At 44.9% G+C, this 72,089-nt stretch overlaps 1 protein-coding gene across 1 annotated transcript; it reads left to right on the forward strand.

Annotated features, from left to right (window-relative positions):
* Positions 1–15,522: 15,522 nt before the first annotated feature.
* Positions 15,523–46,133, forward strand: ATP1A1 (ATPase Na+/K+ transporting subunit alpha 1). The gene is made up of 23 exons (XM_073309248.1): positions 15,523–15,730; positions 23,121–23,234; positions 24,387–24,446; positions 25,965–26,168; positions 26,564–26,677; positions 27,274–27,408; positions 27,742–27,859; positions 29,072–29,340; positions 30,479–30,677; positions 31,982–32,091; positions 33,231–33,365; positions 33,901–34,093; positions 34,646–34,821; positions 35,687–35,823; positions 38,580–38,730; positions 39,504–39,672; positions 40,627–40,781; positions 41,773–41,896; positions 42,714–42,859; positions 42,996–43,126; positions 43,579–43,680; positions 44,871–44,962; positions 45,816–46,133. The coding sequence occupies exons 1-23, from the start codon at positions 15,719–15,721 to the stop codon at positions 45,842–45,844; spliced, it is 3,075 nt and encodes a 1,024-aa protein (XP_073165349.1). The 5' UTR covers positions 15,523–15,718; the 3' UTR covers positions 45,845–46,133.
* Positions 46,134–72,089: the final 25,956 nt, after the last annotated feature.

Genomic DNA, 72,089 nt, shown 5'->3' on the forward strand with positions numbered 1-72,089 from the left:
AGTTAGGCCTGGCCTACACTAGAAAATTAGGTCGGTCTAACTGTGTCAGTCAAGGATGTGATGATCCACACCCCTAAGCAGCGTTGTTAAACGGGCCTAAATCCCCACTTAAGACAGCACTAGATCAACAGAAGAATTCTTCCATTCACCTGCAGCCTCTTGGCAAGGTAATTACCCGTCAGTGTAGGAAGTGTTTACACTCAAGTGCTAATGTGGCGCAGCTGTGCCACTGTAGCATTTTAAGTCTAGATGAGCCCTTAACTATCTTGATGCAAAACCTCAACTCCTTTATGCAGTGAAACCATAACTTCCACAGACTAGTCAGAGCAGGTGTGGGAGGGAAAATGGAGAATGAGAAGTTAAATGATTTGCTCAAGGTCATGCAGTAGGTCAGTGGCAGAACAGGGAATAGAACCCACTTTTTTGCCTTTCCTATCCACGAATCTCAAGACACTTTACAAACAGCAGTTTAGAGCTGCATCCCTCCGGTAAAGAAAGGAAAGAGTATTAATCCCTGAGGCACAGAATGGTGAAGTGACTTGTCCAGGTCACACAGTAAGTTACTGTTAGAGAGGAATAAGGGTCTTGAAAGTTAGATTGCCTGTCCTGGGATTTAGGAGACCCATATTCACTTCCTTGCTCTGCCAAAGACTTCTTTGTGATCTTAGGCAAATCATTTAGTGTCTCAGTTCCGCATCTATAAAAAGGGGATAATGCACTGCCCTACCTCAGAGGGATGTTGTGAGGATAAATACATTAAAATTGTGAGGTGCTCAGATACTAAGGCAATGGGGACCCTATAAGTACCATAGAAACTTACTGGCAGGTCTTGGGAGCCAAAAACAAGAGTTCTGCTTCCTAGGCTCCTTCTATATCCACTAAACTACACTGCCTACTTCTCATTCATACAACTTTTTCATACAAGAGAGAAAATCACTTAAGTGTTTTAGTTTCCAGCTTACAATGTGTTGCTTTATGGGCAATTAAAATAGAGCAAATAGTGTCAGATTTATATCTGTAGCACTTACACCAAAACAACAATGCCAGTTTTGTGGCACTTTGCAATAATCCACTTCCCTCAATGTGAAAATCTGCATGGGAACTGGATTATCCCAAAGTGAAATAGCACAACGGTGTCCTTATCGCTTTTGCTATGCAGTACTTTCAACACTCACTTGATAAAGCTTGGATGCGAGAATGGAAAAACCTTCCACAAGCCTATTTTGTAAAGCACCCAGAAAATTCAATGCAACCACAAGCAAGACACAAACAGCCTCAGTCCAAACTGAGCTCGGGCACCAGAGCTCAGACACCAACACTACAAACTGGTAATGTATCCTGGTACAGTAGATAGGGCTCAGGCCTGGTCATTGAGAGTTTTGAGTTCTGATCCTTAAAGAATCTTCTTTCTATATGGTCTACTAATGTCTGCACTGACTGCGCATAAGTGCCCACGCGATGATGCAGGGCTATAGGCTAGTCCCTGCCTCTTTGAGTGACGTGCCTAATCGATGAGTCCCTGATTCAGCTAAGTGCTTTGCTGAATCAGGGCCAGAATGCACATCTTGTGCAGGACTCGGCTGTCTAGCAAATAGCTTCAAATATTTTATTGATGTCTCTAAATCTAAATGATTAAAAAGATGGTCATCCAAGGCTCTAGGTGCCCAAACACATCATTAATACAATGAAACTCTTACAGCATTGATCATTTCAGCAGGAACTCAGCCAGTCAGCCACCTACATAGACTCCTTTCTACCCTTGCATTGTTCTGGAAAGCCTACTCTCAGCCTTTTCCAAACACCCTATCAAAGTGATGACACTGGCACTGAGCTAGGAAGGCTACCCAATTCGGCCTATTTCAGACCAAGAAGGGGAAGTCCATTCCAGAGTCCTAGGGAGCCCTCGGAGAACACTCTGCTTGCAGCCCCCTTCTCTTTTATAACAAAGGGATCCAGCTTGAACCCCCTTGCTGACTGGAGCTGTAGGAGTATGATGTGGAGAGAGAGAGAGAGAGGCAATCCCCTTGTAGGCCAGTTTAGCCCATTTAGGACTTATAGGTCATAATCAACATGTTAAGCTTCATCCAGAGCCCAACAGGCAGCCAGTGCAGGCTGTTAGTATGTGCTCCCAGCAAGATGCCTACTCAGTAAATGAGGTGCACCAGCTTCAGCCTCTGGAAGGATTTAAGGTGTATTGTATACAGCACAATAATCACTTCTCTATCTTACCGCTTTTCTTTTTAAAAAGCGTAGGCAATGCTACTTAAATAAAAGGACATTCCGAGAACATCAAGCTTGCAAAATGAAGAATTCAGAAATCTGTGAATGCCAAAGCTATGATTGCTCATGGAACTATAACTCTGCTTCCTTGAACAGATGCATTGCAATGTAAGACCAAATTATCTGCTAGTGTACATGGGTGGCTCCACTGGAGTCACTAAACTCGTACTCATTTACACCAGCAGCAAATTTGGTCCGCAGCCTTTATTTACAGGCTAACATGCTGTTGTTCCTGCCGAAACCCAGCCTTGTGCAGTACAGCAGCTGTCTGGTGCTTAGTGAATGAGACCGGTTTTCCAGATCTGTGCTTGTCTTTGGTCAAATTCTATTACCATTATGTAAATCTGTAGTAAAACCAAATGCACACAGGTGTAACTGAGAACACATTTTTACCCTCAGACTGAGTACAGTGAATGAGGCAGGGGTTCATTTACTGAACGAGGATAAAATATAAATATTGAACATTTCCTAGCCTCATTCACTGGGCACCATTCAGACTGAAAGAAGCAGGTGTTTTCATTTCCATGATCTCAAACAAATATTGGCATAAGACTATATCATAACGCATACCCACAAAGGGGAGAGTTAAGGTTGCATTTTGCCACTTTCTGACTTCACTTTGCAAGTTTAATGTTCTTGTAATGTAGTTTTTATATGGAATACTCTTATAAATGTAAGATTATTTTAGTAAAATGTAGATACCAAGCTGTTCTACAAGCTATACATTACTGGTAGCTAGAAAAAAAACGCAAAAATTTCAACTAGCTCTAATATAACGAACCACTCTCACAATCAAAATGCTGTCACCATAGTCATGTTAAGAACATGTAGAAGACATATTTTTGGCTGAGGATGATGGGGGTCAACCCCTACACATACAAAGGGTGCCTTGGCAGTTAATGTACATAGAGGACCATGGGCTTAGGGTCTGGTTCAAAAGAAGCATGTACACAGTATAAACTACATAGAATTCAGCTTATCTGCTTTGGAATGTTGACGGGCTCAGACAACCCTGGAGCAATTTGAAGCTGTGGTTCCAGGGAGTCTAGGGATTTCAAAGCTGCTTATCTTTCAGATAACTAATTGGCAAAGAGAGAGGCATCAGAGTTTGTCTGCAGCTAGAGAATGGGATCCTATAGTACAGGTTTTCCAAATGTCTCAAACATAGCTATGGAAAGTATGTCTAGTGGTTAGATCAGGGACTGCGAGTCAGGACTTAGCTCTGATTTGCTGTGCATCCCTTAAGTCACTCAGGCCACTTTTTAAAAATTTGTATTGGAAGTGTCTCAGTTTTTGAGAGCTCAGTTTGAGACACCTTGAACTTGATATTTAGAAGTGCTGGGAAATTGCTACTCCCATGTCCTTCAGTTGGAGGTGCAGTTTGCTTAAGCCCCAAGACTGAGACACCCCAAATCCACTGACCACTTTTGAAGTGTTTGTCTGTCACCTTGTGTGCCTCAGATGCCCCAAATTGAAAGCAAGAATACTTACAAGCACAGCAGGAGGGAGGAGCAGCAAGGAGGGAGTGGCACAAGGCTTCATTGTTAATGTTTTGAAGGGGATTTGAAGGCCTTAGATGAAAGGCACTAGAAAAATGCAAAGTATTATCAACAATGCAAAATGTTTAGATTCCTCCGGGCGGGGGGGGGGGGGAGCATATGAAGAAAATTAGCAAAGAATGGCATCCGATGAAGTGAGCTGTAGCTCACAAGCTTATGCGCTAATAAATGTATTAGTCTCTAAGGTGCCACAAATCCTCCTTTTCTTTTTACAGTGTTTGTATGTTTGTCTTTGGTATCCTTGATGCTTACCTGTGTGAAATGGCCTGGGTTAGTTTTCTGTTAATGGAATCAGGACCTTATCTTCCAAAATGATCTCATTAAAACTAAAAGACAAGCCAGTAGGGGGTGCGAGAGCTGTAATTACAGCCTGGGAGGTCGATGGAAATGTAGTTACACACAATCACCTTGTGTTCTGTGTCCTCGGTAAGTGAATTACCCTTTTAAAAAACACAAATCCCTTTTGCTTGCCTTTTTAACCTCCTTCATAGATGTTTGACCAGTAGCTCTCTCTCATTTTATCTCTGCCGCTGCTGCCTGGTTTGTGGGCTATAAGTAATGCCATTCTTTGAAGACTTCACCTTCAGAGATAAGGGGAGGGGTGGATGAAGAGAAACAGCTTCTTAATGGGAGCTGCAGGTGCGTGGCTGTTGGATCTGAAGGTCATTCTACTGTCTACAGGCCAAAGATTACCCCTATATATGTATGTGCAACAACTCCCACTGAAGTCAAGAGGAGCTGTGTTTATGTACTTGAGGGCCCCTATTGCGACACCACACACACTGCTTGTAGGTGTATTGGCACCACAATAAAAAAGGATCAGGCAGATAATGGGACACTTGTATACTCTTTAACTCTTTCTCACACACACAACCCCCAGCTTCTGAGTTCAGGCTCTGTCAGATGAGTAAAAAGCTTGGCTTCCCTGTTATGCCAATATATAGTACATTGTAAAAGCAGGTATATGTATGTGTGGAAGGCTTAGGCAGCATGTCTAGCAGTAAGAACAGGAGACTGGGAGTCAGGGGTCCTGGATTCTTATCCTGACTTTGCTATAGACATGCTGCATGGCCTTGGGCAAGTCTGTCCTCTCTGCCCCTCGATTTAATAAAATTCACCTTTGTTAAGCACTATGATAAAAAGTGATATGTAGTGATATGCATTTATATAATATGCTGAATCTCAATGTGATTTACCTTGTAAACTCCATCCGAGGTTCACTTCATCTGCCATTGAAATGTATCCACTTACAGGGTGGAACTTGGCAGCTGAAATGTGGTTATGACATTGGAGTCCCTGAGAAGTTGCCAGATAGAACTTTCAGCCCAATAAACCTGGGCTAAATGTAATCCACTAATCTAGAGGTGAAAGTCTGTGCGCCATTACTGACCCTCTGAGCCACCCAATTTCCCTACCAAATGTGCTTTTTTTTTTTTTTTTTTAAACTTATCAGGGTTGGAAGAGACCTCAGGAGGTCATCTAGTCCAACCCCCTGCTCAAAGCAGGACCAATCCCCAATTTTTGCCCCAGATCCCAAATGGCCCCCTCAAGGATTGAACTCACAACCCTGGGTTTAGCAGGCCAATGCTCAAACCACTGAGCTATCCCTTCCCCCCCGCCCACGTGCCCGCACAGCTAGATGTTGAAAACACAGACTTACTGATTTTCTTATACTGCTATACCACTTTCCGCACAAAACATAGGCAGAGAGCATGTTTTCTATTTTTGCCCTTAGCAACTAAACACTCGTACACAGAAGTACTCCAGAGCAATCAATGGAGTTAACTCCTAATCTACACCAGCAGAAGTAGAATTAGCCTGTTTTCACCCAAGACTCTGTGGTGGTGAATTTGCAGTGGTGTACCATACTGTTTAGCTGCATATCACATTTGCAATCACAACATGTGAGGCATATGCCCCAGTGGATTAAGGGCATGGCTACACTGGAAACTTCAAAGCGCTGTTGTGGGAGCGCTCCTGCGGCAGCGCTTTGAAGTGCGAGTGTGGTCACATGCAAGTGCTGGGAGAGAGCTCTCCCAGTGCTCCTGGTAATCCACCTCCACGAGGGAATTAGCTCTGAGCGCTGGGAGCACAGCTCCCAGCACTCGGAGCCTGTCCACACTAGTGCTTTAAAGCCTTCAAACTTGCTGCGCTGAGGGGGGTGATTTTTCACACCCTGAGCCAGCAAGTTAGAGCGCTACGAAATGTAAGTGTTGACAAGCCCTAAATGTATAAAGTGGCAGAACTGCTGCATTGCACAGGGCTGAATGGCTCATGGAGTCTGGAAAAAGGGTCTGGTGTTTTTCACCTCCAAGTCGTAACTGAAAGTTGATATTTTTGACAGCTCTTTAGTGTAAGTGGGGGGAAAAAAGTGTGTCATTTCAGTCCAATTCCTAGGAGGCAAGTCTCCACAACAGGCAATAACTATCCCCTTTGCAGGCAGTTTAGCAGAGAGGTCAAGGCTGAGTCAAACTCATGAAGACTGTTTTCCCTAGAGGAGACGCTTCTGTCCAGGCCAGGGGTAAAGTATCTGGGCAGCACAACCTGGGGGAACACGCTGCACAGGCAGTATCTGTTTTCTGGATTGATAGAGGGACTGCAGTCTCAGGGACTGTTGATCCAGACCCTTTTATCGGTACTTAAAAAGAATGGACACCTTACATGCGGAGGGGGCCCTCAGAACTCAAAGCTAAAGTAAATGCTGGTAACACACCCTTGCCCTGAAAACAATTCAGTTTATCATTCTATAAATCAAATCTTAACCGTGTCCTGCATTGAGAGCCTTTGCGATGAGGGGCACTATAGCACAGTGCTTTGTGTGGATTGTGGCAGCACATACAGGAATCGCTTACTGCAACACCGCCTCCCCTGCTGTAGAACATGTTAGCTGGTTCAGGAGCTTGTGGCAACACCACACAACAGTTTAGGACAGTAAGGGAGGGGAAAAAGACTGTATCCAATTGAATTTTGGTAGGTAGAATGTAATGATGGTGACTGGCATTTGAGGGTTAACACACCAACTGAAAAGTGCCACAGAAGCATCTTTGAAAGTCGGCACCTCCAGCAGCACAGTGATTTCAGGCACGGGTTCACTCTTGAATCAAGGACCTTGTCTAGACCAGTGGCTCTCAACCTTTCCAAATTACTGTACCCCTTTCAAGAGTCTGATTTGTCTTGCGTACCCCCAAGTTACACTTCACTTAAAAAATTACTTGCTTACACAATCAGTCTAAAATTTTAAAAAGTGTCAGAGCACACTATTACTGAAAAATTGCTCACTTTCTCATTTTTACCATATAATTACAAAAATAAATAAATTGAAATTTAAATACTGTACTTACATTTCAGTGTACAGTGTATATAAAGTAGTATAAACAAGTCATTGGATGAAACTTTAGTTTGTACTGACTTCACTTGTGCTTTTTATGTAGCCTGTTGTAAAACTGGGCAAATATCTAGATGAGGTGACATATCTCCTGGAAATCCTCTGCGTACCTCAGGGGTACATGTACCCTGGTTGAGAAACACTGGTCTAGACTAGGATTTAAGATATATTAGCATGTGTTTACTAGATTTTTTTTTTCTTTTTTTTTAATGTTAGCTTAGGCAAGGCACGCAGACTTTAATGCATGCTAAACTGGTTGAGCTGACACCTAGAGGGGAAGATGGGCTTTAACGGGACCAGCGTAGAACATGTTCAGGTATGCACTGCCGTGTCTACACTAAACTTTTGATACATGTTCCTTAGCATGTATTAGCGAACATCACCCCCTTTTAAATCCTAGTCTGGGACAGAGTGCTGCTTAATGAATCATCAACACCTGGGTTTGCCTTGAAGCTCTCCTATCCTAGTTCAGCAGAACCTTTTTCATTCAGATTGAATTGGAACCATGGAATGTATTCTGATCAATAAAATGTTGAATCGTGCTTTTCCTTGTCAAGGCACCTCACAAATTGGGGAGGGAGCAGTCTTTCACGCAAGTGATGCAAAGCGAGTAACATAACTGAAATGGAGAGGGGCCGATGAGGAGTTTCACTATACCGGTTTGACATGACCCGACTTATATAGTTGTTTGGAGTTTTGTAGCTGTGTTGATCCAAGGATGTTAGAGAGACAACGTGGGTGAGGTAATAGCTTTAGTTGGCCCAACTTCTCATGGTTAGAAAGGACAAGTTTGCAAACTTTGCAGAGAGTTGTAGAAGAGCTCCGTCACTTCCACCAACTGAAGTTGATCCAATAAAACATCGCCTCGCCCACCTTGTCTCTCCCAGTTATATAGTGAGAGATCAAAATGACAGCTGCAGGTCAGTTTCTTAACAGGGGACTCAAATGGATTTAGGAAGGATAAGAGTGTGATGCAAGGACACTTGTGTTTAAGGTATAGGACTGGGAGTCAGGAGAGCTGGCCTCCATTCCCAGCTCCACCCCATTTTCTGCATGATGTTGGGCAAGTCACTGCCCTTCTCTGGGCTGGCTTCCCCATTTGTAAAATGAGACCATGATACTTGCCTAGCACATGGGGAGAAGAGGGGTGTTGTGTGGAGCTAAAATAATGTCTGTAAATTGCTTTGAGATCTCTGGCAGTATGATGACTAAGAAATACAAAAGGATTTTTTTTCCTCTCCTGCTGGTAATAGCTCACCTTACCTGATCACTCGTTACAGTGTGTATGGTAACACCCATTGTTTCATGTTCTCTGTGTATATAAATCTCCCCACTATATTTTCCACTGCATGCATCCGATAAAGTGAGCTGTAGCTCACAAAAGCTTATGCTCAAATAAATGTTAGTCTCTAAGGTGCCACAAGTATTCCTTTTCTTTTTACAAAGTGTTCTGAACATCATAAACAATGCTTGTTTAACAATAGAGTTGGTTCCCTTCCCCCAGATGAAGTGTCTAAAAAGAAATGTTTATCTAATCAATTTATGCCATTAAAACCTGGGTTAGCATGGTAACACCCTGTTAAAGAGAGACCCAATGATTCTATTACTGTGTAATGTTTCCCTAAACAAAAACTCACTGCTGTAGTGACTATTGTATTGTCTCTAAAAAAGAAAAGGAGTACTTGTGGCACCTTAGAGACTAACCAATTTATTTGAGCATGAGCTTTCGTGAGCTACAGCTCACTTCATCGGATGCATACCGTGGAAGTGAGCTGTAGCTCACGAAAGCTCATGCTCAAATTGGTTAGTCTCTAAGGTGCCACAAGTACTCCTTTTCTTTTTGCGAATACAGACTAACACGGCTGTTACTCTGAAACCTGTATTGTCTCTGATATTCATATAGCTATAGTCTGTAAACCTGTTAAAATTTCCTAAATAAGACATAGTTAAAAAAAAAAAAAAAAAAACTGGGTTAGCACAGGTAATAAATGTATCTCCCACGACACAGAAACCTTCTTTAAAATTGAAAAATAAATCGGACATACCTATCTGAACAGTAATAATAAAATTAAGAACTTGTATAGTGCTTTCCATCTTCAAAGCACTTTACAAACATAACTAATTTAATCTAGGCCCTATACATAAACAAAGGTGCGTAACCAAATAACCGGGAGCAATACAAAGATTTTATCTTTGTTTCTGTTAGGAGGTCCAAAGACATGTTTGCACTTAAGGGCACTGCAGCTGTGCCACTGTAGAGCCTATAGTGCAGGCCCTTCCTACATGAGTGGAAGAGGTTTTTTCCATCAAAGTAGATAATCCACCTTCCCAAGCGATGGTAGTGAAGTTGATGGAAGCATACTTCATTGACCCAGCTGCATCTACACCCAGGGCTTAGGTTGGTTTAACAATGGTACTCAGGATGTGAATTTTTCCTCACACCTTAGCAATGTAGCTAGGTCGAGCTAAATTTTAACTGTAGGCCTGCAACAAGAGACATTTCTTTGACTACCGTGATTTGGCAAAAATCAATTTTGAAAACAGCCTTGTCCAGGCAGATCCCCCTCATAGAGAACATTGACATTTTAAATCATTCTATTTAGAAACTCTTTTTTGCCTCAGACATGACAGGCATTCTCTTATACCTCATCTGCACTAGCATTGTTCAGGAAATCTCCGACCATGGCAGCTACGCTGGAAGTTTTAGTGTAGATTGGCTTCTTTAAAATTTTTTTAAAAAATCAATCGTTATAAAATGAACACACCCATCTAAACAGTAATAATCTTAAGAACTCATATAGTGCTTTCCATCTTCTCACCCTGCTCTGAGGTCAGGATCAGGCCCAGAATTTTTATTTCTTTAAATTTCACATGCTGCTAATTCCCCATGCTGCTAATTCCCCTATCTAAAGGCAGAGTGCTCTGCCTAAAACATCACCATTTGATGCTGTGGAAATGATTTTAATAAAAATAACAGTGATGCTTCCTACATACACTGCATCTTTCATTCAAGGCTTGCAAAATGGCTTACAATTATTTGAATAGGATTGATCCCCGTTTTACAGAGGGAATGTGAGCTGGAGGCAACTTAAGTGATTCACCACAAAGACTACACTGAGTCAGGGCAGAGCAGAGAATGGAACCCAGGAGGTCTAATGCCTTCTCCGATGCTCTACCAACTAGGTCAGTGGTTTTCAAACTTTTGTACTGGTGACTCCTTTCATGCAGCAAGCCTCTGAGTGCGACACACCCCCCCCTTATAAATTAAAAACACTTTTAAATATATTTAACACCATTATAAATGCCGGGGGCAAAGCAGGGTTTGGGGTGGAGGCTGACACCTCATGACCCCCATGTAATAACCTCACGATCCCCTGAGGGGTCTTGACCCCCAGTTTGAGAACCCCTGAACCAGATGCACTAATCAGGAGGATGCTGACCATATAGGCCTCTAAACCAGGGCTAACTTAAGAGGATTTGAAACAAGAAACTGCCCAGGATGATGAAGTGACAAAATCTTACATGCTCCCATCTTCCCCTTTTTAATGATCTCTAGTCTATTCTGGTTTGGGGAATTTAAAGTCTCCTCATTAAAGGACTGGATAGCCATCCTTAATAAAATGAAGGTTCATCCACTTTGACAGCTACGTCAAATCCAGGAGGCACTCTAGTTCTTCCACTCCATTGAAAACAAGGCTTCATTCTCTCTTCGGCTAGCACCATTTCCTGCAATTGAGCTATTTAAGGATCCACATTTCTGTAATACTACCAAGCTTACTACTTGAAGAAAAGCTACCTCTGTACAGGCAGGTCTCCCTTTAAATTTAAATTAAACCTTTCATTAGGACTCAGCTCTGAAATGCGATTAGAGAGACAGAATAGTGGGTCTTCCTGTGTATCCCTAACTCTCTCTGCCAGGGCTGAATGGGGTCTACTGGGCTAATGAATTTATTTGATTGGCTAAAATAGGATTTGTAAGCAAAGGAAGCAAACCTGCTGACTAAGGAGAATTTGTACATAGTCACTTTTCATAGGTTTTTAAGCCACAAGGAACCCCTGTGATCTGACTTCCTGCTTAGCACAGGTCATGGAATCTTCCACAGTAATGTTTGTGTCAAGTTCAGTGTTGCCAACTCCTGTGATTGATATTTTTTTTTTTTTGGTCATGAGTGTTTTCCTTAAAGCTCCAGCTCCTGGAGCCAAGTGGATATACGATGATTTGAGCCTTAATTCTTAAAGACAAAGTAAGTTTCCAGCCCCCTGGCTGCAGAGACAGCTTCAAAATGTGACCTTAGTGCACCCTAAAGCAGAGGTTCTCACAACAAATTTTTAGGTGGCCTCAGAGTACAACCACCAACTCTTGCTGGTGGCCACTCTCACAATTTTTCCTAAAATACTTAATTAACTTTAGGAAAAACAAACACATGTGCACATCTACATGTCCAAATCATTGTAATTTATTTATGTAGGACTTTTTTTGCAGACTCAATATTAAAAATGTACAGTTGCCTCTATTCTTTACTAGACCTAAACAGAATAGAAACACAAATAAGGTGCTTTGCACACTCTTGTCTTTTTTACTTGTTGCTTCTTTTGCGGTTTTTTTGGTTGCTTTTTTTAAAGACTTGCTAGAGAGTAAGTCTCTTGTGAAAAGTGCTAACAACTAACACACAAATATCACTTTTCACAGCAGAGATGGTATGGAGGCAGTGGAGCCAGTGACAATGGGGCACTAGGGGAGGCAGTGGGGGCCAGGGTGATATGCGGGGGTGAGCTTGGGGCCAAATCCCATCACCACACAGTCAGGGAACACAGCCTGGAGCCTGCCACCTAAGGGCTGAAGCCCGACCCCACTGCCCCCCGGGAAGGTGAGGAACTCACTGGCTGCCTGCTCCTCCAGCTTTAGCCTCCAGAGAGGGACATGGCCCAACCACTACTGACAGCTTTGGAGGAGGGGCTGATGCTTTGCCGCACTTGAGAAACACTGCCCTAAAGGCTCAAAAAGCAGAAGGCAAATAAAAACATCAGATCTATTATTTTTTTCATAAACTCATGATTTTAAAGCCAATCTCATGATTTTTGGTGAGCCTGACTCAGGATTTTTGAACAGTTGTGGCTGGCAATACTGCACTAGTCATAACTTTCTGGTCATAACTATGCTTGAAAGCACTGAAGTTGGCATGCTAAAGTCTAGTGCAATCTCTCAGCTGATTGCGATTCAGAAGCTATTTTTTGCCACCAAAAATATCTATATATATTTACTGGCCTTGAGAACAGGCTTTATCAAGGCTTTAATCCTGGAGTAACAGGGCCACTGGAATTTCAAGTACCCTGTCATCCACCCCGGCTCAGGGCGGGTCTAATCAACATGGTGCCAGCAGCTACTGGCCCATCTCTAATGGAGTCCAGTATTGCAAACACCAGTGGAGCTGACGTAATGCTAGTGCTGAGAAGACTTGGGTGTAGAATGGTACTAGTTACAATCTTTTTAAAGGTTTCAGAGTAGGAGCCATGTTAGTCTGTATTCACAAAAAGAAAAGGAGTGCTTGTGGCACCTTAGAGACTAACCAATTTATCTGAGCGTAAGCTTTCGTGAGCTACAGCTCACTTCATCGGCTCTTTTTAAAAACTGTCACTGCTTAACAGGGACTTTTCTTCACTGAGGATGGTGACATTTCCAGTTGTGTTCTCATAGGGAGCTCTTTGGTCTACATTTACTTGGATTCTCTTAATGGCAAGCAAAATAAAGGATAGGTTTCACTCCTAAATGTAAAAAGAAAAGGAGTACTTGTGGCACCTTAGAGACTAATGCATTTGTTTGAGCATAAGCTTTCGTGAGCTACAGCTCATTTCATCGGATGCATGCAGTGGAAAATACAGTGGGGAGATTTTATATACACAGAGAACATGAAACAATGGGTGTTACCATACACACTATAACGAGAGTGATCAGGTAAGGAGAGCTATTACCAGCAGGAGAGTGCGAAATCTTTTGTAGTGTAATCAAGGTGGTCCATTTCCAGCAGTTGACAAGAATGTGTGAGGAACAGTGGGGGGAGAGGAGGGATAAACCTGGGAAATTTTTTTACTTTGTGTAATGACACATCCACTCCCAGTCTTTATTCAAGCCTAATGTAATGTAATCCAGTTTTCAAATTAATTCCAATTCAGCAGTCTCTCATTGGAGTCTGTTTTTTAAGTTATTTTGCTGAAGAATTGCAACTTTTGGATCTATAATCGAGTGACCAGAGAGACCGAAGTGTTCTCTGACTGGTTTTTGAATGTTATAATTCTTGACATCTGATTTGTGTCCATTTAGTCTTTTATGTAGAGACTGTCCAGTTTGGCCAATGTACATGGCAGAGGGGTATTGCTGGCACATGATGGCATATATCACATTGGTAGATGTGCAGGTGAACAAGCCTCTGATAGTGTGGCTGATGTAATTAGGCCCTATGATGGTGTCCCTTAAATAGATATGCGGACACAGTTGGCAACGAGCTTTGTTGCAAGGATAGGTTCCTGGGTTAGTGGTTTTTGTTGTGTAGTTGCTGGTATTTGCTTTAGGTTGTGGAGCTGTCTGTAAGCGAGGACTGGTCTGTCTCCCAAGATCTATGAGAGTGATAGGTCGTCCTTCAGGAGAGGTTGTAGATCCTTGATGTGTAGGAGAGGTTTTAGTTGTGGTGTAAAGGTGATGGCTAGTGGTGTTCTGTTATTTTCTGGCTTTTTTTCTCTCTCCTGCTGATAACAGCTCACCTTACCTGATCACTCTCGTTATAGTGTATATGGTAACACCCATTGTTTCATGTTCTCTGTGTATATCTAATCTCCCCACTGTATTTTCCACCACATGCATCCGATGAAATGAGCTGTAGCTCACGAAAGTTTATGCTCAAATTTGTTAGTCTGTATCCACAAAAAGAAAAGGAGTACTAACACGGCTGCTACTCTGAACTCCTAAATGTGAGGAGCTGATACCTATATCTGCAAAGGTATGGTTTGACTCAATATTTATGCAATGTAGCTGATATGGTACAGGTGGGTCCCATTGTGCACTTGAAGACTGTTGCCACAGACAAGTTTGAATGAATGCAAATAATGATTACTAGTGATAAATTGTGCAAATCTGGCAAAGCTTCAGATGCTAAAGTCTTGAAACAGTGAGCAGGGGTAAGGCGGAAAAGGTATGCTGCTATTTACAAATGGTTACAGCTCCTGGAAATTATTTGATTATAGGACTGGCATATGGTCTGTCACTCTCTCAGGAGAATAATTCTTAAAAAAAACAAAAACAAAAAAACCTAGTCCATAGTCAGCTTAAAGATAACTTTAGTAGGTCAAGCCCCCCAAAAGCTTGAAAAGATACTACATAGATATGATAGCAACAAGAAGGTTTTGTGTGTGAGAGTGAGGAGGTCTTGACATGCATGGAATGTGGATGTATATCTATTGCATGCATGCATTCGGTGCACATCCATGGTGGCCATGCATGCAAGGCTTGATTCTCCAATCCATTGCACCTGCTGATTTGGTAAAAATTCTACCACATCACAAATTATTCACTTATGCGGTTCATTAAGAGTGTTTTACACTCCCTTTGCACAAGTATAAATGATGGCACAACGTGTGTAAGACGGTTGGTATAGACTGACCTTCTCAAACTTCTTTCTTGCATGGAACCTTCTTGTTCCTGTGGTATCTGTTGTGCATCTACTTTGAAAGTGTGTGGGTGGAGGGGTGTGTGATATCAGACCCTTCTTCCTAACACTATACTCACTGGAAAGGAGCACTGGGTGTCTGTGTCGCTTCTTCCTAACACTGTACTGAGGGGGGGGGGGGAGTGTATGTGAGGAAGAAGTCCTACCAGGAAGTGTTCCCTGAGACACGTTTACGTAAGTGTCTGTTAGGTGTGGACCCTGAAAACCTGTGGATATCCGCGGACCACGGTTGCAGATGGACGCGGCTCTAAACTTCATGTAGTTTTTGCCTCTTCCTCTCTGAAGCACCTGGTAGCGCCCGCTCCCCAGGCCCGGGGCCGAGCGCGAACAGCCTCCAGGTCTGGGACGGCGGGGGCAGGCGGACGACGGATGCTGTGGCGACGCCTCTGCCGATGCCGGCTGGGTTTCCCTCCCCAGCGGGAGCCCCCCCCCCCCCCGCGCGCGGGCGCGCGCGCGGGCTGCCCGGGAGCGCGCAGGGCGGAGCCGGGGCCGGCGCTCACACACCAGGCCGCTGGCGCGCGCGCCCGCTCTCACGAGCGAAGCCGGCGAGGCGGGGGGCGGGGCCTCGCTCCCTTCTTTAGGCGGCGGGAAGCGGCGCCCGCAGTCGCAGCTCTGCGGGGGCAGCAGCAGCAGCAGCGGGCCGGGAGTCGCTCGGGCGGGCGGGGAAGCCGCGGAGTCGCCGGTGCAGCAGCAGCAGCAGCAGGAGGAGGAGTCCCCGCCGCGGCGCAGGACACGTGGCAGCCCCGAGTGAGACCGCGCGCCCCGGCACCGCCACCATGGGCAAGGGGGTGAGTGTGCGGGAAGCCCGGCGGGGCGGGCCCTTTGGCGCGCGGGCCCGGCCCGGCTCCAGGCGGGCGGGGCCCGGCCCGGCCCGGGGGCGCCTCGTGGCTTCGCCGAGGCCCGGCGGCGGCGGGGAAGGAGGGAGGCGCCCCCAACGGGCGCCACACGCCGGGGCCGCCGCTGTTCCGCCAGGCGCCCGCCCGCCCGCGGGGCCCGGAGCTACGCGCCGGGGCGCAGTGCCCGTTGTGCGGCCGGGGCGGGGGCGCGACGTCGGAAGGGGCCGGTGGGCTCGGCCCTGGTTCCCGGGGGTCTGCGGGACCCTAGGCAGGCAATGAACAGCCGGCGTTGGGGGGGGGCGGTCACGCCAGGGGTCCGGCCGCGTTGATGCCGGGCTCTAACTTTACGCGATGAATAAGCCGCTAGGGGGTGGGGGGGGTGTGAGAGACACACAGACACACACACAGAGAGAGAGCTGGTTTTTAAAGGAGCGGTACAACTATACAGTTTGTTTCCTTGAAAGGCATCCGATCGCTTTAGGCATACAGGGGGAGGTTTCGGTTTTTGAAACTGATCTTAGTTTAAATCCTAACACTTAAAAGAATGAAATTTGCTCTAACACGAGTAAAAGCTGCATAGGAAGAAAATGGGGGTGGGGGGGGAGGGAGTAAAGACCTTAATCTAATGTTTAAGCTATTGTAGAAACCTGGTGAGCAGATCAGTCTGTTAAAATGGAGAGTGCCCCATCTGACCAGGTTCTGTGTAACATTTCTGATAACTTTACTTTTTTTCCCCTCTTTTCCCCTTCATTGGGTCTGTGGCTAACAAATTGGCCAAGTTTTTCAGGTTGTTATAAAGGGCCTTTGCCTGTGGATGGTGTGGGTGAATGCATGTTCCAGGTTGAAGGTTATACTAGCAGTCCCCAGGTCAACATGGAAAAGAAATCTTAGTTGTATGGTAACCTTATCAGATGCCCTTCTGGAGCTAAACTTGAAAGTATGGTCATTTAAATATCTTCTGGCTATTATAAAAGTACTTTAAGGAGTGTAAAGTACAAGGCCCAGAGGGGAAAGTTTGCATGGTAATAGGTACTGCTTGTTTAGCAATAGTAACCAGAGCCAGTGATAAAAAGGGGAGGGAAGGAAGGTGTTCAGGATTGAGAAACTCATTGCATCACACCAAACCTGTTAACTGTTAGCATGGTATAACACAGTGCTTTACGTAGTTTTCCTCTCTTGGGTAAGGGGCTGGATCAGGGGCTGGATCGGCATTTTTGATTCCTTTCAGATTGCCAGGTTGTAACTGGCAATGAAAAGAGCTTCTTATGGCTGATTATTCATAATAATAAAAATCCCTTAATAATAAATAATAAAAATAGTAAGGTTGAGTGAAGCCAAGAAAGCAAAAGCCAAGACTTTTGGAACAGACAGAGAAGAACTTTGTGTCTTAAAGCTAGCATAAAGGAAAAACCCTCCCTAGTTGATCATTTAGACTCAGATTTAAAAATAAAAAGCATTGTCTGTTTTTAATCTGAATATTTTAGATGGTGTACAGGTAACTATGTGGAGGGAAACTTTTTTTCTATTAAGGTTCTTAAAACATTTCCTGAAAGGTTCTAAAATGACTCTGCTTATTTAGTAATAATATTTAGCAGCTACAGTGGTCTGTTTCCAAAGTGCTGTACAAATATTGACTGACCTAACGTTGGATTGATCAGTGCCATTTAGCAGTCACAATGTTGACGTAAATACTTGAATGGTAGGAGAGCCATGACAACACAAGACTGTGCAGACACTAATTAAAAAAGAAAAAAATCAGCAAAGTCCTGTTATTTAGTAGCCCAGAAAAAACATTGGAGCGTATAATGTATCTCAATCTGTTAGGTTGTTTAATTATTTACAGTTGTCCAAAAGGGTAATTGGCACTACAAACTTCGTGGCCACTGTAACTAGGTACAGTTAATCTACTGTATTATGTAAATTGGTTTTGTAAAGCTCCTGACTCAAACACGTTGTCAGAACATCCTGTAGAAACTGTTCACTGCAGTTATAGCCCAAAGGCCAGAGTGGGGGTGGATTAAGGTGTTCTGAGTGGTGGGGGTTGTGTTGGATATTTTAATGTTTTGTATTCTATATAAGAACTTAAAAATGTAAAGTGACACAGGTTATGCATATTAAGACTGTTTTTGACCTAGTATTGAAACTTAAAACGAAGGAGCAAGGAGGGGTACTAATGGAAAATCTGTGACAGAGTAGTTAGTTTGTGTGTATGTGTGTGTGTTCTTAGTCAGAATGTGTGTACTATCTTGTGACTTTGCAACACTGTTCTATTGAATGTGTCAAATCAGAGCCTGTTAAAGCAAGGGATGTGAAATGGAACTAAGTGAGGAAAGACTGGTTTAACCACAAATATTGTTCACCCATCTTTGCTTGGTTTATCCAAACAGGAAAAGGGTTTTTTTGGTTTTTTTTTTCCCCCTTTTTCTTTTAACCAAGTGTCAGTTCATGGGAAGGGAGAACTGTGCTCCTTATAACTGCTATATATGGGGAAGGTAGGGGGTATGAAAAGAAGCTGATGGAAACAGCCACTCTACTTACATGGTAGTGAGGGAGGAGGAATCTGATGACTGGCTGCTTTGCTGGGTTTTCAGCCAAATAGTACAGCTGTCAGGAGCTCAGCTCTTGTCCCCTCAAGACACACAGGATTGTGAGGAACAGAGGTAGCCAAGAGACTGTCTCATTCTCTGTATTATCCCGAACTGCTTTTTATACCATCTTGCCTGAAAATTGCCTAAGGAGGAGCAGCAGCTTACTCTGTTACTTTTCCCCTCTGCTTCCTTTTTTTAAACTGGTTGTAGGATACACTCACTGAAGCATACAGTTTCACCTCTGGAAGTGAGACTCAAAATTGAAGCCTGCTCAGCCCTGGCTAGGCTTCGTTTCTTGCCAGAAACTAGCAAAATTTGGGGGGGAACAGACCAGCTGAGAAAAGGGATCTTTCAAAAGCAGTTACTGATTTGTGGGTGCCCAAATTGACCCCTTAAAAAGGCACTGACTTTCAGAAGGTGCTCTGTACTTCCAGAAAATCAGGCCCCTGTAAAGTGTTGAGTTGGGCATCACTTCGTACTTTTGAAAAAGTTGGCCAACATGATGATCTCCATTTTGCTTTATCTGTTTGTTTGACTCTACATGGCAAGTAGTGTGCTCTATATTGTCTTGAATATTGGAGCCTATTTGTGCTGTCCTACAGCAAGAACAAATCATGCTTCACATTAGGACAGCCCCACAAATCAGGAAGGACTGCTCAATCATGAGTTTTCTGGGTTTCAGAAGCCAGCTCTGCTTATGATTCTGATGAAAATAGTTCCATGGAACACAGAGGGTTATCTAGCATTTGCTGTCTTTTTATTCCATGAATGGCCCAGCTTTTGAACACAGCTAGTTTTAAGTGTGGCTTCCACATACTTCTTTCCATAAAGGGGGAGGGAGAAGTTGAGTATAGGACTGAAAACAGCAAGTCTGCTCATTGTGTCTAAGTGGGGTGTAATGAGGTCTCCCTAGCCATTCCGTAAAACTTCTGTGGCAGTGTGCTAGTCATTCATAGCAGTGGCTCTCAATCTTTCCAGACTACTCTACTCCTTTCAGGAGCCTGATTTGTCTTGAGTACCACCAAGTTTCACCTCACTTAAACTACTTGCTTACAAAATCAGACATAAAAATGTCACATCACACTATTATGAAAAATGTGCTTATTTTCTCATTTTTACTATATAATTATAAATAAATCAATTGGAATATAAATTTTGTACTTACATTTCAGTGTATAGTATAGAGAACAGTATAAACAAGTCATTGTATGAAATTGTAGTTTGTACTGACTTCGCTAGTGCTTTTTATGTAGCCTGTTTGTTTGTAAAACTAGACAAATATCTAGATGAGTTGATGTACCCCCTGGAAGATGTTTGAGTACTCCCAGGGGTACCATACCAGCTGATTCAGAGTAACCATGTTGTACTGTAAAATCAGAAGCCGGAAGCTGAACATTCAAACTTGGCTTTTTTTGAGAGGGCAGAAGGGGAAAGGCTAGCTATAGCATTTCCTAAATTTGATGAGGGGCAGTTTTGCTGTCCATCACTGGGAAAGTGGTCCTTGCCCATGACTGGAGAATACAATTACTGGAAACTGTCTTTGAGGCAGCAGGACAGTAACTCATTCTGCCTTGTGCCATACTGTTCATAATGTAAATATCAAGAGGAGGTCTCCAATCCTTCTTTTTTTTTTTTTAAACTCTGGCTCTCATCATGCATCACTTCAATCAGCATAGATTGAGACCTTATAGAATGGTACATCTGAATGTCTCTTCTGCTGCCCTTCTCCCCCGCCAAGAATCATTGCTTTTGTTGTTTACAGTGTCTACCATAACCTGCTCTGTTAGGCTTCCTGCTCTCCTTTATTTGGGACCCAACATAGTCACAGATCTGGGCTGTGTAAAGCCTATAAAGCTCTGGCTAAGAAGCTCTGACTGGACCAGTGGAAAACAGGGACATTTCCCAACCTCTTGTAGGGATAGTTTCCTTGTGGATCACTGTCATTTGGCGAAATCAGGGGTAGTCAATTCCTTTTTGTCAAGGTCCAAATTTCTTGATCAAAGTATAGTCAAGGTCCAGACTCCAGAAAAACATTTTTCACACCGCAGTAACAAAAAGTAAATAAGATTTCACAGTCTAGTCAAATGCAACTGGCAGTCTGCATTTGGCCCGCTGTCTGCCTATTGGCTACCCCTGGGCTAAGTGAAACACCTGAAGTGTGGGTGCTTTGCAACTATAAGGGCTTGGAACTTTTCACTTGTGAAAATTGAAAACCTAAGTACCTGCAATTCTCGCTGAATTTTGTAGGTGCTCAAGTACATCTGAAAATTAGGCCAACTTCAGTGCAGTCTTAATTTATGTAGAAACTGCTGATTTAGGCCTCCCCTCCCCACCCTGGCTAGGGGTAAATCCCATTTTCAATCCCTAACCAGATTATCACACTCAAATATAACTGTGTTTAAGACCACTTGCAGAAACTGTGCCTAGCTGCTGTAGCTTTAGGTTCAGGGTGAGAGCAGAATGGGATTTAGCGGGTGCCCTCAGGATGTGGCTTGGATTGGGGTGGGGGGTGGAATACAGGGCTGAAATGAGCAAGTTAACCTACAGCTACTTTCTGAATAGGCAGAATTACAAAAGTATTATGGAAAGTAATGTGAAGCAGACAGATTTTACACAGTACTGTGCACCCCGCCCTGTATGTACATTTGGAAATCACACTTGCCTTTTAAGCTTCAGGAAGATCATGAAATGTACATTGTGTACAGCAGAGGGTAAACGCCTAGTATCAATTCATAATTTAAAGTCAAATTTGTGTCAGACTGGAGGATGTGGATTGAAATTATGGCAACTTTTTCTGTACTCTGAAAATATCTTTCAAGTTGCCTTGTTGCAGATTCTTGTGATCTTGGAATGTCAGTACTTACAAGTTCAGTGCTGTTCTAAGCATGTAACACTGCTTCCACCTTTTTTAAAAAATGTGGTTTTAGTATGATGAAGACAATGTCAAGAATGCTGACAATCTTTAGCTGTACTTCATTCTTTACAGATAAAAGAGGAGGTAAAGGACAAGTTCCACTCTATTCGTTAAAAATAACCTGCAGTGTTCTTTTGACTGTTGCACAGCTCTCCTATGGCTGCATGCAGAAGTATGAACATAAATTCTCACCTCTAGTAAAGAAGGGAATATGGTTCCTTATGGAATCTTTTCTGTCAGTGTCGGCAATGAAAATAGACTGCTTGGTTTCACTTGTTTAGTTTATGGTCAGTTTTACGTTCAGATGTACAGTGTAACTTAATGGTTTTCAACCTTTTTTTCATTTGCAGACTCCCAAAAAAAAAAAAAAATTTCAGATGGAGTTGCAGATCCCTTTGGAAATTTTAGACATAGTCTGCAGACCCCCAGGGTCTGTGGGCCATAGTTTGAAACCACTGGTGTAATTAAATATTTCTCTTTATCCTAGATTTTGTGAAAGGTCATTCCTAATGCTTGAATATTAGACCCTGTTAACAGGTTCTTGGCATGCATTACTCTGACTTGCCAGTAATCCAATTTCTGATCAGAGGTGCATGCACAACATAGTGAGTAGGTTATTGTATTAGTTTTATTATCATCCATTTCTCATAATAGCCATTATAGCTTAAGGTTTTATCAGAGCCTGTCATTTTAACTGTGGTGGAAAAAGTGCCAAAGGAAAATGTTAGTAATTGTTAAATGTTACGCAAAATGGAAGGGGGAAGAGTTGTCACTAGAGGTTTGTGCAAGTATGGAAATCTACCTTGTGATGGGTGGAGCAGAGGGAGATTGTATTTGCATTTCATGGTCCCACTGCAATAGGCAGGGACACAAAGTGCCTAGGGCTACTAGTGCCTCATAGGGAAATTCCATTTGTTTTTCGATTTAGAGAGGTTTCTGCTGCTTAATTGTCCTATACTTCTCCTCTTCCCGTGTCTCTTGATTGCCACAGACATCTGTATGAAAACCATCTCTATTGCTTTGGTGCTTGTCTGCTGCTGCTTATTACCCTCCACAGCCTGAATTAAGCATCAAAGATCACAATTTCATGCAAACACCCTATGTAATTAAGGGGAATAAGTCTATTTTCAGGCATCTCTTATGTAAGCATAGTCAGTTTGTTCCATGAGGCATACACAGCTCTAAGTGGGTGGATTATTTGTTTTTGTGATAACACACATCCTGTTTATATGCCAAAATATTTATAGGAGGATCTGCTCTATAAAATAAAACCAGTCTTCAAAAATAATTTGCACTGTTTGTTTCAGAGACTGTCAGAGCAAGTATGGAAGTATCTTGAAATGAACTCTTGCCAAGTTTTTGGGATGCATGAAATGTCAAATCTGTTTTCAAATTGATTAAACTATTGACGCTCTTCTCTTCCTGCCCCATTATCACCCCACTCACCCCCTTAGATTAACATGAGAAAACAAAGAGTTAATACACATCTGAAGGAATTTTGTATGTAGTCTGGAGCTGGTTTCTTGTGATGTGGATCACTTCTGGTTGGACTGAGGCTCAGACCCCAAAACTGATCTGTGAGTAGGGTGCAGCTTGCTATTTGTCTAGTAACTTCAGCCAGCACTTGTGCAATCCCTGGCAGTAATCCGTGCAGCATAGGGATGTTATTGAGCAGACTAGTCTTTTTAGCAGCTTGTTTATAAGAAAGTAGCATAATTTAAATGTAAGTAGTTGTCTGACATAAAATTCTGTGCATGGGGAATATAGAAACCATACACACTACTGAAGTAGTTAAACGTCAGCCATTTCTCAAAACGCCTTTTTTTTTTTTTTTCCTCAGACTGGACATGACAAGTATGAGCCTACTGCTACATCAGAACATGGTGCTGGGAAGAAAAAGGGGAAGAAAGAGAAAAAGAAGGATATGGATGAACTGAAAAAGGAAGTCTCATTGGTAAGAAAGTGAGGAAGGGGAAGAATGGGTGGCTCTTCAACAACATGCACTGCCTTGAAAACACTGTCTTCAGGTGCCTACCTTTTAAAAATCTGACATTGGTACAGAAACTAAAGGCATCTAGTAAGTTTTCAGTGCAGCCATATTATAAATGTATACCCCCCAGAGTAAGCGCAGCTCCGGCAGCAGAAGTGCAGTTTTCCCCACATTGTCCTACCTGTGTGACTCTGGCCTGCTGTGGAGCAGCTGCCTTTTTAGCCAGTGAGTTCAAGCTCTCTGGCTAGACTTAAACACTGACCCCTGCAGAGACTGTCAGCAGTAGTGTGCATTAGTGCTAATCAGTTTTAGTGTTGTGGACATCTGTCCACAATGAGTGAATTGTGCATTACATTTGGCTAGTATCCAGATTTCACCAGGTTCTAGTTTAGATCGTGTTTCCTTGCTGTGATGTATGATGTGGAAACAAAGGTGTATAAGCTCTTAACGAGTTTCAAGTTTGCTGTGCATGTTAGGAAGGGGAGGTTGGCTTGCTTAGCAAGTCTTCTGTATGCCTCTTCCCTTCCATTTAAAAATAAATAAAGAAAAAAACCCACCAAAAAAACCTCTTGGGATGCAGATCACTTTCAGGGTAGTCTACGTCATTAGAAATGCAACCACCTCTTGGATGGAGCACAACATCTTTTAACAAAAAGAAAAGGAGTGCTTGTGGCACCTTAGAGACTAACCAATTTATTCGAGCATAAGCTTTCGTGAGCTACAGCTCACTCAGTGAAGTGAGCTGTAGCTCACGAAAGCTTATGCTCGAATAAATTGGTTAGTCTCTAAGGTGCCACAAGCACTCCTTTTCTTTTTGCGAATACAGACTAACACGGCTGTTACTCTGAAACATCTTTTAACAACACTCAGCAATGCTACCTAGAATAAATCCACTCTGAACAGTGGTAAGCAGGGTGAGAGGAATGAAATGGTGAGGTTACAACTTTGGAACCATCTCCGCTTTAGCTCTCTTCCTTGCCATGAAAACCTCCATCTTATGAAGCTATTATTGGCAAGGGAATGAAGAGTAGAAAGCCAGTAAGTAGCCTCTGCTCACTGTTATGCATGAACTGTTATTACATATTCCCACTCCAATCTCTTCTCTCTTTCCTTCAGGATGATCATAAACTCAGCCTTGATGAACTTCATCGTAAATATGGAACAGACTTGAGTCGGGTAGGTAGATTTTTTGCGTGTCCCTTTTGTCAACTTCTAAAAAGGAACAGGTGCACTGATATGATAAGCCTGCTGTGGAAGGAGATCTGGGTGCTGTCAAATTTGTTTACCACCACTCTTTCAGTTAGAGCTCACAAATATTTGTATCCTTCCTCCCTTTATATTGATTGGCTCAAATATTTTAGTGACTGTTCATTAACAAAGTTGGGATTTATTCATTGACTCTTAAGTATTCCAAGGTCAAATTGATTCTTAGGTTTTGCATTGAGTGTTCTTGCTTGTGTTCTCTTGCACGTGTATTTGTCTGGTAATCCTCTGCTGTAAACCAGGACATGGCCACAAACCTAACACTGACCATCAGTAGTTAAAATGTTACTTTTATAACAAAGGGTGCTGGAATCTCAGACGAGAAGCAACCTCCCACTGAGTTATTTTACTTGATAACTAAAGAGCATTTTGAAAGTCTTTTTTTTAAAGAGGAACTTAATGTCCTGATTGTTTTGTACAAGTATATTTCTACTCTCCTAATAAAGGGACCCTCAGCAAGAGAGAAACTGACTGTACAGGATGCACACAACCTGGAAAATTTTTTCCCCAGTTTTCAGGCAAAAAAAATCTTGTAGGTAGATGGTGTAACTAGTTGGTTTAAAAAAAAAAATCTTCAGACAAACTTTAAAAAAAAAAATTCTACATCACTTATCTCCCACTTGACTTTTTTCTGAGGATTGTAGAAACATGTAAAATGTGCTAGCTTGCTAAGATTAATATCACATATATGAATTGGTCAGCACTTTGAGCAGGGTACAATGCTGGTTTTACACCTTGTTTGGTACTGTTTAGTTGATGGCTGTTTCCTACAAGGTTTGATGCAGCAAGACATCTTTTATTTTGGGTCTTTTATAGCACAGTAGGGTGAGAAACTTAATTCTTCTCATACAAGTCAAGCTTTTTGAAAACTTGAGAGACTTTTTTGGGAAGACTAAAATCAAAATAGTCACATAAAAGGCCATTTTGATTTTTGCTTGTACCATAACTTCTGAGCCTCTGACAGTCTGTTGTGGACTGTTCGGGAGGGGGGTCATAACTTCCACAATTGTGGTCCCATCACACCTTTGACATAGAAGGCCCATCATCATTGTGAACTCCTGTACTATTCCTTTCACCTGGCCAGCTTGTACTTTCATCTGAGAGCTGGAAATAGAAGTTACTTGTGAGGCTTTTTTTATAATGCGGATTTGTAGTACAAATACTTACCTGGAGACACCAAAAGGCTACACAAGCTCCCATTGTCTTTGTCCTTTTATTGTAAGGAAAGTGTTCTCTCCTTTAGCTTACAGGAGCAGAAGGGGAAGCAAAGCAGAGGCAGGCCTTTGTTTTCATTCTTGCGTAAGAGCAGGAATGAACTCAGAATGGCTTGCTCAATCCACATTTGACCAGTGCCTCAAACTGAGGAAGAGCATGGTGGTCTGACCTTACTGCAGCGCTATAACTAAACTACCTTCCCAACCTGCATTCTAGGGTTTGACAGCTGCTCGTGCTGCTGAGATTTTGGCTCGGGATGGCCCAAATGCCCTCACACCTCCCCCTACCACTCCTGAATGGGTAAAGTTCTGCCGGCAGCTGTTTGGAGGATTCTCCCTCCTGTTATGGATTGGAGCTGTTCTTTGTTTTCTGGCTTATGGCATCCAGGCTGTAATGGAGGAGGAGCCAAATAATGATAACGTGAGTACTTGTGTACTAGGCTTATTTGCATGGAGCTAGACATGTTGTTTGTCTTGCATCTAAACCTTCAGTCCAGGAACTTTTTTTCCTAAGGTTTTTAGTGAATGGCAGTATTTTCATAACTATAGTCTCAGTCTGGTTTAATTCCTGTGCTTCTACATATATGGTTTTCAATCCATGCCTTCAGCAGCTGAATTCCAGCTCACATCAGATCTCATTAATGGAAGTTTCAGCTGTTTCCTGGAACATAAAATTGACTGTAGCTCTTGATTAACTTGTGCACATGCACTATGCAAAGACTGCAAGTAGCTTTGCAATTTAGTGTAAGCATTAGAAATTGAAAAATAAACCCTTCAGTCAGAATCTGCTCTCAGTTAACTCTTTGTTCATTGCAGTTGTATCTGGGTGTTGTGTTGGCTGCTGTCGTTATCATAACTGGCTGCTTCTCGTACTACCAAGAAGCAAAGAGTTCTAAGATCATGGAATCCTTCAAAAACATGGTGCCTCAGGTAAGTAATGTCTGATCACCCAGTGGTCGATCAGGCTTTAGCTAGCTCAGGATTGTTAACCAGATTAGAATCTTTCTGTCACTGCAAAATACGTGACTGGATTTAGGGAGTATTTTATTAGTTTTTAAGCAGATTTTACTTCTTTAATGCCAACCTGTCAGTATGGGTCTCCATCTGTTAAAAGTGGAAGTTTCATATTTCTCTTGGCATTAGCAAAGTTACTTAGTGCACAATAGCAAACGCTAGCTATACTCCCCGCTGGATGAGTATCACCAGTTATTGGTGTCCAGTAAAGCACTTGTCTGCAGCTTCTTAGTATATTGGACTTCTGTTGGCCTGATTATAAAGCACTTAAAGAAATTTAGCTCTGATTTGGATTAAATAGCCCACGTCGCACATAACCGCCATAGGGCCTTATTACCATGGCATAAGGAGCTTTTAATGACGGGAAAACTAAACCCATTAGTTTTCTTCAACCACATTCCTGTCTGTGATAAATAAGTTGACTTACCACCATGAGAGGAAAGACCCTCTGGCCCCTTTAAGCCTTTTCTGAATTATATTTAAAGTAGTGTATTCCTTGACTTTTTTTATAGCAAGCCCTTGTGATCAGAAATGGTGAGAAGTTGAGCATAAATGCTGAAGGTGTTGTAGTTGGAGATCTAGTGGAGGTGAAAGGAGGAGACAGAATTCCGGCTGATCTTCGTATCATAAGTGCTCATGGCTGTAAGGTGAGTGCATTTTCTAAGGTCTCTGAAAACCCCATTCCATACTAAGGGAGTCACTTTTCTAACTAGCTAAATTCAATGCTGAATTTATGGGATGTTAGTTTTTTGATGATGATGATATAGAAGTGCCCTAGAATTCCAGTGTTTTCCCCTTAAATTCAGGGCTTTGGAGCAGAGCCTGGAGCTGGAGCAGCTCCCGGAGCAGTGGAGCAGCAGGTTTTTGCCTGGAGCTGGAGCGGAGCCGGAGCACAGCTCCAAAGCCCTGCTTAAATTTCTTCTCCTTCCTGGGTATTTATCCGCTTGCGCAAGAAACATTGTGATATATCTTCTATGCAGGTGGATAACTCCTCACTCACTGGTGAGTCAGAGCCTCAGACCAGGTCTCCAGATTTCACGAACGAGAACCCACTGGAGACCAGGAACATTGCTTTCTTTTCCACCAACTGTGTGGAAGGTATGTGGCTTTAATACTCCATAAAATGTGCACTAATGTAACACCGGGGGGTTAAAATATTAAATCAAGAAACTGCTATGGCAGTATAAATGTTTAATGTGTAACTTTACGTAGTTGGAAGCACATGGACTCCACTTCCAAATCCCCTGCAAACAACCAGGGTATAGGCTCTTGGAGAGAGGCTGTATCTGATAGGAAATTGACTGTGTGTAATTGGACAGTAAGCTTCTGCAGCAACACTACCTTTGAGTTTCCTGTTTCCTTCAAGATGTTGCTTTATTCTACTTCTATTAATTTAACTAATTCAAACCTTTAGAAAGGACAAGGAACATGGGTTTTTATAGTTCCCCTGGCATCGTTCTCCCCCAAAGACCCAATTGAGGTCAGACAGAGGTGTTTGAAAATAACACAGCTGCTTTAGAGAATTCCAGTGCCCATCAAACAGAACTAGTATTCCACCTTCAGAATTCTTCAGTAGACTCAGTGGCTATTGTATAAATTAGCCCCTCCCTTTGTCATTTGTGACCCAACACTGTGTGACATGATGTGTCCCAGTGTAACCAGATAGAGTACAATGAGGATTTACAAATAAAAAGTAGTGTCTTTTTGGTAAACATGTGGGGCTCAGTTCTGCCCTCAGATATGCATGTATATATCTTTATGGCAACACACATAATATGCCTAGATCACATTGTCAATCCAGTGTTGGAGGAGAAATGTTGTACTGCATAGCTGGTTGACACTTGTCATGTTGTACCAGAGGGATAGGCCCCAAAATAGGGACTGGCATTTTGGAAGGGATTCCCTTCTCCTTCTGCTGTAATAAGCAAGCAAAAGTCTGTGCCTGCTTATGTCATTACGTCATCCATTTAGCAGAAAGCTATCTGCCCTCTTAAAAATCCTGTGGATGCACCACCATGCGGCAGGTCCTTATTCACTAATTGGAATCCAAGGGAGGAGGTCTGCAGGAACTTTATATGGCAATGGTGATGGTATGTACACAAGAATTCCTGCTCTGGGGCTGGGTTAGAGATTCATCCTCACCTATGCTTGATGTGGATGAGGGTGTAAAGGCTATTGTGGTGTGAACAAACATGGTTGTTTTAAATGAATCTATGGAGATCTGATTAAGCACCTCCAAACTCAAACCAGAGCTTTCTGTGTTTGGCATCAGTGAGTACTTTATTAAAGCCTGTTGTCTCTCACTTCCAGGCACTGCCCGTGGCGTTGTCATTAACATCGGCGATAATACTGTGATGGGCCGTATTGCCACTCTCGCATCTGGACTGGAAGGGGGGAAAACTCCCATTGCAACTGAGATTGAGCATTTTATTCACATCATCACTGGAGTGGCTGTGTTCCTGGGAGTCACCTTCTTCATCCTCTCATTGATCCTTGAGTACACCTGGCTGGAGGCTGTCATCTTCCTCATTGGAATCATTGTCGCCAACGTTCCTGAGGGTCTGCTTGCTACTGTCACGGTGAGCTGGTGGGGAATATCAAGATAGTTTGAAATCAGTTGTACTTGAAGGCAAACTATAGTGTAGCAAGGGGTATTCTCATCGCTGAGCAGTCTTCTTGGTCTGTGTGGGTAGGGCCAACCTGTGATAGTGATTAATTTAGTCTGAGAAACAGTCACATTATTCTGCCTAGTACCAACTCATCCAAACTACATTGGAACCCTTCTGCAAAATTAACCACAGTTTTGATACTCTTCAGCTAGTGTACATGGGCCCCAAATTACTAAATCATAAAAAAGTTTCATATTGCAAGACTGTTAACTCTTTAGTCAGGTTTCAGAGTAGCAGCCGTGTTAGTCTGTATTCGCAAAAAGAAAAGGAGTACTTGTGGCACCTTAGAGACTAACAAATTTATTTGAGCATAGGCTTTCATGAGCTTCAGCTCACTTCATCGGATGCATTCAGTGGACTCACTTCATCGGATGCATTCTGCATCTGATGAAGTGAGCTGTAGCTCATGAAAGCTTATGCTCAAATTAAATTTGTTAGTCTCTGAGGTGCCACAAGTACTCCTTTTCTCTTTAGTCAAAAAGTCAGGACTATATAAATGCAGTTCCCTTTCTGATACAGTGAAAAGCAGGAGACTATCCAGTGTGGTGACATTTAACCTCTTTAAAAAAAAAAAAAAAACACAAACAAAAAAAACCCCCACTATTTTGAAGTAAAGTAACTTCAAGGTTACACAAAGGTACCTTCCACCTGCAGAGTCTCATGCCTTTGAGTTCCCAACTGAATGGCTGGGAAAGGCCATTCCCACTTACTTTGGATGGTAAATCAGGGCCATGTCTGGCTAAACTGTTTCAAAAACTTCTCATGTTCTTGAATAGTTTCTGTACTCTCTTTATTGGCATTTCATTTTAAGGCCTTCTGACCCAAAATGTGATGTGATATAGGAGATGTTTAAATTTTAGACCAGACTGTGTTTTCGCCTTCATAAACAAGTCTAAGAATCAGTGCTTTCTGTTCTTATGGGGGCGTGGTAACGACAGCTTCTAAATGCAAAATTACTGCACTCTAGTGCCAGTTGTGGGCTATGTAGAACTAAATTAGTGTACAAGCACCTGTCTGATTCTTCCATCTTTCTCACTTCCACTCCCAGGTGTGTCTGACACTAACAGCCAAGCGCATGGCTCGTAAGAACTGTCTGGTGAAGAACTTGGAAGCTGTGGAAACCCTGGGCTCCACATCTACCATCTGCTCTGACAAAACTGGTACCCTGACTCAGAACCGCATGACAGTTGCCCACATGTGGTTTGACAATCAGATTCATGAGGCCGACACCACAGAGAACCAGAGCGGTAAGAAAAGCGCTCTCAATTCGAGTTTCTGATTAGCATGTTGTGCTAGAGGTGTCTTGACTTACAGATAGCGTAAAAAGACTTTGGTGTCTGGAGGGCAGAGTTGGGAGGATTTAGAACTTGTCTGCTACCGTTCCTGGTTAATCAATATAAACCTCATTATGGCCCTGTGCTCTAACTTCCTTTCCTCTTTATCTTGAATGTACAACTCACTGGACTGGTGATTCCTAGACAGTGAGCATTAGAAAGATCACTTTCCCTAGTTCAGATTCACGTTTTGGATTTGATCTCAGACCTTGATGTTACCTACCACTTGGCAAAATATCCAAGTCTTATCACCGCTCAAAGTGCCTGTAAATCATGCGTTTCAATGCTAGCTCTGCCACTCTCTAATTTTTTCTAAACTAGAAAATGTTGTTTTGGTTATCAGGTGCACTTGCACTGGTGAGGAAGACTTGATTTTTTTTTTTTCCATAGGTCTGATCGTGCTTGTCTGATCCAGTTGTGAAAGTGGCTGTGTCTGGTCTACACTAGTACTTCAGCCATGTTTAATACAGTGCAAAGTATCATCAAGCTATATAAATACAAAGCATTATTAGAAGCCGTATAAACATTTGGGCTGGCGACAGTAGGAATAAACCAGTGTTTATTCCATGAAGAAAAATCTTCAAGGCTTAATAGTTTTGTCCCTCCCAACTAGCAAATGCCTTTTAAAAAGGCTTTTGCCTGGTTTACTGTTTCCAGGGAAACCATTTCATGTTCAATTCATGTCATTTGAAGCTCCTCAACAATAAACATGGGGTAAATGGAGTGGAGGAGTCCTTTAATTGTCATCCCTGTGATAAACTTTCACATTTAACCTTTCACATTCATTTTGCAGACTTGTCATAGTGAGGCCAGGACTTCCCTAACAGTGAGTGGGAGAGCTGGAGTGGAACCCAAGAATTTTGATTCCTAGTGTCCCAGTCTATGAAAGGAAGTCAGTCTGACCCTTGCCACTACTGAAAGCATAACTACTAGTATATAGAATCTAAACTAAAAAAGCCTGTTCTTAAAATGCTTAGCTACTCTGTTAATCCCCAGGCCTTTCCCTACTCACCACCTGCTCCCCAGAGCAACTTGTGACTAGATGAGTGGCTAAAATTTAGGGAAGAAGAAGCAGATGCAAAACTCCCAGTAGGACAAATAATGAGCTTTTTTTATAGCCTGAGGTAGAAAAGACCGAGACTTTACACTAAGCTGAATGAAGCCTTTTCCCTGATCTATTTGGCACCTTAACATTTCCCTTCTCCCCCTGCTTCCAGGTGCCTCCTTTGACAAGAGTTCTCTTACCTGGGGTGCTCTGTCCAGAGTTGCAGGTCTCTGCAACCGTGCTGTGTTCCAGGCTAACCAAGAAAATGTACCTATTCTGAAGGTGAGTTCAATAAATGCATCCTAAACTATCCTGACAACAATTTTTGCTCTGATTTGTTGGTGTTACAATCCAGTTGTCTAGACTGGTGAAGGCAGTGCAGTAACAATTTATGTCCAGTCTCTGTGACATGCCCGCCAGGCCCAGGATTGCAGTGACATGTAGGGCGGGAAGGCCAGCTACTACTACCTACTGCTCCTGGCTTTTCCTGCAAACAGACCCATAGAGGAAAGCTGGGGAAGCAATCTCCCTTTCTGTGCTTCTGGCAGGAGTGGGGGGTGGTTCTGATGGTGGTTGATGTATGACTCCTGCAGCATGATCTCTGCCTTCTGCTGACCCCAGATATCTGCAGGTTAAGGGAGTAGAACACAACAGGAACTGAAAATGTTCCAGAGCAAGGTTTCATGCACAGCTTGGTGCATTTTCTCCCCTCTTTTGGTTATTCCCACATAGTATGTGAGGAGTGGGTTCCATGACAGTATATTTTGCTTTAAAGAAACTGGCAGTTGTGGGCATAGGAGCAGAGTGAGCCGCTATCATAGGATCTTTCATTAACTTCACAGTACACTTGTGCCTAATCTTGTCTGACCTTCTGACATAATTGTATGTCACTAAAGCAAATGCCACATGGCAATAATCATGGAGGAGAGATGCTAAGCTAAGATCCAGCCTAGTCTAATGTCTGCAAAAGTGAAGCATTGTTCTTGTGTCCAGCGTTTGACATGTTAATTATGTCACTTAATGCATTAATGGAAGGTGCTTGTATACTATGCTTCATAGCAGCAGTGTAGGAGATCCCATGCAGAACACAATAACTGTCTTGATTATTCATCAATACTGGTTCTGTGACTATATTAAAAACAGAGGATTTATAATCTGCTACCATAAAATCTTATACCTATTGTAATCCTGCTTCTTCCATCTCTTCGTTCATAACTTGAAGCTGTTAAAAATAATTTATTACTGTAATACGTGACTGCCACAACTCTTCTTCTTATAATGTCCTGTTGGTTACATAACTTTCTCCACGTTCTAGAGGTCTGCTTGACTTTGGCTTCAGCCTTCTTTGAAATGCTTGGTCCCTTTTCTGAAAGGAGTGAGCGCATGCAAGTTTACAATGTGAAACTTTTTTATTTTAACAGAGGGCAGTTGCAGGTGATGCATCTGAATCTGCACTTCTAAAATGTATTGAAGTGTGCTGTGGATCTGTCAAAGAGATGAGAGAAAGGAATGCCAAAGTAGTGGAAATACCATTCAACTCTACCAACAAATACCAGGTAAAAGGGAACGAGAACCTCCTGAGGAAGAAGGGTTCCCAGCCCCCATAGGTTAATTTATACAGTGCCTCAGGGACTAGATCAGCCCTGAATAACACACACCAGTGTCTGCAGTGGGATTGCATTGGCTGCAAATAGGTTTTTTTTGTTTGTTTGTTTGTTTTGTTACATATCTGAGTGTTGTGATGGGAGACTAGGAGAGGTTGAATCTGGGGAACTAACTGAAGTGCAAATGTTATCTTTTAAAATAAATGACACGCACACTAGAGCGTTCTCGACACTCGCATATAACCAAGGTTGTGGGAGAGAACTCGCTGGAATTCCTGTGTTTCCAGAGTACCTTAAATGGATCTGCCTTAATTCTCCAATTCACTGCTGTATACTTGGAGTGAGTGTTAAGCACTTTCTGTCTATACAACTCTTCCAAATCACTGTGGAAACTAACCATTCTGTGTGGCATTTTTAATGGGAACAGTCCCATTAATCTCATGCTATACAAATATAAAGCAGTAAAAGCTCTTCTCTTACAACCTAGCTGTCTATCCATAAGAATGCCAATCCATCAGAGTCTCGCTACCTGCTGGTGATGAAGGGAGCCCCAGAGAGAATCCTGGACCGCTGCAGCTCCATTTTGATCCATGGAAAAGAAAAGCCGCTGGATGAGGAGGCAAAAGATGCTTTTCAAAATGCCTACCTTGAACTGGGAGGCCTTGGGGAGAGAGTACTAGGTAAGGAAATGCAGTCGTCATGCAGTGGTTTTGGCTCCACACAGAATGCCACAGAAGCAATGGGTTAAGTACAGGGGGTTGTGTTCTGTTCTGGCAATGCAACTGTCTCTAACCTACCGGGCACGTCGGCATTGATCTGGAAAGACCCTCTCCCTTGGGAGGGATATGCACTTGTTCTAATATTGGGTGCAGCCTACATGGACGTTTTGGGGTCCCATCATACAGGGTAGCCAGACTGCTTGGATCAAAATGAATCAATGCATGCTGGAACCTATCACTTTCCATGGGCTGCATTATATTAAAAATTGCTCCATTTAAAGTAAATTAAGTAGTTCTTGGTCACTTGGCATTGGCAATTAGCCACTAGTGTAGGAGAAACTTTTAAGCCATCAGGAGCTATGCTTACTTTGAATAACATTGACTGGGCTCCTGAGCAGAAGACCTGGCACTAACCAGAGCTCATCACCACTGTTGTTCACAATAAGTGAATTCACCACTAAACCTGTCTGCTTAGGGGCACAAACTAATCATAGTTTTTGACTTTCTCTGCAGGCTTTTGCCACTTGGCTCTGCCAGATGATCAGTTCCCGGAAGGCTTCCAGTTTGACACCGATGACATCAACTTTCCTGTGGAAAAACTCTGCTTTGTTGGGTTGATTTCAATGATTGACCCTCCTCGTGCTGCTGTGCCAGATGCTGTTGGCAAATGCAGAAGTGCTGGAATCAAGGTATCTCTTTTTGAGTGTGCGATGACAGGAGCTAAAATACAAATGAACTGAGTGAGCCCAATATTCAGACCTGGAAGAAACTAGGTTCTCCTTCAAATGCTGATCCTTGTGTGTGTTCCACATATGTGTACTGCATGTGCCTGAGACTGGAGATTTGTAGCTAGTAGTGAATACTTCCCTGGGCCCAGTTCACTCTGATGCTGTTCTTAAAGGCTAAGACACTTAACAATGCTTTGGAAGTTTGCCATTTAACTTAACGGAGTAATGCAGGGTCCACGGTAATCAAATAGCAGACTGAAAAAAAGTTTTTGATGGAGAGTCCAGATTCCTAATATCCAGGGGCTGAACTTGTCTGAGTCAGACAAAGTTGGGCCTAATATTCTGTTGGTTAGCTCCTGTCTCTTAACCCAGTGCTGGTCTAAAAGTATTGATGACAGTCCTGTAGATGGAAGTAATCTTCCTGACCAGGAAATGCAAGCTTCCCTGCACTGCTCTCTTTTCCCTTCCTCGGGGAACCACCTGGGCATGGGGAGCTGTATTTCTATGTTCTGTTAATTTCTTCTTGGCCTCCTGAGATCCCCAGCAAATGGGCCTGTTGTAATGCCATGCCTATTAAATATCTGGCTGAGCTCAGATTTGCTTCCCAGATGTCACCTTGCTGACTCTCTCGCAGTCTGAATTGACGTGGCGGGGTTCAACAAGAACAGAGCAACTCTGGAAATAAGACTTAATCCTTACCACAATTTACTTGTGACAACAAAAGGAAGCGTTAACACTCCTTCAGTATGCACTCTGTCTCTGTTCTACAGAGTGCTGCTCAACAGAAGGGGTTAGGCTTTCACAATGTCTGATGTTTGCATTGCAGGTTATCATGGTTACGGGAGACCATCCAATCACAGCCAAAGCTATTGCCAAGGGTGTCGGCATCATCTCTGAGGGCAATGAAACAGTAGAGGATATTGCTGCTCGTCTGAATATCCCTGTCAGCCAGGTCAACCCCAGGTACTGAACAGAAAAAACATTGTAGATAGAAAGGAAAAGGCTGTCTTAGAATAAAGACTGCCTCTCATGTCTCCCCTGCACAATCCCCTCTTAGCTTTACTTTATCTGAGACTAGAAGTTAACATGTCTAACGCTGCACACTGTATTTCTTTGGCACTTGTCACACACCCAGTGAAATGTTCACTTGACCCCAAAATGTTCTAGTAACTACTAGATTTTTACATAAGGGCAAATAACTTTGAAGCAAAACTCAAAAAGCTTGTTTGCCTCATGTTAGTGTGCATAAACCAAAAGCAGGACACACCTTCCTGATTTCATAGCTGCCAGCACTGATAACTGTGTCCTGAGTGGAGATTGTGGAATTATTAACAGGGAATTTAGCAGATGCACAACTGACCAAATCGCCATTGAAGATGTATTTAATGTTAAGATTAATAAATGTTTCAGTACTTAAGTACTTGAAGTACTTAAAGTAAGGCGTGAGTACTTAAAGGTCCAATTTTAGTCCTGTTTTCACCCAAAACTTATTTAAGCTTGTTTATAATAGAACAATATTGTTATGCTTGGAAGAACTAGATTGTTTTATTGGTAAATGTCAGAAAACATTTTCACTGTATACACACAAACTGATGAAAAAATCCATCAGTAATTGAAATTTTGAGATAAGCAAAGTAAGGAAAGCACTGCTTGAGAACGAAGTTTGACTTAACGGTATTTACTTAAATTTTTATACGTGATGTTTGTGTCTTACTATTATAGTTTTAACTTTTTTGAATCTCAATACCTACTGTCATTAAATTATTGTTGGACCCCCCCATAATTTCTTACAACTGTGAAAATTTAAGTAGATAAATGTTTTAAGTGCATAAAAAAAGTCCGATACAAGTTGAAATTTAAAAAAAAAATAAAAATTGAATTCGGCCAAGCTTAATTAAAGAAAAGCTTAACTATTAATAAACTACATGTCAAAACTGAACTAAAAGCCCCCTTTGAGTGCCGAAGACGCTGAAACATTGATTAAAGGTTTATGGAAGAACTCAAATGAAAAGTGATAATGGCTAGGCTGTTTTAACTGTCTAATCTGAGTGGCCTGCAAAAATTCAAACAAGATAGTTTATACTGAGTGTAAGATTCCTTACTTGTAATGTAAGGAAATGTAACTGGAACTCTCTTAAAAGTTGACCTCCCATTCAACTCCAAAGAGAAATATTTTAAATTTTAAAATCAAACCAGGTGGCTAAGACTCTCAAAAGTCAAAACAAGGCCCTGTTCCCTCAAGAGTTTCAGATCTGAATTTTTTGGGTGGGCAGAGGAACTGAGGAGCTCTGGGGATAGCATTCAAAACTGATCTTAAGGTCCATAGCGCCGAAGTAGGGTAGATAGGACCTATGGACAAATACTTGAGTTCCCTTCAGGACTTCAGTTCCCCTCACTGGTTAATACAGGGTGCCTTCACTACCTGAGAGCACAGCATTTGAAATAGTTATCTGGGAAATTCACCCTATTCATAAGCTGGCTGCTTATATGGTTACTGGGCTGCCTGCATTGTTTAGCCTGACCAAGCCTTTGTTTTGCTTGGAGGATCTCTACAGAGCACTTGTGAAGTGTGAATAGACAGCTTGTGGAATGAATTGCTGACGAAGATGAAATATTGTGGTTAGATTTTTTGACAGGGTAACTTCATAACACTCATTATGTGATGATGCAGGCTAAGGAGGATAAATGGACCATATGTTTGAGGGTAGGGTGACCAGATGTCCCTGATTTTTGGGTCTTTATCTTATATAGGCTCCTTTTAACACCCCCCCCTCCGGGTCCCGATTTTTCACATTTGCTGTCTGGTCACCCTATATGAGGGTCTTGGTGTGGCTGGCTGTGAGGTCAGAAAGGAATTTCCCCTTATGTACAATGTTGCATCATTAGCTACATGTATTATCCTTTTGGCCAGTAATGGGTTGGATGCTGGACTAGATAAGAGCTGGTGGTCTGATGTAGTCTGGCATGGATATACACCCTGTGTGGGTAAGAAAATAAAAAATATTAGAGCATAACATGAGCTGTGTGTGTTAGAATATTTTGTAACTGTAGACTAAGCTCCCTGTAAGCTGCGCAGCCAACGCCTTAGTGCCACGCAGGCGCTCAGGGAACATGCCTTGGGACCTGCCAGGGTAGAGGTGCCCCTAGCCTGGCCCCCAACTCTGCTGTGGCACCCCTATCCTGGCCTGGACCTGCCAGGGGAAGGGTGCCTTTCCTATGACCCCAGCCCCAGGGCTACTGTGGTGGGGAGAGGTGCCTCTTCCTTCCCCCCACCCCCACAGCCCAGATGCTGCTGCAGGGGGGAGAGAGCTGGGGGGAGTCCTCTCTCTCCCCGCCATAGCCCCAGAGCACCCTCCTGCACCTCCGAACTCCTCAGCCCACCCCTACCATATTAATTTTGTTATGTGCACTAATATGAAGATGTGTGACACATCACCTCCATATTGGTGCACATAACAAAATTCATTCCACACATCGGTGGGAAACATTAGAGGGAACACTGACCGTAGAACACAGGAACAGTCTTTCTTCCCTCTCCTACGGTAAGAGTAGGTCACACAAGATATGACATCCCAAACATTATAAAATGTGGAATCTCCTCCTCCTCCTCTGAAGGCAGTACTTTTTAAGTATATTAAAAGCTGAGGCTTCCCTTTTGTAGTGTACATAAGAGTTGTGGGTTAATGGAAGATGTGTGAGTGTTTTTTGTTAAATCCCAGGGATGCCAAGGCCTGTGTTGTCCATGGCACAGATCTGAAGGACATGACCAGTGAACAACTAGATGACATTCTGACTCATCATACGGAAATTGTGTTTGCCAGGACATCTCCTCAGCAGAAGCTTATAATTGTGGAAGGTTGCCAGCGACAGGTAAGGAGAAAGTGCTAAGCTATTTGATCATCCATAAAAGTATTCGCTTTAAGCTACCAGCTCAAGTATGCAGCATGTTCAAGAGCAACAGCACGGCCTAGACATCTCTCACCACTCTGCAGTATGTCTGCCTAGTTGTTCAGGGTTTTCTTTATAGTAACAGCAACAGCTGCAGAAGCACTTTGTGATACTGGTCTGAGCCATAGCTAGGTATTCTGTATAGATGTCATATATGAATATGGACACTATGAGGAAAGGTGTATGATACACATTTTCAAATCAGTGCCATGCATCACTGCAGGCCTCATAAGTGACCTGCAAGGGGAAAAGTTGTTGCTGAAGTTAGGTTTAAGGTCTGAACACTTACGGAGAGAGGGGCTTAAACTTTCAACATTATTACCACCCCACCCTAAGACCAGAGGCATCCAATGTGTTCTCCAGAGAAAGCAGCAAGTCCAGATATGAAATTCCTGACTGACTGCAGGCTTCAGAGAAGCGTACCAGGTCTCTGTACTTCAAAGAAGACACAGGGTCTCTTTCAAAAATCCTTCACTGATCACCTACAAGACCTTGATCGGGTCCCAAACATAGCACTAAAAGAGCCATTTCCAGCTACAGGTCCTGTTCAGAAAAATTGCTATTCAGGATTGTGACAGACCCTTGGGGAGGGGTTAATGGTAATACCCTTGGAAGACTCGTACGTTGCCTCGAGGGCATCCAAGTTTGCACATTCCTATTGTGGGAACTGAACTCTTCTCTTTCCCTGTGCATAGGGAGCCATTGTAGCTGTTACTGGAGATGGTGTGAATGACTCCCCAGCTCTGAAGAAAGCAGACATTGGTGTTGCCATGGGTATTGCTGGCTCTGACGTCTCTAAACAGGCAGCTGACATGATTCTCCTGGATGACAACTTTGCCTCCATTGTAACTGGTGTAGAGGAAGGTGAATTTCCAAGCCCCTGTTGAACTTCAATTAGCACACTAAGTGTAGGCAATTCTAGTTTATCTCACAGGGTATCACCAAGTATCTCTGAAAGACTTCTCTTAACTTGGGTTTATAATTCACTTTCACAGTAAAGTCTTACCAAACCTACCCAAGCAGGAAATTCTATCCCCAAAAAAGTCATTGGGATCTGTACTTAATCTAGGTTAAGGGTTTCCCCTGGCTACTAAGTGAAGGGATTCCAAGGCTAGGGCTAGGCCTGAAGCCTGTTGTAAGGTAGAGGGCTCCCCGAGCTAGATTAGGGTTACTAAGGGTATGCCTGCTCAGCAAAGAAAAACCTATTGCTGGCCTATGCCAGCTAGCTGGGGGTTGCGGGCCTCCAGATCTTTTTACTGCTGTGTAGACTTCCGTGCCTGGGCTGGAGTAAGTTAACTCGTTATCTCCCTTCTGTTCTCTAATATCCGTGTTGGTAGCTGTGGAAGTAAGGATCCTGAATTTTATCTGGCTGTTCACCTCCAGCAGAAGTGAAATGGAAGGCAGTCCAGCCATAGGGCTTTCCTCTCCCATGTCTGCTGTTGAATCCCCAGCCACAGCTACTTGCGATGCCTGAAAGGTGTTGGGTTTTGAGAGGGCAGTTGGAAGTGGGGGCTCACAGGAACAGTTATGTCTGATTCCCCCCAGTGAACTCGAAAATGAGGTGGTTTCCTTTCTCCATATTCAGTGGAACCTGCTGGTGGTGAACTGAGATAGTGATACTGCCTTCATGATGACTTGAATAGAATACCTGAACTTCCACTGCACTGCAGTTCTGCTTGTGATAGAAGCTCTGCCTGGAGGGAAAACTAGTGTGTCTAGGCTTTCAAGCACTAGTGTGTTTAGCTTTAGGAATAAAGCCTTCTGTAAGCCACCTGGCTGCCATGTGGTAGTAAAGAATCTGTATTTGTTCCTTCCTAGGTCGTCTGATCTTTGATAACCTGAAGAAATCCATTGCTTACACCTTGACCAGTAACATCCCTGAGATCACACCTTTCCTAATCTTCATCATTGCTAACATCCCCCTGCCCCTAGGAACAGTCACGATTCTCTGCATCGACTTGGGCACTGACATGGTAAATACCTTAGAATACCAGGGGTACATATGGGTTCTACATAGCCCTAAAGAACTTCACATTCAAGAGAATATGGAACCAGCTTGTTTCTTAGCCCTGTAACATAGCTGGTCACTAGATACTCTTTTTCCATAGCCCAGTTTACCTGTCTCCTGAGAATCAAAGCTTGATGGCTTACAGAGTGTTTTTTGATCCTCTCTAAGGACCAATAGAAGGGCAAGGTACTACATATAGGCCCTCAATCTAACTTCATTATTTGGCAACAGGCCTGTATGTTTCTTGGTCACTATAATGCAGAGGTGGGCAAACTACAGCCCGCGGGCCACATCCGGCCCACAGGACCATCCTGCCCTGCCCCTGAGCTCTCAGCTGGGGAGGCTAGTCCCCAGCCCCTCCCCTGCTGTCCCCACAGCATCAGGTCATCACCACACCGCCAGCACTCTGGTCCACCGCTCCTGCTGGGGAGCGCGGCAGCATGGCTGCGAGATCCTGCCGCTCTGAGCGGCATGGTAAGGGAGCAGGGGTTGGATAAGGGGCAGGGAGTTCTGGGGGGCAGTCAGGACAGGGAGCAGGGGGCGGTTGGATGGGGCAGAGGTTTGGGATGGGGGTCAGTCAGGAGACAGAGCAGGGGGGTTGGATTAGGGAATGGGAGTCCCAGGGGGCCTATCAGGGGGCGGGAGGATGGATAGGAGTTAGGGGTGAGTGGTCAGGGGACAAGGAGCAGGGGGGGTGGGTGGGTTGGGAGGTCTGAGGGGGGCAGTCGGGGGTGGAAAGTGGTAGGGGGCGGGGGCCAGGCTGTTTGGGGAGGCACAGCCTTCCCTACCCAGCCCTCCATACAGTTTCACTACCTGGATGTGGCCCTCGGGCCAAAAGTTTGCCCACCCCTGCTATAATGGGACAGAGGGGAAGCCATCCACTCCTTTTTGAAAATAGAAAAGCTTGTTGTTTTCAAAGCTCCCTAGAATGCCAACTCTTATCCTCCACCCCAAAGGTTCCTGCTATCTCCTTGGCATATGAGCAAGCTGAGAGTGATATCATGAAGAGACAGCCCAGAAACCCCAAAACGGACAAGCTAGTGAACGAGAGACTGATCAGTATGGCCTATGGGCAGATTGGTAAGATGCTGCTTCGTTTCATTCATTGGGACTGTGCTCGGCACTGAGGCTGGCTTGGCCTCAAGGAGGATTGTGCAATCAGTCTAGGGCTGTAGCTGCTACCATGTTTTTGTAGCGTACAGGCTTTTGGCCATGTAGGCCATATTGTATTTGGGAAGCTGGAAATTCAAGCTTTTTAAGAGACCTCCAGGCAATTGCACATGGTGGCTTGTGCAGCTTACTTCATCCACTGAATCACTTTCACAGTAATTTTATTTAATTACACAGCACTGCTAAGTAGCTGGCAGCCAACTAGTTCTCCTTGGGTTCAGACTTGTTTGGAGGAACATAGAACCCATTGTTAGTTTAATTAGAAGTAAAAGATTCTCTCCAGTATACCCCTGTACACATATCATTAGAGGCTGGATGAAAGGAAGTACAAAGATGTGCTACAGTTCACAGGGTGGTTAATTGCAGCAGACCTTGAAGCTTCATAAATGTAGCGGTTTGTGGGGAACATGGGATGAGGCTTAAAATGGGTGTTTTTATCCTGTGTCCCTGATCCAGAGTTTCGGGCCTTTACAGTAAAGTATGGAACATGGGTAACAATACAAAATTGGAGACATTTCCCTTGGGGAGGGGGAAGGAACAGATGTTGGATGGTGGTCAAAGGAACAAAATCTTCTAACTACAGAAATGCAAATTTCCCGTAGTGAGGGGTCAGGTAAATGAGGAAATTAATGTCCATGTAAGAGACAACTCATGTCTAGCAAATCACTTCTCATGACCATGTTTCACAGATTGCATAGCTTTATCTGTCACTTTCTAATCCAATCAGGTATGATCCAGGCCCTTGGAGGCTTCTTCACGTACTTTGTAATCCTAGCAGAGAATGGGTTCTTGCCGCCCTCCTTGTTAGGGATCAGAGTGAAATGGGATGACCGGTGGGTGAATGATCTGGAAGACAGCTATGGGCAGCAGTGGGTAAGTTTGAGCACAGCAAGGGGGCTGCAAGCCAAATTACTAATGTTCATATCCTGCATTGGGATACAGGTAGATCTGCACATGGAATGGATAAGGTGAATGTATAAGAACTAATGCTCTTCCTTCTCATTTCCAGACCTACGAACAGAGGAAAATTGTGGAGTTCACTTGCCACACAGCCTTCTTTGTCAGCATTGTGGTAGTGCAGTGGGCAGACTTGGTCATCTGTAAGACCAGAAGGAATTCAGTCTTTCAGCAGGGGATGAAGTAAGTGGTGTGGGACGGAAAGGTTTTAAGGAGGAGTCCGTATGCCACTAAGCAGAGCGGCCCAGCATTATATGGAAGTGTATCTCAGCAAGCACCAGACAATTTAAATTAGGTGCATTAATTGTGGCGTAGTGCTGATTAGGTGCATTAATGGGTCAAGTAGAGAAGCTTATGGCTTCTGAGCAATCCACAGTTCTCTGTGATCAGACAGGATGTGATTAGGTGGACAACTGATTTTCTCTGATCCTTGGCTGTAAGAACATCTGAAAATAACCCAGTCTCAAATATTATCTGCGTTGTGAAGGCCATGTGAAGAGAAGGGTGAAATAAAGAGGGTATAATTCCATAACTGTTTTGTACAAAAAATGTCCTAGCAAATCAGATTTCCCCAGTGAAGATCTGCATGTTTGGTGAGGAAGATGCCTTGGCACTAACTTTTCTGTCTTTCCTAGGAACAAGATCTTAATATTTGGTCTCTTTGAGGAGACTGCCCTGGCTGCCTTCCTCTCTTATTGTCCTGGCATGGATGTCGCCTTAAGGATGTTTCCACTGAAGTAAGTCATGTCTTGATATATTTCAGCTCACGGTTACTCCCCAACAGTTGCAAGAGAACAAACTTATTGCTAAGATGTGGTTGCATAAATGGACTCTCCCAAGAGTTTGAGTAGCTTGTAAAATGTAGCTTTGGAACTCTCCACTGGGTCGAGATTGGAGAATGACCTCTTAAGTCACCCACCAGAAGTCTCTCTGCTTAGCTTGCCTTGCCCATGAGAAATCAATCAATCTCTCTCTCTCCCCCCCACCCCCCTTTCCCCACCCCCTTGGCAGGTGACCATGATGAAGGAATCTCTTCAAAGCACAGGGCTTGCCTACACACAAGTTGTACCAATTCACCTATGCCAGCGTAGTTAAGCAGCACAACTCCCTAGGGTGCCTGCAGTTACACTAGTAGAGTTTATTCATGTGCAGGAAGGGGAATAGCTCCTCTATCCAAAATAGTTAGTGCTTTGAGATCCTCAGATGAAAGGTACTATGGATGACTTGTCAGTCTGTAGGAACTCCCTTCCCCAGTTGCTGAAGTGCCGCCCTCTGCTGCGGTGGGTTGTGGCATCAAGGCAGGAAGTGGAAAATATATCCTGTATCTGACTGAAACCAGAATGGGGAATTTAGCAGCAGAATGAAGTTGAATTTCTCCAAAACTAAACCACCACTTACAATTACCCCATGTAGTCTCAATGAGAAAATAACTGGGACTTTTAAATCTACAAAAGCTGGCATTCCCAGCAGTACGGTGTCACCCAGTGTGATGCTGAGGCACTGGTATCACTTCTGCAGCTCCTAGATGTGATAGTCTCCCATGTGATTTGGCTTGTGCAGTGATAGCTTGGATTCAGAAGGTTATAGGTTCAAAGGTTACCTGTGCTTGGAAGGAAATCTTCCTAGATCAGTGTGGTGGGGTGGGAGGAGCTAGTACTAAATGGGACAAAGGTGCAGCAGAATCTTTCGTTGGAATCTTTTATCTGGGATCAGATGAGCTTTTTCTGTGGGAAAACTCAGTGGTGATTCTTGGTTCAGCAGAGCCCCTTGCAGAAGCTGCTGTATTGGCAGGTCTGGACTTGCCTTCATTCAGTGATCTACACAATTCGTCGCATAAATGCAAAGATCTGCTGCCAAATGCCAGTTAATGAATCTTTCTGCAATATACTGTCTGTATTCTTACTCATGTCTCCTTTCCCCGAAACAGACCAACCTGGTGGTTCTGTGCCTTCCCATACTCTCTCCTTATCTTCGTGTATGATGAAGTCAGAAAACTAATAATCAGACGCAGTCCTGGAGGTAAGAAGATATGGTTCCAGTGAACTGAGCACTGTTACATATGCAGTACAAATCCCAGCACTGTTAAGCAGTGTGTTCTTAGTCTCTGGGCATCAGGGCACAACGTTGCAATGCTGGAGAGGGAATCCACAGTTGCCATTTCACATATATCCCATTGCATTTCACATATATCCCATTGCATATAGGGGATGAAATTTCGGAGTTACACTGTCACTTCATGTCTTTAAAATGAGATTACAGTAATTTTAAAATGTGATCAGACTCAAATTAGGGACAATACCAATTGAATAGTGATACTTAGTCTTGAAGCCCAGTTCTTCCTGTGTGTGAATGTGCCATAGGCAAAATTCATCTGAATTTGTCCCTTATCACTGTTCTGGTGTCCTCACTAACAAATAAAGTTCTGATTCAGTATTTTGTTCCCCCTCTTGCCAATGCTGCTTCCCCCCCCCCCAAAAAAAAATCCTTGTTCTAGCTAAACAGCATGAAGGGCAGAGAACTGCAAAGGGTGTAAGAACTACCCTGAAGACTTACTACTGTGACTTTAATCTCTCTAATATCTGAGTTCTTAATATGTTCAGATTATGAAATGCTCCCAGGGAAAGGAAAGAGATGGAGGGGGGGGGGGTATTTCCACGCTACTAGAAAATAATGGTTCATGTTTGTCTAGCTCAGGGAAGTCAGAGCAGTTTGAAAATTGCAAGTCATCACGTATTTTGAAAGACTTTCCATTACAGCAAGGTCACTTAGTCTTGTACTGACATTCATTTGTGCTACTGCATTCAGAAGTTTAATGGACAAGCTAAGCTGCTTCATGAGATTGACTTAGTTCTTTCTTTCTCTCTTTTTGTAGGTTGGGTGGAAAAGGAAACATACTACTAATGCAACTGCAAAACCACATTCCATGCACAGCACAGCCCTCTATCTCCCCTGTGTATGTGTACTTTCAGCATTTGAATGCAGAGTTGTGCCCTGAAAGGAACGAAATGAAGAACAAAGTGAACCCGAAGAAACGTGGACTGGCGGAGAAAGGGGGAGGGAGTTTTTGACATATCAGTCTACGGTGATGAAAGGCAGGAGTAGTTTTTATGTGCCTTTTTTTTTTAAAAAGGAGAGAAATGTTAAGATTTTATATTTGGATTTTTACAAATAAAGATGGATTATAACAGGATGCTTCTTGTGTGTATTGTACATATGCTGTCTCAAATAGTGCCTGTATCACAGCAGCGTATGGATAAGAGTGTTCAAAATCCATAGAGCTCCAGACGTTTGCTCCTGATATGTTCTGATCCGCCATGATCCAAGCAACTCAGCTTCTCTACTGGAGCAATTCTACGCTGGCACCTGTTGCCACCATATTTTAAATTCCGCTCTGTAACCGTTAGCTTCCTGTCAGGAATCTGAATTACAAACCTATGTGGTTCATAAAACTCTTTGGGGATCACCTAAGTCAAAAAGCCACCTTGCATCTTCCTCCTTTTCCCCCTCTCCCAATATAATTGGAGCAGCTTTCATGGCTGCTTTTTTTTTTTATTGAGACTATGAATGAAGCCTCTTGTCATTCTCTCCTCCCTGGTCAAGCTTAGTGACCGAAGAGACATCACCCTGCCAAGCCACCACATCTTGTCGTGGAAGGACTGCAAAGATTTTCTGCATTTTTATACAATTCTAAAACTATCTTTTACTGCAGCGGGAATATTGGCTTCTTGTTTTGATTCACCAGCTCATGCTGGCTGACCTCGGTAGTGAATTCCTCCCTAGGACTCTTTCTGTAATGATGTGCTCTTGGTACTTAAGAGTGGAAGCTGTGGATTTATGGCATGTGAAGGAGGGGCATTAAGAGAAACAGGAAAACCTGCAGTTAATGCACATGAACCTGCATTGCAGCTCTATCACAATGGAATCTAGTTCCTTCTGCTTGACAAGCACCGAGCAATTTGTATGAAATGGTGATGGAGATAAAGCTGCATGTGCAATGTCTGTATGGGGCAGCTTGCTTCTCTTTTCCCCACCCAACCCCAAAACAAAATCCCTAAGGGGAATTCTACCTCTTGATTTTCTTCCTTCATGGTTTGTTTCTGCTAATTGCCCAATGTACTCCCCACTCTCCTCACTAGAATTCAAACAGCCTTTCCCAGTCACTGCAAGCTGCTGCTTCCAGACTCGGCCTCTTGAGATCCTCCCTGTAAGTCCAGAAAAATGCTTCATGGGGCAGGGAGGGTCCGCTGAAGTTCAGGGCTCATGCCTAAGGAGTTCAACATGGACTTCTGTACAGTGCACTAAGAACTGGAAAGAAAACTGCCCATGGGGGAGGGGAGGAGGGATCTGGGTTCTAAGCATGACTTGCTGTGTAACCACTTCACTGCCTACTGCCCATCTACAAAAAGGGACAAATCTCTTTAAATGAAAGGTGGCAGAGAATTGCAAAGTATGTTACCAAGGTAACTCCCTGGAGCCTTATCTCTGCATCTGATGAAATGAGAGAGATCATACCCAGCCACATCCACTTTAAATGACCTAAACAACGGGGCTTTCACCTTCCTTTGTGGAGGGAAGGAACTACCTCAGGATCTTGGATCCCAGAATTTTTCCTGTTCAGCTTTTTAATGGCCCCTGTACTGAAATTCTTTGATATTTATAAACAATGCTGAGCTGCTAGCTACACCCCAGATAGCTGGGAGCTCAAGATTAGAGTCCATATTTAAAGAGAATTCTGAAGTAGAAATAACCAATATTTAACATACTTAATTCAGTTGGAATGAACTGGTAAAGATAGCCATGGCTTGGCACGTATGGGAGGGGTGGGTTGTTTGGTTGGGGGGAATGGGGCTTGGAGTTGTACAGGGCAGGGATTAGTTAAAGAATTGGGGGAGGGGGGGTGAAAGGGAAGCTAAGCAGAGTACGAAACAAGCCCCACAGGGAAGAGTAGAATCAATGAGTTCTCAGGATGGCTTTGCAAATGCCTCAGAATTCCAATCTGAACAATGCTTTAAACTTTTAATGCTAATCCTAAAATGGAGTGAAGGCTGAGTGCACATGGCACTGAAACTTAAGAATGGTGCAGTTTTTAAATGAAACTCCTACAACCCCTCCCCCCCCAATGTTGGAAAGACTGAAGATTGAAAGTGTGGAACTGCACTGTTAAAACTTAGCTTTAACTCTAATCTCTTCTCTGGGAACAACCAAAGAAGCTTAGAATCAAAGGGGTAGCCGTGTTAGTCTGGAGCTTACAATGAATTTGCTTGTTAGTATTTTCTATCAGTGTCCCCTCCCAAAATGAAGAGCACATCCCAGTAAACTCACTTCTGCTTAGTAGTTAGAAATACCATGGTATGCACTCACTATTCCTCTTGCATTTACATTGCGAACTCCCATGATACCTGCACGGCCTGTGTACTTAGCCACTTGTGAATCCAAAATATCTACAGTGGAGATGATGGGTAGATTCATTGTTCTGAACGGATATGTATGTGCCTCCAAACATGGATGGTGCAGAGCTGTGCCCAGAATGCTGAAATTACAGGACTCGCAAGGTGAGAGTATAGGGCAATGTGATGGCAAAAAAAAAGTATACTCATTGGGAATGTCTGTGTAAAATCTGGTGTGCTATGCTAACACTGGACAGCACCTGCAATCTGTGTAAATCGTGTGTGTGGATTCTTCAAGCTCATACAGAAATAACAAAATGTGTGTAAGCAAAATCTTTACTTCAATAATACTGTCTTACAAAGGTGATGAGTGATGGCACATGAGAAGTTGGCAGTGGTGGGAAGGCAGAGGTCAGGTTATTTTAGACATGTCTCTGCTTTCCAGTGTCTAGATTTTAATTAAAACTTAAACTGGATTTCCTGGCTGGCTGAAGCTTGAGTTTTCGAAACACAATGTTCTCTTTACTTTGGTTCTGTGTCTGCTCCATTGTCATTCAGGCTTTGAAATCCACAGTGCAGGGCCCAATCACCCAGCTCCAGCAAGCTCCATAGCTAGGATGGAGCCACATCTTTCTCCATCTGAACACAGGCTAACAGGCAAAGAATCTGATTTTGGCTGTGGATTAAGCCATTTAGAGCTTTGTGCTTAGTAACTCCATTTCTTGACTTTAACCTGGAAGTTAATTGGCAGCCAGCGCATGGTGCCAAGGATTGTTGTACTAGCACCTGTGTGGTCACAGTCTCACAAGCCAACTACTTGAAGCTTGACTCCCGGCAGAGCACATTGCAGTTGTGTAGACAAGGTTGCAAAAGTGTGAGGCAGTGATGAGCGCTGCATCAGTGAGGAAAGGATGCAATCTGTCAGAGTTCAGGGCAACTGCTCCTGTATTTCCCCTCAGTGGTTCAGCAAAGGCACCCACCCTCAGCTTCCAGCTCCCACCTATTGCCTTTCTCGGTGGAGGCGCACATCTTTCCCTTCTCACCAGGGTATTTCTGGTCTGCACGGTTCCCTGCCTTCCTGGCATATTTCCAGCAGCTGTTCTGCCTAAACAGCCCTGCTGGCTTTCTCTTCAGAGTCTGATACCAGTGATTTACCACACAGCACTTCCTATGTCAGTCTTCTTTAGTCTTAAGGTAGTAAGCATTATGGAGAAAAATGTATTAAAACAATGAGACCCTGCAAGAGTGCTAATAAGCTTACCAGAGATCATACTACCCTAGGGGTTTCTGAGTGGTCACAAGTCCATCACAGCTTCTGCCCAGAACAAGCACCCAGTCTTATGAGACCTCAGTAGACCAAGTCCTTCCAATAATCCCCCCAGGATTGGGGTCCCTCTGTGGACCAGGGTGTCTTGTCTGTTTTCTGGATCAGTAAAAAGGCCCTGAGTCACCTAAACTCAGACATTTTATGATCCAAAATTCTTTTCTATTGCTGTTGGTCTCTGGAGAATCTCATTTGGACAGCTAGGCATATACTAGGTCAGAGGGCTTCAAAGGCTGATGATGGAGGAAGGTCATTAACATTCCCCTCCGCCTCACTGCTGGAGAAGGTACATAGACTGCCACAACACCACATACACAAAGGCATTTTTAATACAATGTACCTGAAGAGTATTAACTCTAATTCAAAAAGGGTTCAGTTAATTCCATAAATTTTCTTAATTCCACAGGGTTTGTTCAAGATATTGTCACTCTACAGGGGCAGCTGGGGGGCATGGCCCCATCACTTTTAAAAGTGAGAGGGCTATGCTGTCACACTTTTTACCTGCTGTCAGGGTTCCCTCCCCACTCTGAACTCTGGGGTACAGATGTGGGGACCTGCATGAAAGACCCCCTAAGCTTATCTCTACCAGCTTAGGTTAAAAGCTTCCCAAGGCACAAATTCTTCCTTGTCCTTGGAACAGTATCACTGCCACCACCAAGTGAGTTAGACAACGATTTAGGAAAAGGACCACTTGGCGTTCCTGTTTCCCTAAAAATATTCCCCAAGCCCCTTCACCCCCTTTCTTGGGGAGGCTTGAGAGTAAACCAGGTGAGCACAGACCAGACCCTTGGGTTTTTAGGACACTAAAAACCCCACTCAGGTTCTTAAAAGCAGAACTTTATAATAAAGAAAAAGTAATAGAAGCACCTCAGGATGGAAGGTAACTTTACAGGGTAATCAGATTCAAAACACAGAGGATTCCCCTCTAGGCAAAACTTTAGTTTAAAAAAAACCAGGAATAAACCTCCCTCTTAGGATAGGGAAAATTCACAAGCTAAAACAAAAGCTAATCTGATGCATTTCCTTCCTATTAATTAAAATTTGTAATCTTAGATTCTTTGTTCAGGTATGGCTTTAGGAGATGTATTTTTCCCTGCCCTGGTTCCTTGCTGACCCGGAGAGAGAACACACAAACACAAAACAAAAGCCTTCCCCCACATATTTGAAAGTATTTTCTCCCCTTATTGGTCCTTTTGATCAGGTGCCAACCAGGTTATCTGAGCTTCTTAACCCTTACAGGTAAAGGAGGGATTTTATGCTACCCTTAGCTGTGTGTTTGACACCTGCCTTAAGGGTGAGTGACCTGGGGAGGGGGTAGAGAGGAGAAAGTGCAGGTGGGGCCTTAGGGGAAGAGGTGAAGTGGGAGTGGGGCCTTGTGGGGATGGGCCAGGGCCACATTTCAGGTGCTGGTGGCTCCCCTATGTCTAGGGAGCTTCCAGGGGGTCTGTCACACTGAGGAGTTTTTGTCTGAGAAGCCACACGGAGAGCCCAGTACAATCCACTCGGATGGAAAGCCACTTTGACATCATTGTCACCTTAATCTTTCTTACCCCCATTGAGCCTCCGTGGGTTTCATCCAGGTCTCTACTCCTGGCAGACACTGGGCCTCAAAGGAAACATTGTCCTCTTGATCCTGCGACAACACAGTGTAGCGCTGAATCAGACACTAGTCCAGAACGTGTCTCAATCTTCCCCAACAGTTTCACATAAATATTGACTAGGACAAGGCCTGAGCCTGAGCCGTGTAGACCTCCACACCAGAGACCATGGGGAGGAGACAGTTGCCCAACACCACTCTGAAATGTCTCCAAAAGCCAAGCAGGGCCCCACTTTAAAGTGAGTCATAGAATATCAGGGTTGGAAGGGACCCCTGAAGGTCATCTAGTCCAACCCCCTGCTCAAAGCAGGACCAATTCCCAGTTAAATCATCCCAGCCAGGGCTTTGTCAAGCCTGACCCTAAAAACCTCTAAGGAAGGAGATTCTACCACCTCCCTAGGTAACACATTCCAGTGTTTCACCACCCTCTTAGTGAAAAAGCTTTTCCTAATATCCAATCTAAACCTCCCCCACTGCAACTTGAGACCATTACTCCTCGTTCTGTCATCTGCTACCATTGAGAACAGCCTAGAGCCATCCTCTTTGGAACCCCCTTTCAGGTAGTTGAAAGCAGCTATCAAATCCCCCCTCATTCTTCTTCTGCAGGCTAAACAATCCCAGCTCTCTCAGCCTCTCCTCATAAGTCATGTGTTCTAGACCCCTAATCATTTTTGTTGCCCTTCGCTGGACCCTCTCCAATTTATTCACATCCTTCTTGTAGTGTGGGGCCCAAAACTGGACACAGTACTCCAGATGAGGCCTCACCAATGTCGAATAGAGGGGAACGATCACGTCCCTCGATCTGCTCGCTATGCCCCTACTTATACATCCCAAAATGCCATTGGCCTTCTTGGCAACAAGGGCACACTGCTGACTCATATCCAGCTTCTCGTCCACTGTCACCCCTAGGTCCTTTTCCGCAGAACTGCTGCCTAGCCATTCGGTCCCTAGTCTGTAGCGGTGCATTGGATTCTTCCGTCCTAAGTGCAGGACCCTGCACTTATCCTTATTGAACCTCATCAGATTTCTTTTGGCCCAATCCTCCAATTTGTCTAGGTCCTTCTGTATCCTATCCCTCCCCTCCAGCGTATCTACCACTCCTCCCAGTTTAGTATCATCCGCAAATTTGCTGAGAGTGCAATCCACACCATCCTCCAGATCATTTATGAAGATATTGAACAAAACCGGCCCCAGGACCGACCCTTGGGGCACTCCACTTGATACCGGCTGCCAACTAGACATGGAGCCATTGATCACTACCCGTTGAGCCCGACAATCTAGCCAGCTTTCTACCCACCTTATAGTGCATTCATCCAGCCCATACTTCCTTAACTTGCTGACAAGAATACTGTGGGAGACAGTGTCAAAAGCTTTGCTAAAGTCAAGAAACAATACATCCACTGCTTTCCCTTCATCCACAGAACCAGTAATCTCATCATAAAAGGCTATTAGATTAGTCAGGCATGACCTTCCCTTGGTGAATCCATGCTGGCTGTTCCTGATCACTTTCCTCTCATGCAAGTGCTGCTTTGAGGACCTGCTCCATGATTTTTCAAGGGACTGAGGTGAGGCTGACTGGCCTGTAGTTCCCAGGATCCTCCTCCTTCCCTTTTTTAAAGATTGTCACTACATTAGCCTTTTTCCAGTCATCCGGGACTTCCCCGGTTCGCCACGAGTTTTCAAAGATAATGGCCAATGGCTCTGCAATCACAGCCGCCAATTCCTTCAGCACTCTCGTATGCAACTCGTCCGGCCCCATGGACTTGTGCACGTCCAGCTTTTCTAAATAGTCCCTAATCACCTCTATCTCCACAGAGGGCTGGCCATCTCTTCCCCATTTTGTGATGCCCAGCGCAGCAGTCTGGGAGCTGACCTTGTTAGTGAAAACAGAGGCAAAAAAAGCATTGAGTACATTATTTTTTTCCACATCCTCTGTCACTAGGTTGCCTCCCTCATTCAGTAAGGGGCCCACACTTTCCTTGGCTTTCTTCTTGTTGCCAACATACCTGAAAAAACCCAACTTCTGACAGTCATGTCACTTCACGCTCAACAATATGGAAGGGCACTGAAAGGTCTAGTCACACAAGCAAAGAGAGCTTGCTGAGCTTTGTCTAATGGCCTGAGGGAACCACTGACCACCGAGACAGGGATAATCAATGGCACTAGCAGGTGCCCAAATCCAAAGCTACCTGATGCTAAAGCATCTTGAGTTAGGAATCAAAAACAGCTGCTTCAGCTTCCTTACATATAGTCCCTGTTGTCTCTTCCCTGCCAACTACCCCACAGAGCTGCCTTTCCAGCTCTGTGATAAGAGCTGGTGGGAATTTTCTGACTCCATGATGTTTTTGAAAAATGCCAAGTCATCAAACTTGTTGAGGGAATCTGTCAGTTTTAATAAAACTTTCTCCGGTCCAGGATAGAATTTCTAGTCACACCCAGAAAGAGAGAGAGCCCAGACTAAAGGCTGCATCTCCCACCTCCCAAGTGAGTGCCCTAACCACCAGAACGGAGGACTGAGAAATCTGGCCCATGTGACCATTAAATGTACAGGACTGATCATGTGGCCTTCAGGTTTTTCAGCTTGGCCATGCCGCATCCTGCATAAAGAGCAAATGTAAAGATTGCCGCTGCAGGGTGCTTGACTCAGTCAGCCTTGTGTTTGGCAACTGTCCCATTCCACGGACTCATTTTTGGGCTTGGTTTCTTGGATGTCCTTTTGCATTTTGCAAAAGATTATTTCAATGACAAAGGGTGCCTCGGGGGTGTTTGTGTGTGTGTGCTGCTTCCTTTATACAGATGAACCTCATGAATTCCTAGGCGTTGGCCTAATTGATGAATAGACCCATTGTAATCTTCAAACCTTTAAAAACAAGAAACATTATTGGCAATATCCATCTCATAGGAAGTACGGGACTGAATAGTGTCCTGTGAGAAAAGCAGCCATGGCATTGGGCTTCGCTGGCACGTGGTTTTGTGGGAATGGCAGCAAGGCTGTATCTGTAGCAATTAATCAGGCAAGACCTTGAGCATCTGGCTGCCAATCATACCAGAGTTGCTAAACCACAAGGTTTGTTTCTTGAGCACTCCCACCGCTCCCCCGATAATGCTGCAGACAAGTAGCTCAAAAAGACCAATGTGTTTTTGTTCAGTCCCCTTTTATCCAATTTATCCTCACTCAGAAAGGTTTTTTTTGTTTCAAGCTGAGGGACTGGAAATGTGCCAAGATATGCCAGGAACTTACTGTTCCCAAAAGGGGGAGTTAGTTTAAAAGAAGTAAGAGCTTTATTAGAAAATATTTTGAAATGCTTTATTACCGAGCCCTCTTTGTCATTACAAAAATGTTAGACCCAGTTAAAACAGTCCTAATCCTTGTCTCTACTGGGTGAAAAGGTGGTGCACCAAATCTTTGCCTGCACGGCCTTGAGTTTGGAATGCCTGTACAACTCCTTGGGGGGCCACACAGAATAGCCATTCCAGGCATTTTGCAGAGACTGTTTTTCCCTATTGGTTGCAACCCCTGGGAAGAGGGTCTTTAGTTCAGGTCTAGCTGAACCAGTGGAGTTGATAACAGCTTCTCTTCAGTGAGGCGGAGAAGGCACAGGGGTTGATGACATACTGGTTCCACCAGTCTTCCTAACCCCACACCCTGCTAGCTTCTTCTTTGAGTGATGGTCCCTATTGTATTCCACTGAGGGTTGTACGCATGCTCCATGTGCCCGGAGCTGGAGAATTTGAAAGTAGTAGTGTCCATTGGTCCTCAAGAGACCGAACAGTGGCATAGCTACACATACTGCATCCCTCCTCTGTACTGTATGGGGACCTAGACTTGGAATAGCAAGAGGGGGAGCAGGGCAGGGATGAGGTGTACTAGCAGAGCTGGGGCAGGACTGGAGTAGCAGGGATGTTGCAAGTCAGGATTTAAGAGATTTGATAGAATTGTATATATGGGAAGCTTGGCCAGTGCCTACTTGCCCTGTGCCTGACTCGAACCAGGGCTTTTAATCCTTCACTTTCATGAGCCCCATATTCACACAAATTAAAGAGAAGAAAGAAAGTAATCAGGCCCAGAGATCTGTTGCCAATGCATAATATTCCTCAAGGGATAAAACATTTTTCGACACTATCTACAACTGTTTTTCTTCTGCTCTACATATTCCCTTGGTTGGCTATGTTGCCTAAAAAAAACTCCAAACAAAAAAAAAGCCCCTCAACTCTTCTAGGCTTCTAAAACAGCTGATTAGCTAAATCAGGAAGAGGATTACTACCAATCAGGTGGAAATGTGTAAACGAACATACACTCAGCAAAATGAGGTGATTAGCTGAGTGACAGATTTGATGCAACCTGCTTGATACATGCACCCTGGGAAGTTTGAGGCACAGTAATACAGCCTAGTGCAGATGCTAAGGCCCATCCACACTAAAAACACAAAGGTATTTTGTAACCAGGTTGTGACACACTCGCCAGAAAACACACTGTAGTTTGGTTCCCCCAACCCCGCCAGTGCAACCAGGTGTCAACCAAGTCTGAGCATCCATCCCTACCACACTGCCTAAGCATGTATCAGCGCATTCTGGGCAGCACCTCAGCAGGAGATAGAGTGGCCCAAAGTGGCCCAAGCAGCCCATGGACAATGTACTCTGGACTTGATCTACTGCACAGAGACCTGGAGAAGGACTGGCCAAACTGTAGCAGGCACAATGTGCCAGTAACCCGCACTCATTCAAAGTGGCACTCTGTCCCCCTCTAGAAGTGGCTGGGCCACATATAGTGGTTAATGAGCCTGTTGCAGCCTTGGTTAACAGAGAGGGTACTTCTAGATCAAGAGGGCCTAGGTTCAATCCCTGTTGCCTGCGAGCCCTCCCAGGGTGTTATACAGTCTAGGCCACTTGCCGGGGTGAATCACTGATAATTGCCATGGCTACTAATGAGTATTAACCATGTTATGTGGGGGGACAAACCAGCATTTCCAGCACAGCTTTTCTGGCCTGTATAATGAGCCAAACCAAAACCCTAGAGCCAAACACACTCTGGCTTTGGAGGGCTGCAAAACCAATGCCAAACAATATACCAAAGTCACCTCACAAATCTGCAGAATAAAAGTAGCAACTAGGGATTATTTATTCTTTCTCTGTAGCCTCCTAAGAAGGCTGGCCCTAGGTTGTGACCTCCAATTACTGCCAGACTCTCCACACTAGTTTAAATTCAGCATCTCCCCGTCTGCCCGTCCCCCACAATCCTTGACTCCCACTCCCTTTTATGAGGGTTAGTCAATTTAAGAAGATGTTTCCTTAGCTGAAGGGTGGGGGGAAGCCTGTGCTCTGTATCAGAGATCAATCCCTTACTCCAAAAGCTAGCAAGAACATGGAGGGGGGGGTCACCCATATATTCCCTCCCCATCTCTATTTTTTTTCTCACAGTAGCGTGCTCTGTTTTCTCACTCTCTCCTACTCTCCACCCCACCAATTTCTCAAACCCAATCGCATCAGAGTTTGGGTGAGCTTTTGAACCCGTGACCCTCAAAAGGGTTGAAAGTGAGGTAAAAATAAGTTTGCCCATCCCTAGTAATAATAATATTCATAGCATCCCTCATTTCCATGCTTCTCACTTAAAAAAAACATATATTTCCAGCGTCATGTACACACATGGCCACCTCTGGAGGGTCCGCAGCAAACAGGCAAGGAACCAGTACACAAGTTGGAGGAGAGATTTGGCCAGAACACAGACAAACCCTTCATTTTGTATCGGGACAGGACCCTGGATTGTTACATTGCCTCCCAGAGATCTATACCTAGTGCACTGTGAGGCAACGTATTTCAAACCTGATCCATTGAGCCGGCTTAAAAAAAAATCTGAAAAACACCAGGGGTACTCTTGAAAATGTCAACAGCAAGTGATGGAAAATGTCATTACTTGGACGGAACAGGAAAGTTCCTAGACTCAGCCAGCCAAGGAGAGCTGTGTTATTAAGGGGGAACTGGAGGGCAGGCAAAGTGAAGAAAATAGACTTTTCTCATGTAAAAAATATTCTTTACCCTGAATCAGAAATACAGACCAGTCCCAAAGCAAACTGAAGTCAATGGAAAAGCTTATATGGACTCCAGTGGACTTTGGATCTGGCCTTATACGAGTTAGTTCCAATACACTGTGCAAAGTTTTGTTTTCTATTTAGGGCTATTTAACCTAGCCAACAGATCATCATGTATTATGAAAGTCATGTCAGCTTTCATAACTAAATGGGGCCGGGCTTAGAAAGGAGACGGCCAAAGAGAAAGCTTTCAGAAATGTTACTGATTCAGGCTGAACCCTTGAAGATCTGAGGTTTGAGTACATATGTTTGTGTGTTCTCATTGGGTTGCCTCCTCTCTTTTCCAGAGCAGGTTTTATTTTGTTTCGCCCTTAGAGAAATTCAGGAAAACAAGTTTTCCCTTGGAGGTGAAGAGAATCAAAGCAAGCGTTGGGCTTGAAACTTTTGCAACGAGACATTCCACTCCCCCACCCCCTCCTCCCCGGAGAAATCAGTTTAAAATGAGGGGATACATTTGCCAAAACAAGAGGGGTAGCTGGAAGGCTAAGTAAGTCTAGCTAGCTCAGGTAGGATCAGGTGACCTGCAGCTGCTATTGCAGTCCAGTAGAACAAGATGGAATTAGCATGATCTTCTGGAAATGTGAAGTGATGATATGAAGCAAGACTGTTTTGTCTGTATCTGCTTGTTGATATCAGGATGAGCTCCGGATTTTAGGATGTGATTCAAATAACACCCAAGGGGCTTGAGGACCTAGGGTACTGGGGATGGGATTCACAGCCTGTCCCATCCAGTTCAAACCAGGCCCAGGCAGGTAGTGACTGAATTGTAATAATTTGCTTGGCCTATCACCTTCCCTCCAAGGATTTCAAAGCATTTTACAAACAGTTAACAAAACATTTCTCCACCCTTGGGTCTGCTAACGCTGCTACAACTAACTTCCACTGACATCATACTGAGCCCACTCCGTGATGTAGACTCGTATCATTATTCTCATCTCATCAGTAAGGAAACTGAGGAAGGGCGCTCAAATCCCTGAGTCATTGGCAGCTCAGGGAAGAGGGCTGAAATCCCCCAATTCCTAGGCCTGTGCCTTAGCCATACATTCATCCTTCCCAGGCTGAGTTCCTCATCCCTTGCTGGGAACTGCCTTGCAATGGCTGACGTGGAATGACCTGTTAGCCCTCCTCAGTCCATTTTTCTGACAGACACAGGTGCCCACATCACAAAAGCCCAAGTATAACTCCACACTGGGAATTTTATTGGGAGGGACAAACCTGCCATAACGGGGGGGGGGGGGGGGGGCGATTAGATGCAGTTTGAACAGGCTATTTCCAACTCTAATTTCTGTTGTTCTTCTTGGTCTTCTTGTAATCAGTTTCAGTGGAGAGGCCAAGGAGCCTGGAACTTGTTATATTCATGGCATACATACAGAGAAATTACATACATAAATACTTTCAGTGGAAGGGTGCAAGGTAACACTATTTTATGTTTTAGAATTCAGAATGCTAACACACGAGAAAACAGAAAGAGACAAAGGCAAAATTCAGCCCACCTTGCTTTAAGCTGGCTCTGTCCAGGCTGATTCTGATTGCACTCTTTGCTACAGAGCTTCCTAGCAGGACCAGGAAACCCCCCACTCTTAAAGTGATAACTTGTAATCCCAGCCCAGTCCTTGATACACCACAGAATTCCCCTCTCACTCCTGGAGCTGGTCTCTTTAGTACATGGCTACAGATATACCTGGATACATGGGCCCCATCATCATCGTACTAGGAACACCTCCCAGTCATCAATGTATTTACCTTCACAACATCCCTGTTGCAGTCCTATTACCCCCACGCTCCAGATGTGGAACCATGGTACAGAGAAACTGAAAGACTTCCATTAGGACTTAGATGCCTAAATACCTTTTTGGATCAGGGCCCAGGGGACTTGCCCAAGGTTTGTAGCAGAGCACAGAATTAAAGACAGGCCTCCTATGCCCCAGGGTAATGCCCTAGCCACTGGTCCATCCTTCCTCTATACTTACAGATCTAATCTGTATGGGAGCATCCCATCCTCAGAAGGCTTTCAAATGTATTCCCACAAGGGGTTAGGTGTAACACAGAGCAAGCCCAAATCACTGTCCCACTCCTCCCATCAGCAATGGGATCTGAGCAGGAAACCAGAAGAAACAGGTCCTGGTGAGAACACAGCCTATTTGAGAGCGGATAGCAGATCTAAGGGGCCCAAACAATTGGCAGGCACACCCGCCCTAAACACATCCCGTGGACCCTCCCACTTTGCATTGCCCATAGGTCCCAAGCCAAGTTCTTAGCTGCAGGGAGCTGAACAATTAATCTCTCCATGCCCACGCCCACTTCCCTGGGGGAGGCACCTGGTGGTTGCATTAAGCAGATTAAAAACTCTTCCTCCTAATGTTTTGCGCCCATTTAGCACTGATGGTTTTTGTGAGAGCAAGGCAATTGGCAGTAGAAAGCAGCACCTTCCAAAGCGCTCGGGAGAAGGGGAGTTTGTTGACATCAAGCCTAGGCCTGGGCTACACCCAGAACGTAAATCGCCCTAGCCACATTGATCAGGGCTATGAAACTGAGGTGGACCTAACCTCCCCTGTAGATTCAACTTGGTTGATGGAAGAATTCTTCCATCAACCTAACTACTCCTCTCAAGGGGGTGGATTTACTATAGCTTCGGAAAAACCCCTTCCCTCGCTGTAGCAAGTGTCTATGCTACAGTGGCATAGCTGAAGTGTTGCAGCCATGCCACTGTAGGGCTTGCAGTGTAGGCATGCCCCTTGCTTCCCCTTTACAGTGACAGTGTGAAGAGGGAGTAAGTATGAGGAGTGCATGCCCTGACTAGTTCCTTAGTACTGGGCCTGAGCAGCAAGGACTGGATCTGCACTTGAATGTTCCTAAATCTACACTGCTCTTCTGGGCAGGGCGCCGGAACGGGGCGGTGGGAGCAGGAGGCCATGGCCACATCACTTTTTACTGGCCATAAGGGAGAGCAATGGGGGGGAGGGGGCAGCGAGGATGGGGTCGGGGGCAGGGTCTTGGTGGGAAGGGGCGGCACAGGGGCAGGGCCTCAAGGGAAGGGGCAGTTTGAGGCAGGGGCTCAGGGAGACAGGGCAGCGTGGGGGTGGGGACTCAGGGGGCAGCACAGGGCCTCGGGGGTGTAGTGGCACAGAGGCAGGGCCACGGTTCAGGCACCGGTGGTCCCCCCACTTTTAAGGAACTTCCGTCACTCCTGCTTCTGGGCCCAGCTCTATAATTCATTCCTACTTGCTCAGCACAGTCAGACCCTTATACTATATAAACACAATAGTGTCCGCAAACACAACAACTCATATGCATTGTCTGTGTCCTGGTGGGGTTAAGTCCCCTGGGCTTCCCCCTACCATCTACCGGGGGGAGGGATAGCCCAGTGGTTTGAGCATTGGCCTGCTAAACCTAGGGTTGTGAGTTCAATCCTTGAGGGGGGCGATTTAGCGATCTGGGCCAAAAATTGGGGCTTGGTCCTGCTTTGAGCAGGGGGTTGGACTAGATGACCTCCTGAGGTCCCTTCCAACCCTGATGATCTATGAATCTAGTCTCACAACCTTGTAGGTCAGGATTGTTAGCCAACCTCAGAGTCAGGGCTTTTTGCTTCCACTAGTTAAAGAGATGCTCCCTTGAGCACCGAAAAGCACTCACTGTCTAAATGAGACAAAGCCCCAACACGACAGCTGGGAGAGGCTGGGCTCCTGAGGATAAGGGGGAGACAGGACAGGAGTGCTTGAAGGAGGAGAGAGGGGGCTCTTGGTCCCTTGCCCCTTTCACGGCATGTGCGGGCAGAGGGCGCACAAAGAAGGTGCTTGTTGTGGTCCCTTCTACAACAGGCTCTAATTTAATTCAGGGGGTGCATCCTGCATTAAAGTGTCATGTGAGCCAAGCCATTTGGCCGCCTTGCGATCCAGTCGCTCTATAAACCTAGCAGTGCTACACTGCAGCGATCTACCCAGGCTCAGTGGTTCCCATGAAGCTTTTGTGCTCACCGTGTATTGCTGAATCCTTCTAAAACTTCCCAAGTGTCCACAGGTCCCTTGGACACTGGCCAGCCTGCAGCAGTTAAAGCAGAGCCCACCTACACAAGCGGACAGATGAAGAAGGAAACTGACAAGGATCGCAGTGGAAAGAGCTTGAGCCAGGACTAGTCGCATGCCTGAAGGCTTTACACTTTCACGTGCAAAGCTCTGCCGAGGGCCAAACAGCAGGGATGGCTAGATTAGATCAGATTACTGTCATCTTTACATGGATCCTCTCGTTCTACCTGCCACACTCACTCACCCCTGGTACTACCTGTGGAAAGAGCCACAATATGGTTTTCCTCTGGGACACAGGCACAACTAGCTGTAGATCGCACCCCCCCACCCCAATCCCTGACAACTTTTAGCTAGCCAGTTCTGGCCCCCTCCAGCAGCTGCAGGGTTCCTGCATTTTTCACTCTTGGCTCCTCCCCCATAACTCTTTGCGAAAACTGGTATCACTTCTGCTACGGACTCCCACTGGCTTCCGGGCCCTCTGCTGTGACTCACCCCATGTTCCCCGCCTGGCACACGGGGTGTGGTTTTGCTTTTTTAACAATGTCTCCCTGGAACATGTTTGCTGTCCTGTATCTTGACCGATGTGAACTTCACGCTGCACCTGAAGAGGCATAAACTGAGTTCGTGTCCCTCTAACCTTTCTCCTCCACACACTGGAGCTCGTTCTAAACCCTGCCCCCACGAAACTTTCTCAAGCCTTCTTGCAACCTACCCCAACTCTCCACAAAGAACCCCAGTCTGACCCCTTCTCCCTGGGCTGGCTCCTTCCCTCTCCTTGCCCACCTTGTACCTGCTTTAGCCAAGCACAAGTTATTGGGTTCCATACAGGAGTAACTGGGTGAAATGTAAGGGCCTGTGACATACAGGAGGTCAGACTAGATGACCCAATGGTCCCTGCTGGCCTAAAACTCTATAAAGCTACGAATAAGCCACCAGCCTGCCTCTTGGTGAACATCTACACTGCTGTTGGAGGTGTGATTGCAGCGTGGGTTGGCATAGCTTTAATCTAGCTAGCATGGCTAAAAATAGCAGTGAAGACATGGCAGCATGGGTTTCAGCACAGGCTGGGAAGACGAGTACATACCCAGAGGAACTGGGCAGACTTGTACAGCCCAAATCTCTGCAGCTTCATTTAGCTACTTTTAGTCACGCTTGCTAGATTAAAGCTAGCGCAGGTCTGGCTCCCCATGCTACAACCACACCTCCAACTGCAGTGTAGATACACTCTTCCTTGACACCCATGGATGTGCGCTCCTGGTTTCCATGCCCCAATGGCAGGAAATAGAAACGTTAAGGCTGAACATATGATCTTAATGCTCCCTGTAGGTGTGCATACCTTGTGACAGTTTTTCAGTATGAACAACGAGGAGTCCTTGTGGCACCTTGGAGACTAGCAAATTTATTTGGCATAAACTGGAGCGCATGACTTATGAGGAGAGGCTGAGGGAACTGGGATTATTTAGTCTGCAGAAGAGAAGAATGAGGGGGGATTTGACAGCTGCTTTCAGCTACCTGAAAGGGGGTTCCAAAGAGGATGGATCTAGACTGTTCTCAGTGGTAGCAGATGACAGAACAAGGAGAAATGGTCTCAAGTTGCAGTGCGGGAGGTCTAGGTTGGATATTAGGAAAAACTTTTTCACTAGGAGGGTGGTGAAGCACTGGAATGGGTTACCTAGGGAGGTGGTGGAATCTCCTTCCTTGAGGTTTTTAAGGTTCCTTGACAAAGCCCTGGCTGGGATGATTTAGTTGGGGATTGGTCCTGCTTTGAGCGGGGGGTTGGACTAGATGACCTCCTGAGGTCCCTTCTAACCCTGATATTCTATGATATTCTATAAGCTTTTGTGGGCTATAACTCACTTCATCAGATGCATGGAGTGAAAAATACAGTAGGTAGGTAAGCTTATGCCCAAATAAATTTGTTAGTCTCTAAGGTGCCACAAGGATTCCTTGTTGTTTTTGCTGCTACAGATTAACATGGCTACCACTCTGAAATCTTTCAGTATGCAATCACACACTTTAAAAAAAAATTGAATGCATCTAGGTGTCTAAAATAATTGGTGATCTCTTAATTGGAGCCAGCAGGCTACTGCCTGGTCACCCACTGGCAGACACAACAAACATCCCAGGGGAGGTTCTGTTTGAGTTCCCTGGGATCAGTGCTCTCAGCTGGCAGCCATTCTAATTCCACAAAGAAAATCTGATTAAAGCTCCCTGGGAAGCACCAGCCACAACCTGCTCCTTTAATCTCAGTGGGGGAGGAAGGGGAGGTAGCCAAGTTTCAACCCCCCCTGCCAAAACTCCCTCTTTGGATCAGCATCCCCAAGACCCAGCATACCCCTGCAGGTGCACTGAGCTTTGGAGATGAAAGGACTGCAAAGTGCAGACAGCAGTCCAGGATTTAGGGTGACAGCATGTCAGGGTTCCCGCCCCACTCTGAACTCTGGGGTACAGATGTGGGGACCTGCATGAAAGACCCCCAAAGCTTATTTCGACCAGCTTAGGTTAAAAACTTCCCTAAGGCACAAATTTCTTTGCTTGTCCTTGGACGGTATTGCTGCCACCACCAAGTGATTTAGACAAAAATGCAGGAAAGGGCCACTTGGAGTCCCTAGTCCTGCAAAATATCCCCCCAAGCCCCTTCAGCCCCTTTCCTGGGGAGGCTTGAGAATAATATACCAACCAGTTGGTTACAATGTGAGCACAGACCAAACCCTTTAGCTTTTAGGACACTGAAAATCAATCAGGTTCTTAAAAGAAGAACTTTATTATAAAGAAAAAAGTAAAAGAATCACATCTGCAAAATCAGGATGGAAGGTAACTTTACAGGGTAATAAAAAGATGTAAAACACAGAGGATTCCCCTCTGGGCTCTGTTTCACAGTTACAAAGAACAGGAATAAGCACAGGCTGTGTGAGTCAATCCGGGAGCTAAAGAGCTAGAGAGATCCGCAGGGTCTTTCTGTGTCCAGTGGCCTCAGTGAGGGATCTCCTCTGTCTTCATCACACCCAAGTTCTGCCTCTTCTCTACCCCACAGGATGCTACCACACTAAACAACATCAGGGGAAGCTGCTGCCCCCTGAAATTGGGCAGGTCAAGCTCTTGAGGAGTCTGGGGAGATGCTCCCTGGGAGCTGGCTAGCAATTTTTGATCCCCCATCCCTTATTTGATATTTGTGGGATTATTTTTTTATGGAAGGAAACAGTCCATAAACCAGACAACAAGGACAATGTCTCATGGCTTGTGTATATTCCCAAATACCCACCCTCATTGGTAAGACTACTCGTGACAAAAACAATGCCCTTATTTTTAATAGCGCTCCCCTCTCACCTAAGCACTTGTGTGTTTGTAGTTCCTCCCCCTGCTTTCCATAGCCTGATCCTCTCAGATTAGATTTTTGTGAGCCTTTACTCCAAGCTGACCCAGTAGAGAGGGCTCGGCTGCTCCCCAGGCCTTCCCTGGTGCATGGGAGGTGCACTGTGCTGCTGCAGGTGGTTCTGCAAGCAGTGCATGGTCAGAAGCAAAACAGGACCAGGACCAGGTTGTGGGCTTGCCTCCTGGCCACAGGAAAAAACCCAGGGCACAGAGAGCATACAAGGTTAGGGGTCTATTTCAGGAGTGGGTGAGCTTCTGTGGTCTGCGATGTGCAGGAGGCCAGACTAGATGATCATGATGGTCCTTCTGGCCTTAAAGCCTTTGAATCTGAGAAAGAGAAAGCAGGGCAGTGCCACTTTAGAGAGCACCCCTTGCAGTTCAGGCACAGAGACCGTAGCTCCAGGGAATGTCACTATGGAGACACCCAGGGATGCTGTCTGCACAGTGGCCTGTTGCTTCTGGACATCAGTTTATATGTCTGCAGGTGCTAGCTGGGGTGGTTAAGCTTGGCACAGAGAATTACACAACCCCTATGCTATCTGGATAGAGAGGGGTCTTGGCATTGGTGTCACCCTGCAAAGAAAGTCTTGAAAATGCGACCCAAGTGTGCATAATTCCTGCCTGAGTCTGCCCACGGCCTGAAGTAATGTCTCCAAGAGGTGTGAACTTCCCCATTCATCTTATTCACCAGGAAACCTTCTGCCATCACAAGGCAGGGCAGATAACAGTACAGGGAAGGGTCTTAAGATGAGGGTACAGCCATGGTGCCACCATATGGGGTGTGCCTGGTGCCCCACATCATCTTAATTTAGCCCTGTGAGCAGCACGGTTTTGGGTGGGAATGGAGAACAGGCAGCAGAAACAGGATCTCATGCTGCTTTGCTGCAGCACACTGTGGGGTGCATCTTGTTTCCCGTCCTGTCTTCAGGCCTAATGGGTGGAGAGCCTGGAGATGAACCATGCAGGCAGTTCTCCACCAGCCCCTGAAGTAAACCTTCTGGAAGGGGCTGGTACAGGAGCTGTCTGCCCAAGTCTACAGCTCGACGGCTTGAAACACTAGCACAGAGAGATGCATAAGCTGCCCCATTCATCTCAAAGGGCATCACCTCCGAAGCTTAACAATGACCACGTGAACCACTGAATGTCAACATTGCTGGCTTCTCTGCTGGTGATTTTGGCAGAAACATCCAGCTGCTCCGGGACTGTGGCCAGTTCAGGTTGAATAGAGGCCACCGCTTTCTTCTGTCACTTTGACCCCTGCAAGTGAGGAGCACTGGACAAGAAGGAGAGAGAGAGAGACTGCGGATGAGCCTAAGTGCAAAATGGGGGAAGCAGAAGCAAACGAAACAAAGTGCAGACATCACCGCCGTTGAAAGGGACCCGAATGCAGCATCTTGGCTGCCACTTGTTGAGTGCACGGTGTCATTGAATCCCGTGCTCAGCTGCGGGAAAGCAGCCCTGTAATTGTGCATTGTGATGGTGAAGGAGGATAGAAAGGCAGCTGATCCCGGTTGGGTCAGTATTGCCCAAACGCTCACAGACAGGCCATTGTTCCCGCCGCTGGGACAAAGAGCCCCGTTCTTGCCTTACCGCAGTCAAGTTGTTCATTGACATGCTGTCACGGCACATTGCCAAAGAATAAATCAATTACAGATCAGATGACATGGCCTTTCCCCTCCTGCCCCCACCTCATCTCCTGCCCCCTTTGACGCACACTTGTACTGTGCTGGAAAGTCATGGATCCCAGCTCTGACCTCCCTGGAGAGTCTCAGGCTAAGGTATATCTTGTTATCGCGGAGTAAGGCTGCTCTGTGCTTGGAGCCCACTGTTACTAAAAGGCAGGTTGCAAACCCTGCACTGACACTATATCCCCTATAGGGATTTCATGCGCCGAGCTCTGAGCATATAAAATGTTAATCCAGACAAGCTACAATTTCTTGTTTCTCTGCTTTCTCCTCTATGATCTCCTACATCAGCTCCCTAGACAAGTGGATTTACTTGCCCCTACCAGCAGGTGGCTATAAAGAAGGGGAGGGTGGGGGGCAATCACAGACTTCTGCTGATATGACCCCTTCTTCCCGCAGAAGACTTTTACAACGCTAAAGCATTGCTTCTGCCAGCCAGGGAGCCAGGGCTGCCGCTACTTATCAACTCCAGCTTAAAGTGCTCACCTTCCGAGATGGCATCAGAAGAGGCAGCTATGTCAAACCTCAGAAAGACGTGTGTGCGAATGAGTGTAGGGGAGACCCAGGTGGCCGCTCCAGCCCTCTGCTCTCTCTGCCCACAAAACGGCAACTGGCTGAAGTGCACATTCACCACTGCATGGGGGACTATGGGGACTCGTGGCTAAGCTGGCGTGTGTAATGTAAATGCCTTCTTCCAGCCAGGGAGAGGCCAGGCCCTTCCGTGGCCTCTGAGTCCGTCTTGGAAGTCCTCAAAGAGGACAAATAGGTGGCTCATCCTTCAGAGCCTCTCAGCATCAAGCTGCTTCTCCTCATTCTGGGCATCTGGGACTGACCACAGTGGATCTTGCTAAGTGGGCCCAGTTAAGGTGAAACAGAGATCCTGACCTGACCAGTGGGATGAAGGCTGATTCTAAGGGCTAAGCGGCCCTGTATCCCAGCTAGGGGAACTCCTGAAGGCCAATGCCTGAGTTTCCTCCCTACTTCGGGCAGCAGAACAGGCTATTTGGGAGGCAGTATACTCTTGTGGTTAGGGCACATGACAAAGTCAGGATTCAAGAGTCCTGGCTTGTTCTTTGGCCTTGGAAAAGTCACCTAACCTCTCATTGCCCCAGTTACCTCATCTGTATCAAGGGACACCTATTTCACGGGCAGTGTGTTGAAACTTATTTCAATAAATGCTCGTAAGAAGTGCTTTGAGATCCCCAGAGGAGAGGTGCCGTGCATTACTGTCATTATTTCAGAGTCTGCCATATCCCCATGGCACAAGTTTGGAGCCTGAAGTGAACACTGTACTGCAGGCGAGCCAGTCTCTACCTCCCTGGCACCACCTTCAAATCCTCTTTTGGCACATCTGCCAAAGGAGACGATCCAAAAGTGAGAGCGGCTGTCTTGCTGCGGGGGCGCCATAGCAACAGAGCCAGAATCCAGGGCCTGGCATGAGAGATCTTCATTTCCTTGTGGCTCACAGCTGAGGCTTCGCTTCCTGCATTGTGAACCCTGCTGGGACCCACTGTCAACACGCAAGTGTGAACCTGGAATTTTGGTCATTTGCCAACAGCTGAGTGGAATGTTTTTCTCAGGAAGCGGCAATAGGCAGAAGAGGGGAGTAAATGTTACTGCCGCACTAGGGGGACCTTGTTGGGATCTGGTATTCAGACCAAACTTTGGAACCGGGCGATTTTGCTGCCTGATTGAGGTTGGCAGCTAACGAGCTCATCGTTGCACAATACAGTTACATGGAGAACATGGTCAATGTGTCAAAATTTGACTAATTAAAGGAACATTTACAGACCTATTTTATATTATCCCAACCATTTCACAAGTACATTTGCTTTGTGCTTAGGGAAGGAAAGGAAACTGCACAGCTCTGATTCGTCTGAGGACAGACAGGATTGTTCCATCCACATTTGTCATATTCTTTAATTTGGCAGACTGATGGCGTGGAATTAAAGAGGAAGGAGGAATAGAAGAATTAAAACTATTTGTTACACTTAGCTGTATGATACAGATCTGCAAACACATATGCCCCCAAATGCACACAGGGACCAAAGTATACATGCCCAGAAAGACTGCTCAGCGACGCATCTAGACGCATCTACACACACAAAGTTGCGTGCTCAGAGATGTATATGCAGCATGTATGCACAGACACATGTGCACACGGGCCCACCCATACAAGTCAGACTGACAGGCACACGTGATGCTCACTGTGATCTCAAAGAAGGCTTGGGTCTGTGGTTACTCCAAGGTGGAATATTATGAGTGCAGACCAGATTGTTAGGGGCAGCGCATTTCAGGACATTGCCAAGACTTCCTGGAAAGGGACAGCCCTTTTTAAAATATTTGAGAGCAGCGGAGGGACTGCCATGCTGAACTGGTCTGAGTGTGCCATTTGGGGGGTGGCATGTGTTTGGACGGGCCTAGAGCAGACATTGAGCCGAGGCTGCCGTGGCCTTGAGCCCTGACCAGCACGTTGCTAACACCACACCCAAGAGATCTTCAGTCAAGACAAATCACCATCAGTGCTGATTTCCCCTCTGAAATTCACCCAGACCCATCCCTGGACCCTGCATCTCCATGCCCCAGTCCAGTCAGAGACGTTACGGCACCAATGCAAGAAGTCTCCTGTCCCGAATAGAGCAGAAAGCTTAAGGGACGGAGGCAGGAAAGACCGCATTCCCCGGCTGCCAGCAGGAAACAGCTGCTGCTGACTTGACCACATCATACAGACCCAGGGCACCGAGCCCCAACTCTCTGTAGAGCTGCACTTTTCTTGGGCTGTGTCTGTGATGCCAGAAGACCCCACCCACTTTAAGTGTTGCAAGCACATGCATGCACATAGCAGGATGGCTCAACTTCTGCTCTGAAGCCTTTGCAGGAAAACCCGGCACCCTTGGCACAATAGCTCCTTCTCTCCTCCCGGCCCCCACTATAACCCTTTGGGGCTTTGATCCCTATCCTTTGAGTCACCAGACTGGGGATGGGCAAGATGTAGGTGTACAGAGCATGTTGTCCAAAAAGCAAGCCTAGGAGAACATTGAGAGAGGGAGGCAGAAAGGAGGGAGAGAAGGTATTTAGTGAAGCAATAGCTCCTGCTCTGGAAATTCCCCAGGCATGTTTTTTTCACCCACCTCTGTTATGCTGGCAGGCTGGGCTGGCCAGCGCCTCATCAGAAGCTGTAATAACATGTCCTTTTGCATCCAGGAATGCACAGATGTGCCAACTGCAACTGGCGGTGCTGAAAGGATATGTTTCCTGGAGCAATCTGCCATAGCCTGCAGAATTTACCGGTTCAGGAAGAGCATGAGAAGCCTCCACCTCTTGTTTACAGCTACTCTCCTTCTAGACATAGGTCTGAACCGAGCCAGAACTCCAGAAATAGTCAGACCAGGGTCTGTATTCTGCAGCACTGTCTGCACTGGGCCAAACAAAAATCTGCAATCTGCCCCTCCCTGCCATATCATGGGGAGTTTGGATCTGGAGCCTGTCTGGGGTGGAGGATCATCTACAGCATCGTTGGGCTAAGTTAGCTGTCTGCAAGGAGCGCTGTAAACCTGGTTGTAATTTCAGTGTGGACAAGGGGTACAGGTATGGAGGAAAGGTATGTTTCATGGGGTGGTTACTGGGAGATGGGCGGGAGGAGATACAGGTGTGGCCCAGAGAGGGTATTTATAGCAATGGGCTGGGCAGAGTTTACATAGCTCCAGGTCTTCTTCTTACTAGTGAAAAGGCGCAGGAAGGGAGAATTTACTTGCCTGGCTCCGTTCTGCTATATTGTCCCCTCTCAGAGGCTGTGGCAGTGAAGATCTGAGAAGGATCTTGGGCTGCAGATTGCACAGAGACCAAGAATCTGTGGGATTAACGAGGCTAAAGCCTATGGATCTTGCCCCCTCCACCTGCTAGAAGCCTGACTCCATGCATGCACCCTGGCCTGACAGAAATGCCTACCAGCTGCAGCACATACAAACCCACCTAGTCTGCCTAGCTAGGTACTGGCATGTCTAGCCCATGCTGACCTCCGTGCCACTCCAGCTTCACTGCTATTTTGAGCTGTGCTAACTGGATTAAAGCTAGTGCGGGCGTGCAATCCCCAGGCTGCAATCCCATCACCAGCTGCAGTGTAGATGTACCCAGAGACAAGGCTGGGAACAGAACCCAGGAGTGTTAGCTCCCAGTCTTCTGTCCTAGCCTACGTGTCCTAGCCCTCCCCCGGCACCCCGAGCCAACCTAGGAATGGAATCCTACCTCCCAGTGCCCTCCTCTAGCCCATACCCACAAAATCAGTCCAAACAGCCATAACCTCTAGCATTAGGTATGACTAAAACCAGCTCTACACCTAAAACGTAGGTTGACCTAGCTGCATGGCTCAGGTTCTCACACCCCGGAGAGACATAGTTAAACTGACCTAAGCCCCACTATAGGCACTGTGAGGTCAGCAGAAGAGCTTTTCCGTTTGTGACCCTGGCAGACCAGGTGCCAGCTCATGCCAAAGCCACTGGGCCTCGCTGAACACTGACAAATGCAGAGCTGGAAACCAGTCTGGCTCACCTGTGCGTTAGTGTTGTTAAAACAGATATTAGCATTACAAGAATGTGTTTAGATTTTATGAAATGCTTGTAGGATGCTGCATGTATTGCTCTTACGTCCAATACCTGGATCCCGTGGTATAAGGCAATGTGTAAGGGTTTGCTCTGCAACTATTAAAGTGTTTGCTAAGCCCCCAGCAAGGAGAGAAGCATTACCAAGTGTGAAATACTAGTTTACCACAAGAGGTGTCATCTCCACCCCAACAAAAGAAGGCCGACAGCCACCAGACAAACCACTATGGAACATCAGTGGACAAAAGACTTTGTGGATTGGTCGTCCCACACCTATGAAGCAGGGACCTGCACAAGCCCTCATCCCATCACAGCTTGAATGCTGGGGGAAGGAAATAAAAATCCCTGATAAGGAGAAATTGTATCCCGATGCTGCTTGAACTCTGCGGGGTGAAGATTTCTAAGCATAAGCAAGGGGGCCCTAGAGGTTTAGCTTGGATTAGGCCTAAGGGACATATAAAGCTTGCCTATATACCAGCTACTATCATCTTTTGGAACCTAAGACTGTAACTCATTTGAGTGTGTATGTTTACCTGCTTTAACCTTGTAAATAACTCTCTTATTTCTTCTTCCTAGTTAATAAACCTTTAGTTAGTTTATTACAGGATTGTCTTTGGTGAGAGATCTAGGTTGCACTTGACCTGGGGTAAGTGATATGGAGGAAGATATTACCATATCTGACAGGTTTCAGAGTAACAGCCGTGTTAGTCAAACAATTTATTTGTTAGTCTCTAAGGTGCCACAAGTACTCCTTTTCTTATTACCATATCTGAGGTAGAAACACGAACAGCTTAACGGGACTAAATCGGGGGGCCCAGATAATCTTCATCCAAGAATATTAAAGGAATTGGCACATGAAATTGCAAGCCCCATTAGCAAGAATTTTTAATGAATCTGTAAACTCAGGGATTGTACCGTATGACTGGAGAATTGCTAACATAGTTCCTATTTTTAAGAAAGGAAAAAAAAGTGATCCGGGTAACTACAGGCCTGTCAGTTTGACATCTGTAGAATGCAAGGTCTTGGGAAAAAATTTTGAAGGAGAAAGTAGTTAAGGACATTGAGGTCAATGGTA

This window comes from Lepidochelys kempii, chromosome 1 (assembly GCF_965140285.1).
Source record: "Lepidochelys kempii isolate rLepKem1 chromosome 1, rLepKem1.hap1, whole genome shotgun sequence".
Taxonomy (NCBI): Eukaryota; Metazoa; Chordata; order Testudines; family Cheloniidae; genus Lepidochelys; species Lepidochelys kempii.

Excerpts from the sequence above, each read along its gene's own strand:
- ATP1A1 (XM_073309248.1), top strand. Across the intron at positions 30,678-31,981 it reads CACCACAGAGAACCAGAGCG|GTGCCTCCTTTGACAAGAGT; the intron begins GTAAGAAAAGCG and ends CCCTGCTTCCAG. Across the intron at positions 43,127-43,578 it reads GTCTTTCAGCAGGGGATGAA|GAACAAGATCTTAATATTTG; the intron begins GTAAGTGGTGTG and ends TGTCTTTCCTAG.